This window comes from Uranotaenia lowii, chromosome 1 (assembly GCF_029784155.1).
Source record: "Uranotaenia lowii strain MFRU-FL chromosome 1, ASM2978415v1, whole genome shotgun sequence".
NCBI lineage: Eukaryota > Metazoa > Arthropoda > Insecta > Diptera > Culicidae > Uranotaenia > Uranotaenia lowii.
The window spans coordinates 130608673-130666416 of NC_073691.1; the positions used below are offsets into that span (position 1 = coordinate 130608673).

At 39.5% G+C, this 57744-nt stretch overlaps 2 protein-coding genes across 2 annotated transcripts in view; one reads left to right on the top strand and one right to left on the bottom strand.

Annotated features, from left to right (window-relative positions):
• LOC129740016 (mitochondrial dicarboxylate carrier) overlaps positions 1 to 4254 on the bottom strand; it is a 321675-nt gene extending 317421 nt beyond the window's left edge. The window contains exon 1 of the mRNA XM_055731597.1: positions 4251 to 4254. The gene's annotated coding sequence lies outside the window, so the exon portion shown is untranslated. The remainder of the gene's footprint in view (positions 1 to 4250) is intronic.
• A 14989-nt stretch (positions 4255 to 19243) lies between these two features.
• LOC129754203 (disintegrin and metalloproteinase domain-containing protein 12-like) lies at positions 19244 to 38688 on the top strand. Its single transcript, XM_055750109.1, has 4 exons — positions 19244 to 19931; positions 32198 to 32454; positions 35393 to 35575; positions 35638 to 38688. Exons 1-4 carry the CDS (start codon positions 19787 to 19789, stop codon positions 38389 to 38391), a joined length of 3339 nt encoding a protein of 1112 aa, XP_055606084.1. The 5' UTR covers positions 19244 to 19786; the 3' UTR covers positions 38392 to 38688.
• Positions 38689 to 57744: the final 19056 nt, after the last annotated feature.

Consider the following 57744-nt stretch of genomic DNA (forward strand, 5'->3'; position numbering starts at 1 on the left):
GATTTTTTAAATGTTACCATCGAGTCTAAAACTTTTGCTGGAACAAAATTTTCTCTAACGAAAAATGCGTTTTTTTTTTAATTTTTTTCGATTATAAAGTCACTAATATCAACAATACTGTTGATCAGACGCAAAAATGGTGTTCGAGAGATCGATAGAAAATTTATTCACCTTTAACACTAAACATACCGACACTTTGTATATACCTATTCATACCGCGAGCGGTCAAATGACGGCAAACACCGTTTTCGCTAAAACTCCCTTGTTTCTCAGCCGATTTCTACCAAATTTATAGTTTTGAAAAGCTTATAACTCGACTCAAATATGTTTCTCAGACAATTTTCAGCTACAATCAATAACTATAAAGTTATTTACAGTACAAGAATAATTTTATGAAAAAACATGCTTCAGGAAAAAGAATGTAAATCAGTTATTTAGTGCTAAAAAAAATTTCACTTAGTGCCTGAGAAAGCTGAAGTTAGAAGCTATATGTTGCACATATGAAACATTTTTTTTAAAAAATTCTAAAATCATGGCCACAAAAAATGTAAAAAAGTTGTGTAAAACCCGTACTTTTCAATCAATCAACCACCAAAGCTGTTCCTGTTACAGTAGAAAATTTTGAAAAAATGAATTGAAAAGTAGACGTAATTTGTCACATTTTGGCATCTTTAGATTTTTAAAATACTAAATACATAATTTTCGACGGCATTTCAAAGGTAGTTGTTTTGCAAACTTTTTATGAATCTGGATTTTCTGAGACAATCCCTACACCCAAATTCAGCTTTGCACTGGATTTTGAGTACATTAACGTATAGTTTCAGCTATAAAACTATATGCAAAAGAAAGAAAATTTCATGCCGGTTCTAGTGATGTAACTGCATTGGCGGTGCAATGCTTTACAAAAATATAATAAATATATTTCTGAAAGTAAAACTAGAAAATTTGAGCGAATGCTCGTTTATTTTTTCGTCTCCTTTCACCCGTCTTCGTGTGCAAAATAGCTTTGAGATATTACCACCCACTGCGCCCGTCTGCCAAGCAAGAATTTGTGCTGACTTCTCAAAATTCAGAAACTAGTTCACTGTTTTATTTATCATATTTTTGCCAAGCATTGCACCGCCAATGCAGTTACACCACTAGAACCGGTATAAAAACGCTTTCTTTTGCATATAGTTTTATTGCCTAAACCTTACGTTAACCTACTCAAAATCCAGTGCAAAGCTGAGCTTAGGTGTAGGAATTGTCTTAGAAAATCCAAATAGATAAAAAGTTCGAAAAACAGCTACCTTTGAAAAGTCGTCATAAATTATGTACTTCGTATTTCAAAAATCTAAAGATGCCAAAATGTGACAAATTACGTCTACTTTTCATTTCACTTTTTCGAAATTTTCTACTGTAACAGGAACAGCTTTGGCGGTTGATTGATTGAAAAGTATGGGTTTTACACAACTTTTTTACATTTTTTGTGGCCATGATCTTAGAAAATTTTTAAAAAAATGTTCCATATGTGCAACATATAGCTTCTAACTTCAGCTTTCTCAAGCACTAAGTGAAATTTTTTTAAGCACTAAATAACTGATTTACAATCTTTTTCCTGAAGCATGTTTTTTCATAAAAATTTTCTTGTACTGTAAATAACTTTATAGTTATTGATTGTAGCTGAAAATTGTCTAAGAAACATATTTGAGTCGAGTTATAAGCTTTTCAAAACTATAAATTTGGTAGAAATCGGCTGAGAAACAAGGGAGTTTTAGCGAAAACGGTGTTTGCCGTCATTTGACCGCACGTGGTATGAATAGGTATACCACATGCGTTATTCGAAAACCGTAATACTTAAAAAAAATTTAAAAACGCAAAAATACTTGCATTTCAAAAACAAAAATAGTCCTGTCGTTAGATTTGCGAAAAAACAATTATATAAGGCGTAATCATTGTTTAAAGTTCAAAAACCGTCATTTGACCGCCTCCGGTACGTTTAGTGTATGCAAAAAAGGGATTTCAAATTACTGTTATGTAATCCGAGATATGTATTTCAATCTAAGTACAAGTTCTTTTTTTATTTTTCCGAATTTTTAAATTTGGAGCATAACTCAAAAACCGTTCTACTGAGATTTTTTTTGAATATCATTGTCGGTTTCAGCGCCCGATTTCACATTAAAAATGACCTTCAGGTCACTAAGTTCAAAATTACTGTAGACTAGTGTTATCTAACTGACTGACTGTTAGTATAATCTAACTGACTTTTTTTTTCTTGAGCTTGAGCTTGAGCTTGAGCTTGAGCTTGAGCTTGCTATCAACTACGGTCCACCTACGGCCCCTCCCGGCCAATGGCATAGATAATGGTTGCACTCCGTGATTGGTTCGAGATAGTAAACATTGTACAATAAACCAAATGAAAGGGGCTGGGAGCAAGCAACGCAATCTCACTGTACAATCTTGAGGATCTCCTACTTTTGAATGAACCAATAACGACGCCGGCCAAATCCATGTAGTCGATAGTAGGAAGGGAAGTGCAGCACATGTGGAGATATGTTTAGCGGAGGCCGGCTGTACGTCATCCCTCCACAAATCTCCACGCCGAATGTTTGGGGAAAAGGTAATATGGTATGGAGAATAGACTGAGTCGATTTGGGGTCATTTTTGAATTTTTCAAACCCTGGGGTCTTAAAAGATTCGTTTTGGTCCAAAACTCATCCATGATTTTTTTGCAGAATTTTTAAATAACGTTTACATGAGTAAATTTGAACTTGTTTGTATGGGAAAATTGAATATTGATCTTCAAAATTTGACATACACAAATCCTACCTCGTCTTCAGAATGGGTTTTTATTAAGAAGTGTAAGTAAATAAGAACAGAGTTTGAAACGAACCATTAAAAAAATTGTCTATTTCTGTACAAATGTTATGCTGATATGAAATATTCTTCAAGAAACCAATTTCGGACTAAATTTAATTTCGTGTTTTTTGTTCTTCTAAATGCTGAACACAACACCAAATCTACACAAGGCCATAAAATTTACATTTTTCTAAGATGCAATGAATTTAACAGGTTTTTTCGACTAATTTGGGTAGGTACCCTGAATCTAAATATGCAATATTTCTATCAGCTTTTGTTATTAAAAAAAACTTTTGGAAATAAGTTTAAAGCATTTGAAAAATTTCTGCACTTTAAAAAAAACTTAAATTAAAAACAAATTTTAAAATAAAAAATTTAAATAAATTTCTTCAAGACTTCAAGTAATTTTGAGTTCTGCGAAAAAAAATTATTGAAGTTTTATGTTTTTTCACATTTTCTCATTTATCAACAAATATGTTAAATGAAATTATGTTTTTTTACACTTTCTGCAGTAATGTCAGAAATACTTGTGAAACGTGTTTATTGAAAAAACCTTCTGAAATGTTTCAAAAAACTAATATTTTTTAATTTCATATTTTGTTTTAATTTTAAAATAAATTTACCGAATTTAAAAGCAATGTTCGGAAAATCGCTCAAGAAAAGCAATCAGGATTCGTTTCAAGCTAGAATACTTACACCTCCGAGTGCTGTGATACGCACGTGGTGAACGTATCCGTTGAATATTTGTCGAACATCAACACTAACTAGATACATAAAATAACACCATGGCCCATCGGGGGCAACCGTTTCTATTCGTCACGTGGCTTTTCAAATGTGATCGACATACTTGATGATAAGTTTTGAACGTCGTTCCCACAATCATTCAATAACGCCTATCCTCGCATCATTGTTGATAATATTCGTTATTGATAGAAGGTTGAAAACCATCAAGGAAGGCAATCACCATCGAGACGATAGTCTGCGTCCTTCTTTACCATATCATGTTTTGCGGGAATGTTTCAAATACAGAAGCGTCGTTATTATATGATTGTTTATATAATTTGGTTGAAAAGGGAAAAATTGACTGCTTCGATTTTGCTCTGAATGCAGTAACACATGGCTGATCGAAAATGATTGATTTTCGGAACATTGTTTAAAAGTAGGTACAGTTTTCTTTTAAATTCTCCTATTAACTTGCCGAATTTTATAGTCAAACTATTTAATTTTCAGAAATATTTTTAACAAGTTCTGAATTGTTGTGTACTTGACACATAAATCTAAATTTTTAATAAGGATAACAAAGTTTCAATCTTCAGTTCTTTCCAGGACCCCATATTTCAATCAAAAGTGACAAAATACTCAGAGCTTGTAATTTCAAAAATGAGCTTTTTAAGCCGTTTATCTCTGTCTTCTATCACTGCAACCTTTCAAATAAAAATCAATATATTCTTCTTTTTAGCTTTCTCTTTAGTTCAAATTCAAAATACTACAGCGGAATTTTTCAATCAACCATTGAGTTGAAAATGAAGAAAAGAATTCAAAATTAAGATGAATAAAAATTATCAATTATATTATCGTTTTCCTAACAACTAATCATGCTTAGTTTTGTTTCTGATTGGACATTTGTTTTCAACTTTGTATTTTGGAAACGTTTATTTTAAATTCGCTCAGAAATTCGTTTGAAACAAATGTCTAGTTCAGAATAAAAAACATTATTTTGAAAAAAATTATCATAACTTACCGAAAATTTTAATCTTTCATTTTGAAATGTTTTGAAAATTAAGTTGTTTTTATCAGTAAATTTTTTTAGTTTGTATAGTAATTATGAGTTTGAAACGGTGTTAGAAATTCCTTTCCTTTTTTATTGTTTATTTTTGGTATTTTTATTGCTTTTCGATAATTTTGAATTTCAAAACCCTCCCCATGAACATGTCCTTCGCACAAGCCTGCTAAAGGCCATAAGAAATAGAAAGTGATAAATAGGTTATAAGATTGTAAAGTTTCTGATGATTGATTAGTTCAATAATCAATTTAATTGTCCCTAGCTCAACTCGGCCTCATATAATTGGATATCAAAATTTTGTGATGTGATTAATATGATCTCTGAGGAATCAATTTAAAATTATGAATCCGTTTACAGTTCGTAAAATTCCCTCAACTAACTATTAATCTATGCAAAACTTTAAAAGCCGCAATTGAGTTGTTTTAAAAATCCTATTAAAAATTAAAAAAGTGATAATTTATTCGAATTTGTTAGTACAAACGATGTTGACACTGTTTATTTAAAAAAAAAATTCAATGGTCGTGATGAAAATTATCCGAGCAGTAATGAATTACAATTTGGATTGATTGTGTATCGACTTTGAAAATTTGGCAACCGCATTAAACTTGTATTAATTCTCCAGGTGGACATCATGTTAATATTCGTGAATGAAATATTTACCTAACCCTACATTCTTTAAAAAAAAAAATAAAAACTTCTATTATTCATATTTTGCATTTTGTGCTATAAACATATCTGAGACTTCTAAAGTTCAATCTAATCATTTTTTTACGATTTGGTTGTATTGACAGTTTTTCACTGGGTATTTTGAAAATTTTATAATTAATTTTGTGTAAAGAAAATTCATGAAAAATAACAAATTATCTGAGTCAGGAAAAGAAATGTAATTTTTGGAAAGAAAAGTATTGGAAGAAAGTATGAAAAAAGTTGAAATCTGTTAAAATTTAATAAAATCTTATAAACCTCATTGAACGTACCGAATTGAAAAAAATAATTGGAATTTTCTCACCGAGTTTATGTAGGCTGTGTCTCACTCTGCGATCGAATTCGTTCAATCTTGTTTTCCCCCCATTCGAAGGAATTCAATAATTTAAAAAAATCAACCATTCACATAAAACATACTTCCACGAAATTGACGGAAATGTTGACGAAGATTGAACCGAAAAAACACCACCATCAACGTTGATGAACTCGTTCGAACACGTAAGCGAGCTAGGAAAAAACACTCTTCCCTTACCCCTTTTCCCTTCCAATCAAATATCCAAACACGGCACTTTCACTTTTCGACGATTTTTAAAAATTTAGTTTTCACAACAAAACTTCATAAAGTTCATATAGTTCTAGTTCTAGAAAAATTATGCGCAATCACCGCACCAATTCACTCGCCAAAACCAAGAAAAAGGAAAGAAGAACTTGACGAACTTTCAAGAATCCCCGCTGATATTCAGCCGAATGAATATACTAAAATACACTTTTTCACAGCTGTTCTTCGACAACATCCGATGCCACTCCATCGAGAAACACTTATAGTGTTTTCGTTTATTAGCAGTTGTAACTAGTTGTCCACGAGTTTTGCCCGAAATGCTGTTATTGTGTTCGTTTATTAATTCAGAAGTCCACTAGTTTTGCCCGAGGCTTGAACCTCAAGCAGGCGGTTGCAACCCGTAGAAGTTGTCAGTGTTGGGGGTAAGCATAAGGTTGACTATAGCAACCATATATTTGCATCGTCCCGGGTGACGATTCTGTTTGTTTATTCAGAGAAAGTTTTGCCCCGCGCCAGTGGAGAAAAACGAAAACGGCATTAATCACACGAACAAACTATTTATTTTTCAAAACAAACAACGGAAAAATTGCTATAAACAGTAATTTTCACGGACCGCAGAGAAAACGCGTGTGCTGCTAACCGGGCGAATGTCGTCCCAATTTTGCTAAAACCAACCCGCGGCCGCGGTCCTCCGGTAATCACTTCCATGATATATCCCGGATCCCTGTCAACCAGAAGAAGTACTTTCTAATCATTTCACTTTAATGTACACATTTGTTAAAAAAAATTATCAAAATAAAATTTTCTTGAACGGAAAAAACGCGTGTTGTTCGCACGAGGCATAGCCTACTCCTCCATAATCTAACTGGAAAACATATCGGACAGATGTCTTTCTGTGTTTATCAAATTAGTTGTTAGAAAAAAAACAGTTTCTAACAGTTAAACTAAGGTTGCCAGAATTTTTTCCACTCCCATCCAAACCTAGATATTCCGGGCATTTTTTCAAAAAAACCTGGCAAAATCCGGGCATGGATTTCAATTTTTCAAATCCAAAAACCGGGCGAAATTTAGGTTTAATTATACATAAAAGCAAAGAAAAAATGCAAAAAAAAATTGAAATTTATATTTTATTAATGTAATTGCAGACTTCCAAAAACTTTTTGGAATACTTAAATATTTAAAGGTTTATAAAAGTAAATCAGCGAAATTATTTGAAACAACCGTTGAAAATTTCAATACCGTTTATCAATTTTGCTAAAACTTACTCAAAAACTTTGATTTTTTTTGGTTTCTTTGTGAAAATTATGAAAAAATCCGGGTAATATCCGGACTTTTTTCACGATATCCGGGCAACCGGGCTGGACCGGACTTTATCGAAATTTTGCATCAAATATCCGGGCAAACCCGGATAAAACCGGGCAATCTGGCAAGCTTAAGTTAAACTAATTTGATAAAGACAGAAAGACATCTGTCCGATACATTTTACAATTTTAATCTGTATTAAAAAATCCATTTAATAAAAGAACCCGATGCCATCTCAAAACCCGCCATACCCTAGCAAAACATTGTATCCAGAATTTTGGAGCACGCCTGGCCATGTTTCGTATTACGATACTTATCAATCAAACGACGAATTTTCGCTTTCTTTTGGAATTCGCTGTTCGTTCTCGCTGGGCATAATGACTGGAATCCCCTTTTATTGGATTGCATATATTAACAGTTGTGTATATTTACCTCACAATACAACCATTAAATGAATCGCACGTCCCACGCCCCTGCTGACTAGTGAAAGTGAATTTTCCATAATGAATGGCGTGAACTTGTATGCTGTTTATCAGAGTTCATTGGGGGTGGCAGTTAATCTCTAATCTCTAACCAATTGATAAAACTGGGAGGGGAAATGAAATTTATTCAACCATACAATCGCCGGGTAGCCACAACAAAACGCTGATTGGCTGAAAAGATTTAGAATGACGATTTTGTTCCGCGCTTATTTCAAAGGTAATATTTTCTCAAGAAGTAGAAGCTACACTGATAAAAATGCAAATGACATTGTACAGAAGCCTGCCAAAAAGTAAAATCCGTATCAATATTAAAGTAATTAATCGGAGTAGGCTTGCTCTTTGTATGTTTTTTGTTTTTAAATTTAAGTAGAAGAAAGTGTGGCTTTATAAGCCTACAGCTTTTTTAAGAAATGTCGGGATGTGTTTATTGATGAAACATAATTTTTCATATCAATATTTGATGCAGGAAATTGAAGTTAAATTGTCGATTTACATGTATGTTTCAAATAACCATCCGTATCATCATGCCATGGAACTTTATGATAATTTAATATTTTCCTATCTTATAAATGTATTCGATCAACACAATTGTTCAAAATTCAATTTCAGTGAAAATATTATTTTAAAACTTGAGTAAAAATTTTTAAAACTTACTTTATTTACTGGAAAATGAAAAATTAGAGTTCTCAGTTTTATTTAATGGAAAATGAAAAATTAGAGTGCTTCGTAAAATCTGTGAACGCATTCAAATCACGTTGAAGTTTTTCGCAATCATTAAACCTTTCAACAGGCATGAAAGCACTTCTGGTAAGCTGTTCATCAATAGAATCAAAAGAAGGGGTCCCAAGTGACTACCTTGAGGTACTCCTGAAGACGCTTCATATGGTTCCGAATTAATTTAATTTATCGATACGAATTTGGAATAAGAGACAGGTTCTGAATGCCCATATCAAGGCAGGTTTAATGCCTATATCAAGAAAAATCGATTAGTCTTATGAATTTTTTACTTTTTATCATTCAAATTATGATCTTACAGCGAAAAAGAAAGAACTTCATACTGATCCGATAAAAATACGGCATGAACAAAATATTACTATGAAATATGGCCATATGGCATACCAAACTATGTTTCATGCAAAAGAACTAGTGATGTAAAAAAATTCACCAAAATTTCAGCCTTGACGTATGCTTAACATTCGTTTCTACCATTTTCAATCAAATAATATCCAGTGAAAATGCCAGTAAAAATGAAATATAACTAAAAACATAAATATTCGCATTAAGCCCGCCTGTTTTGGAAATCGGCTATTCTTACTTCTTTTATTATAAAATTATTTTCACAAAAACTGTAAGAGATATTAACAGAAAAAAATCTCTGAGTTATATAAAACAGACGTCCGTTCATGTGTATATAGTTTTCAGACTCCTATCTATTGGAATATGGGAGAAAATGAGTGCTTTCCTTAATATGCGCATAAAGCCCGCCTCTCCCCTACCACGCAGCGGTAATTTGCTGAGATCATTGATGTATAGTAAAAACAGTAAAGGTTCTATATTGCTGCCTTGTGGAACACCAACTTCCAAGCTCTCTAGAGAGCTCTTTGCCTCACCTAAGATGACAAATTGTGTCCCCTTAGCCAACACGGATAAAAAACTCTACAGGTTGTTATCAAAATTCGTATGGTTGGCTCTTCCATATCACTGATTTTTGGTTGAACCCATAATATTGCTAAATCTACATCGATGACTACGGATAAACTAGCGTTGCTGTAAAGTTGTTTTGGCTATCAAGGATTTCTCATCTGCTTATCGCTAATATGGCTAACATATGGTGGATTTGGCTATTTTATTCAAGTCAACTTAAAGATACTAAAATTTTGTTTTAGAATGTCACAAAAACAGAAAATGGTGGAAGTTATTTTTAGGTGAACACACATCAGAAAGCGAAAATGTAAGTTAAATTTGTTGTGTACGTTTATTTGTTCTACTAACAGTTGTATTCAGTTTCAGATTCATCCGCTTAGACATATCTGTTGCGGTGCGCATACTTTGATCCCGGTAGGCCAAGGCAAAAACAAATAACAAAATCCCCCAAAATGTCTCCAAATCAATTTTATCACGTAAGTCATTCGATATTTTTTGAATATTTATAATGTTCTCTCGTTAGAAAAAAAGCAATTTTGTTCTTTACAATTGTTTTTTTTTTCTAATTTGGTTCAGGGCCAGGGTGGCGTTTTCCGAGCAAGCCTCGAAAATTATCCTTCTGGAAACGGCGGAGCAGCAGCATCAATTAAGTTTATTGCATTGGTTTGAATAAAAAAATATGCCACTGATGTAATATATGATTCAATAAAAAACACGTGTCTTTTAAAAAATAAAAAGGAAAAACAACGCAGTTAAATGCTCAAATTAATTTTAATTAACATTTGAATGTACAATTTCCAACGTTTATGGGGAGCAGTATTACAGTTAAAACAGCATACGAATGATTGACTTTAAATTCCTGTTGAATTCTCGAAGCTGATGCGATCGCTAAATCAGCCATTTATCCATTCGTGGCAACGTTATTCAGATGGTTGGCTTGAATGTATTTTCGGGTCAGAACCAAACAATCATATTTATGTTCATGTAGACGCGTAATATCGCTGATAAATCTATATATTTTTCTCCGTGAAGTAGCTGCGCATAAAATTGTTTGCTAGGTTTCTTATGCCACAATACTCCAATTTTGTCAGTAATATACCATGATTTAGAGTGTCGAAGGCCTTCTTAAGGTCTAGAAATAGTCCACCCACGACTTTTTTTGCATCAATTTTTTAAATTACAGAATCCAGAAATTCGCAAATGGCGGTAAGCGTACTTGATCCAGATTTAAACCCATATTGAAGATTGTAGAAAACGTTATTTTCGTTAAAAAAAAAGCTGTTCATCCTGGTTATTAAAAGCTTTTCGAAAAACTTACTAAAAATGCTTAAAGTTGATATGGGACGGTAGTTATTTTCATCGAGAGTATCTGAAGATTTGAATATTGGAATAACTCTAACTGTCTTGAGACATTCAGGGTAGGTTCCTGTCTTTAAAATCTGTTAAAATCTGTTGAAGCATTCCGAGAGATTTTTTGCGAAATTTTACTATGATGTTTAAGCACCTGTGATGAAATATTGTCGGGGCCACGGCTTTTTATTTGTTATTCAACGATTCGATGGCTAAGGGACCTCATTCACGGACGCAGGCTGCAGAAAAAAGAGTTAGAAATCCTGTAGGTGTTAAAACTTGAGTCAACGGTAATGTTGTTTGCGTGCGAGAGATTTTCCGATACTGGTGAGTTCAGATTTGATTTCAGTTCTGTATTAAGCAGTAGACTATAATACGAATGGCTTAAATTCACAGCTTTAAATTGTAATTAGTGCTTTCCATCGTTACATACGCTAAAAGGCCATTGTAGCCATTGAGCAATCGGATGAAAGAAAATTGTTGATTTGGGAGCTCCGTTTCTTTGCGTTGTTCTACCGTGTTTTCATAATTATATTGTTCCGTCAGGTGTCGTACGTGTTAACCAGCATCTTGTGCCGCCGTGAAAAGTGAAATCCTGCCCGATTCGTGTGTTCCGTGCCAAAAATCTGGTCGTTTTGATGCCACTCTGTTGCCGTTTGTTTTGCTTTGATTTCGTGTGTGGCACAGATACTGTCAAAACAGACGAGGAACTGTGGAAAAAAATAACTCTACGAAAAAAAAAAGTTTTCTTTTGCACTGATTTGGCACTTTTTGAAATTTTGGAGTTTTTTCGAAACTTTTTCGCATAGATGTCGCATAGCCAACACGAAAGACAAGAAGCAGAGTGGAGAGTGTCAGTTGATCATTAATAATCTTAAGCCTATCGGTTGTGGTTTTTGTGGCAATTTTTGCACATCAGCCAGCAGTGTTGTGGATTCAACATCACACAGGGTAAGGTCATTTTAATATGCACCCCATGTCGTAACGAGCTCAACGGACGAAGTATCCGCCGTTATATAGACGATAACTCGATCTCGGTAGAAGTTCCGTCTCAATAACCGCGCTTGACAAGCTTACTCAACAGCTTGACTCTCTATCAAAAAAGTCGATGACATGGCTCTGAAACAATATCCTCCGATCACAGCTTCCTCGTTTCCCCCTTTGAAAGGGACACCACGAACGTATCCGTCTCCGAACATTAAACGTCGCCATGGCAACGATGAACATTCGCTTGTGTCTTCCACAATGACCGGGACTAAGTTTGTCGATCTTAGCGATCTATCAGTCTCGTTTATTGTACCTCCACCCGCAACACCAAAGTTCTGGTTGTACCTAGCTGGTCTCCAGCCGCTGATTACGGACGATGATGTTAACAAAATGATATCCCGCTGCTTGAATCCTTCTACACCGGTTGAAATGAAATGACTGCTACCGAATAGAGTTGATGGCTCCACTCGTAAATATGTGTCTATCAAAATTGGATTCGATCCTACGTACAAAGACGCTGCATTGAACCCCATGACGTGGCCTACAGGATTACTCTTTCGCGAATATGTGAATCAGCCAAAAAACTACAACCGACAGCTTTTGACTCCTGCCCCAACGGTTCAACGTTTTCAACCTATGGAATCTACTACCCCGGCCGTATTTGGCGGCTCTGATGTAGGCTCTCTCAACATCTTGGAATATGATGGGGTCCACTCGGCTCCCATTTTAGCCAACGACGATAACGAGATTTTAAACCTCGGGATTGTTTTGCGACAATTCTTCAAATATTGGAAGAAAAGCCAGCGCTGCTTGGGTTTCATCACTGGGACGCAACGATATTGCAACAGATTCTACAATGACCAGCAACACTCTTGGGTTTCTTCATGGGCTTCAACAGCATGACGCATCGATTTGAGCTCTTTGGAGACCCCGGAGCCCTTCGACTCAGTCGCGCTATTTCCAGCCAGCGTCATCAGTCGTCCTGGCCCTAAGTTCGTTGGAGGCGAGGGGGTTCTCCAGATAACCATTACGACCAAACCATTCTGCTTGCGTTCCCAGTTTCCGCTTTACCACAGATCCATCTCGCAAAATCATCCGTACGACGCTCCTGCTGCTATCTCTACTGGGTTTCCAGCTCCGGGGCGCAACGAATTAGGAATTACGGAGATCCCTGAGCCCTTCGACTCAGTCGCGCTGTTTCCTGCCTGCGTCAACATTCGTCCCGGCCCTGAGTTCGTCTTCGGCGAAGGGATTCCCCAGCCTGTACTTTCAGGCAAGTATGCTATCATTGACCGTTCTTCTCCACGTGATAGATTCTGTTTTTCCAGGGATCGTCGTTCCCGTCTTGCACCCGAATCGTCTGACTCCATCAGCTTCTTCTATCAGAATGTCGATGGTGTAAATTCGTGTGTTGTCGAGTACCTATTTGCAACATCTTCCTCCAACTATGATGTCATCGCCTTTACTGAGGCGATTATGTCATAGCTGGCTCTTCAAATAAATGGTATTCTCGTCGACGATGCAGCTATTTTAAAAGCAACCGCAAAACTCAAAAACCCTACTTCTAAGGACCCGGATGGAATACCAGCTACTTTTTGAAACGGTTTATGCCTCATCTGCTAACACCTATCGGCATATGTTTCAAGTATCAATGGACGGCGAAATCTTCCCCGCTTTGTGAAAAGAAGCATATATGTTTCCTGTTTACAAAAAGGGAGATAAGAAAGATATTAACAATTACCGTGGTATCTCGGCTCTGTGTGCTATTTCAAAACTGTTTGAGCTGGTTGTGTTGAATCCCATTTTTTTCATTCTGCAAGCACCACTTTTCAAACGATCAGCACGGTTTCATGCCTAAACGATCAACTACCACAAATTTACTGACGATCACATCTTTTGTACTAGAAAGCTATGCCTTGAAGACCGAACCGATGCTATTTAAACAGATTTGTCTACTGCATTTGATAAAGTGAACCACAATATTGCTCTCGCAAAGCTAAGTCGCTTGGGCTTCTGTGGATCTTTACTGGAGTGGATTCGGAGCTACCCGATCAGGAGAGCATATCAAAATATTAACTCAAACGTATCTCACCAAGATATTTACATATGATTCAGTTATAATTAAGTACTCCAAACTTTAGATTTTAATTTCTCCAATCTGAATTATATCTTATTCTGATTGACAAACTTGAATGGGGTTGAGCTCATATTCATTGATCAAGATTTTTTTTCGGATTGTGCTAAAATAAAATGATTATATCTTATTTTGATATACGTTCAACTTTTTCTGAATCACGGACATCGAAGTCAACGGCTCAAACCTTACATTAACGAGTTTCGCTCAACAGATTCATAAAATTGAATCAAATTTTTGGGAAACCAAAAATGGGGCATGGTTTTATCAAAAAATGTGGTTTATTGACCTTCCACTAGAAAATTTTCTCGAAGCACTCATATCTTGATAAGTTATAATTTTGATATAATTTGTTCTGTCCAATATCAAACTATGCTATCTGAACGAGATACAATCTTGATATGAGCATATCAAAAACTGATATAATTTAGCTATGATCGTATAGATTTTTTGATATAATTTGAGATATTTTAACATCCTACGAGTGCTAAATTATAACTCATCCAGATAGGAAAAAATTGAATATCAAAATATCTCATCTTGATATAATTTAGTTTTTCTCTTCTGATCGGGTACTTAACGGGACGAAAGTTGTCCGTTTATAATAATGTTCTCTCGCTTCTCGATGACCCAAAACTCGCTTATGCCAATGATTTGAAACTATATCACACCATCAATGGTAGAGACGACATCGATTTCCTGAAACGGCAGTTCAACATTTCTGCTGACTGGTGCGAAAACAACTGCCTGCCGCTAAATCGCAGTAAATGCTCGATTAATATCTTTTTCTCGCAAGCGGCACCCTCTTTATGCTGAGTACATTCTCGGGGATGAAATAATCTCCCGGGTTGACTAAATCAATGATCTGGGTATTATTCTTGATCAACGGCTGTAAGTATGAAACCTACCACTCCCACCGGCGTTTAAGAGAGTCCCTTTCTAGACCTCAGGGCGGCACGCTTATCAAACTAAACCGCAGGGAGCTTCCAGAATGCACTCAGAAAAAACCCCAAAATTGCACTTCTTTTAACGATGCTATATTTAACTCTTAGTTGCACATACAATGGTCACAAAAATGGCACGATACCTGGAGGGCGAAGCCCTTGTGGATGCTGCCGATCCTGGTACAGGTGTTGGTAAGGCTGACGTTGGAGACTTGTCAGCGAGTAGACTAGCCGGTCCGATGACGATGGCGGCCCCTTTTCCTCAAGTACAGCGTCGATCTCGATGGGTCAAGACAGTGGCCTTTCGTAACGGGTGGTCCACCGTCTTGGGTCTGTCCGTAAGGTTCGAGGATGTATGGTCGGCCGGTACATCCGATCGTGGGTTAACCGATGTTCGGTGGCAGTTATTCCCGTCGTAGTTGGAGGCAAAAGGTTATTCCAACCAAGGTATTTTGTCCCAAAACAAAGGGGTCCTGTAGTAAGAAGATACTGGCATTAGCGCGCGTCCTTCTTGGCGAGAGCAAAATGGCGGATGAGCGGGCGGTTGGCTTACCTGGTGTCTGGCTGTTATTTGCACTAACAAACTTTCTTATGTTTACACTGCGGTGGTTTTTAGCAAAGTGAGCCAGCACCAGGAAGCCGCATTTGACCGGCCTTGAACAGCGAGTTTCGGTCGTTGCTCTCGCTTCGCGATCGCTCTTCGCTCGTCGTATCGTCGGGGCGTCGCTGCCGATCGTGTGAATACCCGGAAGCATCGACTATCCGAGTTGGCCCTCTGGTTGTGAGTTGATAAACCATTCTGGCTGCATGCTGTTGACGTTCGTTGCGCAGGCGTTCGTTGCTTCGAAGGCGGATTTTTGGGGAAAAACTTCACATACACTAGTCAGTCACTGCGATATACTACTGAATTTTGAAAAAGCTACGTTAAACCGCGATCAATCTCTACCAATTCGATGGAAGTGTTATCTGACGCTTACACGGCTTGAGTTTAAGACTCACACGAACTCCAGAAGACTCCAGAAATCTTAGTTTCTTGTTTCGCGTGGCTAAAGAATTTAAAGATATGTACTGCTTAAAAAGCTTATATTGTAGCATAGTCCGTTCCGTTCTTGAGTATGCTTCTGCTGTCTGGTGCCCTTTCTACCAAAATGCGATTTGCCCTTCGACACCTGAACTGGCAAGATCCTTTTCGTTTGCCTTATCATGAGAATCGTTGCCGGCTGATAGACTTAGACACGCTTCAAGTCCGAAGAAACGCTACACGTGCTTTGGTCGTTGCGGATCTCCTCACATCGAGGATTGATTGTCCCGTGCTGCTGGAAGCTTTTCCTCTCAACGTGCGACCGCGAGGATTGAGAAACCAGAATCTGCAACTCTACGTTCCTGTTCGGTTGAACAAATATGGGGCTAACAGCGCTCTTATAGGCATCCTGAAAACCTTCAACCGTTTTTCGGAGTACTTTGATTTTGGCGTCTCCAGAAATGTATTCCATAGAAACCTATTGAACAAGTCAAGAGAAACGTAGATTTATGTTAATTTTTATATGTAACCTATAAATAACCAAGTTATCATTAGGATCAAAATTTGATCCGTTGATTTTTATACAATCATCAATAATATTACGTAACACGTTTAGAGGGGGTGAGAGGGCATAGCAGCTTGTTACGACTTGTGAATTTTGGATAGAAAATCTGAAAATAATGTGTTCCGAAGAAGGAAAGGGGGGTCGAAAATGAGCGAAAATTGTGTCACGTTATATTCAAACGGCCCTAACTTCTGTGAGTTCCTTTTGGAAGATTTTTTAATTTTTTTTTTTGCCTTCCTTACAGAAAGGTTAGTTATCTGTCGATTTGGGAGATCATATTTGGTAATTATGGGTCTTATATCTAGCTTTATAGGAACCTATCGAATCCGCTCGACGAGTGTATGTTAAGGTTGCCAGAATTTTTTCCACTCCCACCCGGGCCTAGCAATTCCGGGCATTTTTAAATAAAAACCTGGCTAAATCCGGACATGGATTTCAATTTTTCATATCCAAAATCCGGGCAAAATTGAGGTGTTATTATATATAAAAGCAAAGAAAAAATGCAAAAAATGAAATTAATATTTTATTTATGTAATTGCAGACTTCCAAAAACTTTTTGGAATACTTAAATATTTAAAGGTTTATAAAAGTAAATCAGCGAAATTATTTGAAATAACCGTTGAAAATTTCCATACCGTTAATCGATTTAGCTGAAACTTACTCAAAAACTTTGAATTTATTTTCTGGTTTCTTTGTGAAAATTGTTGAAAAATCCGGGCAATATCCGGACTTTTTTCACGATATCCGGGCAACCGGGCCGGATCGGACTTTCTCGATATTTTGCATCAAATATCCGGGCAAACCCGGATAAAACCGGGCAATATTACAATCTTAGTGTATGTGTATTTGTGTGTATTAGTATGAATTTTTGTCCCATTTGTTCTGGGCGTTTTAGCGAAACTGTGCTGAACAATTAAAATTATTTTTATCTTTTAAAACTGGATTATTTTTCTACTCAAAAAAGAAATTCAAATGGAGAGTTAAGGAATATATTCTGTCAGTTTTATTCAAGTCGATCGAGCCGAACATAAATCTTGAATTCTGTATAATAAATTTGTCAAAACGTTCGCGAGCCAGGTTTTCGAAATTATTCGATCATACACTATTTTTTTTTTTCATTTCCTCACCTCAAATTACTTTCAAATAACAACACCAATTATTAAATTACAGTTTCGGGTCAACTCAAAAACTTTGCATGTTATTTAGTCAAATTAGATAAAGGGTGATCGGTCAAAATTTGGTCAAGGGAAAACGCGTGTAAATCGGTGAAGACGTTCATTTAAAAAATCAAATTCAATTTCTTTTTCAAGTTTAGTTAGTATAAAATTAAGGAAAAATATTCAGTTAGGCTTCCGCTTTTCCAAATCCGAATTGCCGGGCCTTACGCTTAACCCCTGCCATCAGATTTTGTACAGCCACCTTGTCCACCTTCTTCGCCGCAGAAAGCCAGTTTGCCTTGAACTGCTACTCGAGTGTTGGGAGGGTTCTTGTCCTTGGGAACCACCTGCACGTTGTTGGCGGCGTACCACTCCATGGCCTTTTTACCGTAATGGCAAGATGCCAAATCTGGCCAAAACAGTACGGAACAACCGTGTTTCTTCAGGAAAGGCAGCAGACGTTTATTCAAACACTCTTTCACGTATCACGTAAATTTCTTGGTTGACAGTCCCGGAAGCTATGAAAATGCTGCTTTTCAAGCCACTGGTACAGATGGCTTGCCAAACCAGATATTTCTTCGCGAACTTTGACAGTTTCATGTGCTTGAAAATATCTGCTACCTTTCCCCTTCCTTTTGCCGTATAAAACTCCTGTCTCGGAAGCTGCTTGTAGTCGGCTTTGACGTAGGTTTCGTCGTCCATAACCACGCAGTCAAACTTCGTCAGCATCGTTGTGTACAGCCTCCGGGATCGCTCTTTGGCCGTCGTATTTTGTTTATCATCGCGATTTGGAGTCACTACCTTCTTGTAAGTCGATAGTCCGGCTGGTTGTTTGGCTCGATGCACGGTTGTAGATTTGGCAACTTTTAGCGATTTTGCCAGCTTTGCGTGCGAGTAGCTCGGATTTTCGCGATGCGCGAGCAAAATTTTGATACGCTGCTCTTCTTCCTTGGATGGCATTTTGACAACTGAAGAGTGAATTCCAAAATCAAAATAGGAGCAGCATTCTACACACACACACCTTCAAAATGAGGGGTGTTCAGGTTTTTTAAATGCAAAATTGGAAGAAATACGTCAAGTTGATATTAACCAAATTTTGACCGTATCACCCTTTATGGTGGCCCACGATTCCCCACCATTTTTCAACAGTTAGAACTTGGGAAAATTATTTACTTAAAATTTAGAAGAAAAAGCCTAATGATTCATTAGAAATGTAAAAAATCATACCATCAATCCTTTTTATTTTATCTTTTGTAATAAAGAAATTAGGGAAAAAAGTGATCCATGATACCCAACTCTCCTCTACTAAAATTTCTACTTCAGATAATATAAATAAGTTCTAATATATATTGCGTCAAACAAGGACTGCTACTGATACGATGAGTCACTGCCAGCCAGAAGTATAATACCGTTGACCCATTTCGTCTAGCTAGTTAGAATAAAATGCTCACTCAACAACGTCACTGCTGAACACATGGCTCAACTATCATCCTTTCTCCGATTTTCCCGAAATCACATGTTTCCAGCATGGAGAAAAGATACATAAAAACATATTTAGATACCAACTTGCAAACTTGTGGGAACACGCGGAACGGAAGAAAGGAAGAAGGAATACAAATGAACCCCCCAGTGCATGATGGATTGGATGAACTCGACCGGCATCCGGCTGAACCAGCAAAACCATTCAACATTAGCAATACAAACGTTGCTGTTGAGTCCACCGCGTAAATCGTTGAGCACGACTTGGCTGCTATTTCAGACTGTTAACAGCCGCGACTGGATGAGGACACTACTAGCGACTTTGAGCGGCGGGAGTTTATAGTAAGCACATGTAGTGTAGTCGCAAAACAGTGCTTCGTTTGTTGTTTGGACGAAGAAACACGACTTCCGAAAACTGAAATTCCCCTTCGAGAGTAACTGGTTTTGTTTTGTTAGTCATCATCCATTCACACCTCTGCTCTTGGGGCCTTGGCACAAAAGTTGATGTTTGGCAGAAAGTGTTGTGATAATAGTTTTTTTTTTCGGCCAATAGTGAAAAGTTTGTGTTAAGCGATTTTGCAGACCGTTCAGTGATCTTAGGGTGGATAAGTGATTAGTGCTGAGAAGCGGGATGAGCTACTGGCTAAGATCTCCATCTTCATCATCAGCAGCGTCATCATCACTATCGGAGTCTGCGGCAAAGATTCTCAAGTGCCTCGATCAAGTGGCTGGGGCAGTGTGATTTTTGTTCTTCCGCGAGAAGTCGTTAAAAGTGAATCTTGAGGCAAAAGTACGCCCCGCAGTCATTGTTTGAAAGTAAAATAAAGAAACGCGCAATGCAATCATCGATAGACAGCAGTGCCTTTGTTGTTATCTTTACGGTTGTGATAGTTCTGCTGACGACCGCAACGACACTTTGTGGCGGTTTGAACGCAGACAGGCCTATCGATACGGGCGGCAAATCCGGAAGCGATAGCCGAGGTGAGTTCAGTTGGTCAAGTGTCAAGTGGGAGCTTCAAAATCGAATTCAATACAATAACCAATAAACCGCTTCCAAGAAATGTATCGGACTTTCCTAGATCTGAGCCATTCATAACGGAGATGACCCATACGGTCAACTCGATGATGAGTCATCAAAGTTCCCTTCTCGAGATGTCTGAGACGCCATCTAACCAAGCTCAGTATTATAGAGAAGCGCCTGGGAGAAATTTTGACTGCAGCTCACATGGGCACAAACAGAGCTGTAATAAGGTGTCGATACAGGGGCGTGAGTGATTTGTTTAGTAAAATAATGACAATTTTTAAGCGAAACAGCTTCACATTTTAGACTGACATTGAAAATACAGGTTCAGATTCAAGATTTGGATTTCGATTTCAGATTCACATTTTATACTCAGATTTCAGATTCAGATTCAGATTCTAGATTCAGATTTCAGATTCAGATTTCAGATTCAGATTTCAGATTCAGATTTCAGATTCAGATTTCAGATTCAGATTTCAGATTCAGATTTCAGATTCAGATTTCAGATTCAGATTTCAGATTCAGATTTCAGATTCAGATTTCAGATTCAGATTTCAGATTCAGATTTCAGATTCAGATTTCAGATTCAGATTTCAGATTCAGATTTCAGATTCAGATTTCAGATTCAGATTTCAGATTCAGATTTCAGATTCAGATTTCAGATTCAGATTTCAGATTCAGATTTCAGATTCAGATTTCAGATTCAGATTTCAGATTCAGATTTCAGATTCAGATTTCAGATTCAGATTTCAGATTCAGATTTCAGATTCAGATTTCAGATTCAGATTTCAGATTCAGATTTCAGATTCAGATTTCAGATTCAGATTTCAGATTCAGATTTCAGATTCAGATTTCAGATTCAGATTTCAGATTCAGATTTCAGATTTCAGATTCAGATTTCAGATTCAGATTTCAGATTCAGATTTCAGATTCAGATTTCAGATTCAGATTTCAGATTCAGATTTCAGATTCAGATTTCAGATTCAGATTTCAGATTCAGATTTCAGATTCAGATTTCAGATTCAGATTTCAGATTCAGATTTCAGATTCAGATTTCAGATTCAGATTTCAGATTCAGATTTCAGATTCAGATTTCAGATTCAGATTTCAGATTCAGATTTCAGATTCAGATTTCAGATTCAGATTTCAGATTCAGATTTCAGATTCAGATTTCAGATTCAGATTTCAGATTCAGATTTCAGATTCAGATTTCAGATTCAGATTTCAGATTCAGATTTCAGATTCAGATTTCAGATTCAGATTTCAGATTTCAGATTCAGATTTCAGATTCAGATTTCAGATTCAGATTCAGATTTCAGATTCAGTTTTCAGATTCAGATTTCAGATTCAGATTTGAGATTCCGATTTCAGATTCAGATTTCAGATTCAGATTTCAGATTCAGATTTCAGATTCAGATTTCAGATTCAGATTTCAGCTTTCAGATTCAGATTTTAGATTCAGATTTCAGATTCAGATTTCAGATTCAGATTTCAGATTCAGATTTCAGATTCAGATTTCAGATTCAGATTCAGATTTCAGATTCAGATTTCAGATTCAGATTTCAGATTCAGATTTCAGATTCAGATTTCAGATTCAGATTTCAGATTCAGATTTCAGATTCAGATTTCAGATTCAGATTTCAGATTCAGATTTCAGATTCAGATTCAGATTCAGATTTCAGATTCAGATTTCAGATTCAGATTCAGATTTCAGATTCAATTTCAGATTCAGATTTCAGATTCAGATTTCAGACTCAGATTTCAGATTCAGATTTCAGATTCAGATTTCAGATTCTGATTTCAGATTCAGATTTCAGATTCAGATTTCAGATTCAGATTTCAGATTCAGATTTCAGATTCAGATTTCAGATTCAGATTTCAGATTCAGATTTCAGATTCAGATTTCAGATTCAGATTTCAGATTCAGATTTCAGATTCAGATTTCAGATTCAGATTTCAGATTCAGATTTCAGATTCAGATTTCAGATTCAGATTTCAGATTCAGATTTCAGATTCAGAATTCAGATTCAGATTTCAGATTCAGATTTCAGATTCAGATTTCAGATTCTCGAAATGAAGATTCAGATTCAGATTCAGATTCAGATTTCAGATTCAGATTTCAGATTTCAGATTCAGATTTCAGATTCAGATTTCAGATTCAGATTCAGATTTCAGATTCAGATTTCAAATTCAGATTTCAGATTCAGATTTCGGATTCAGATTTCAGATTTCAGATTCAGATTCAGATTCAGATTTCAGATTCAGATTTCAGATTCAGAATTCAGATTCAGATTTTAGATTCAGATTTCAGATTCAGATTCAGATTTCAGATTCAGATTTCAGATTCAGATTTCAGATTCAGATTTCAGATTCAGATTTCAGATTCAGATTCAGATTTCAGATTCAGATTTCAAATTCAGATTTCAGATTCAGATTTCGGATTCAGATTTCAGATTTCAGATTCAGATTCAGATTTCAGATTCAGATTTCAGATTCAGAATTCAGATTCAGATTTTAGATTCAGATTTCAGATTCAGATTCAGATTTCAGATTCAGATTTCAGATTCAGATTTCAGATTCAGATTTCAGATTCAGATTTCAGATTCAGATTTCAGATTCAGATTTCAGATTCAGATTCAGATTTCAGATTCAGATTTCTGATTCAGATTTCAGATTCAGATTTCAGATTTCAGATTCAGATTTCAGATTCAGATTTCAGATTCAGATTTCAGATTCAGATTTCAGATAACAACCCATGGGCCTACTGAGCTTTCCTTATGCGAGAACAGTTCTTGCGACGTTTCCAATCGACAAGTAGCATCTATTCGCAGCGAATCTGAAAAAAATTGCATGGGTTGTCACGTTTTTGCTAGTTTGAAGTGTGCGTAAAAACACGTTCTAAAACCACTGGGCTCGCTATACATGGGAACTCTCTTTCTGAGTTTCTCATGTATAGTTAGCTAGTGTAGAGCAAAGGTGTTTTTTTGATTGCGAAATTCTGAGAAGAGAAAATTTAGCAAATTCTTAAAACTGAATTCGGATGAAACGCCAAATTTAGCCAAAGGGGTCAAAGAACCTGGTCACTGTTTTCCGGAAAAGGGCGAAAATTGCAGCTGCTGAACAATTGGAGCAAATACTTCCTTCTTGATGATGGTTTAAAGGTTCGGAAAGACGTCGGAATACGGAAAAAAGCTAAGTATTTCCATTCTTGTACTGCCGACTACATAAAAGCTAATTACTTTCTAAATGGTTGAGTTCAGTACTTGTTGGGGAAAATCAAGATTTCCCCCCTAGAAATGGGGAAAATACAGTGCACAATAAGGTCTAAAGCACGAAATCATTTTTTCATCCCTTTCTTTTTTTTTCAATCTATCTATTGACTGCTAGGACGTGGCCGGCGCCGTTATTGATGTTTAAAGAGAGAGCACCAGTTTTGGGCATTGTGAATGTGCTGTCAGTCCCAGATACCATTCATTTGACCTTTGTACAAAATTGGTGGCCTCGGTCAATCACGGAGTAGCAACCATTGGCGACGTGGAACTTGTTCTACTTAGCCACGCCTGCGATCGTGGGACTTGATATGCGTAGCGTATAATGATGATTTCATTAGAGTAATTTACTTTTAATTGACCAAGGTTTTGAAAAGAGGGAGAAAATACATGCATTATAAACTCAATTTGATAAAGCATTTCAAGTTCAACGATTTAAGGTGGATGTGAGCTAGTTAGATAGTTAGCTAGTTAGCTAATGAGGAGTTAGCTAGTGTAGAGCATAGGCGGGAGCAATTCATGGAAGCTTTTCATCAACATGCCCTCTAGCCTAAAATTTCAACACCTATCAAGCTTTCTCCTATTGGCGCACAAATGCCTGTCTATCTACCTTTCTTTCAAATTTCTATAAAATAAATTCTTTCTAGTTTTCATTCCGCCGCACATGCCATTAAAATTATAAACATTTTACTCAATTCTAATCGTACATCTTCCGAGGATATGAAAGCTAGCACGTTAGGAATGCTTTAACCACCAGCCCACAGAAAGTGACTATGTATGCAGTGATTCGATCTCATGACCGTTGGCTTAGAAGATTTGAAGGCTATTCTCAACGCCATGGGCTGCGGCCCGTTTATTTCCACAGATAATCAATCAGCGATTGCATCAAAAGTTTTATGGTTGACAGGGCATCACATTGATACTAGAAAAATACTAGTTTCCTCACATAATTTTTAATCACTCCAAAACTTGCGGTTTTACATTAATCTTTTTTTCTGGAATTTTCATCTTTTGAGATGATTTAAAAGTAGAGAGAAAGGAGTAGCAAACAACTTTGTTTTTTTTTTAAATGAAAAATCAAATGAAAACCAGTGAAAGTGCTGCATACATTCAGAGATTAACATAATTACAAAAAATTCGAAGACTCAACCCATGAACACAAAATTTACACGTGTAAAGTCGAGAATTTAAAAACGTAACTTTTTTAGGTGATATCATTAGGCCCGTCATCAGGTAAAGCTTTTCACTGCAGCAAGCAAGAATTTTGAAAAAACTTGAACCTTCTTTTTGGTTGGGATAAACAACGAATTGCAAGCCAGTGTTATTCAATATCTACCTTTATAGTTTACTGAATTCTATTTTGGATTTTAAATAAGAAAGCAATTAATCATGGTTTTACAGTCAGTCTCGAATAGAACCGTAATACAATTTCCGAAAATTTTGATACGAGTTGTTTAACTCTCAACTTCTCCGAAAGTGTGCCTTCCCCAGGTCGTCGTAAACTGCTTACGCAATTCAACCTTTTATCGGAAGCTGCTGGTGCTGATAAATCAGAAATTAGTCAGTTGCAGTGTTACGACGCTGGAAATCGCATGAATCAGCAAACAACGTGATTTGGGTGCTCCTCACGAGATTTAAGTTAACAAACCGTGCGAGAAACAATCAGTAATTGTAGATTAATTGCTCTAGCAAAACTACAGATATGACAAATGACAATTATTATTGTTGATGGCAATAACACGAAAAAAACATCGATATAAACCAATCAAGACCAATTGTGTATAATTATCTTCCAGAGCTCAATAAAAATCCGAGAATTCAAATAAAACCAGTCGTCCAGACGGTTACGCATGCGTTTTTATTTTTTATTTTTTTTTTTTTCAGTTAAGCCGTTGGTAATTTGAGCCCCCGGGAACACCACAACTGACTGCAGCACATTCTTGGTCGAGAGGTTTTGCATTTATGGCAGTTCTCGATCGGTGCTTCCGTCCGGTTTGCGTTTGACCGAACCTTTTGACAGCACACTGCCAGCAAACGTTGTTATGAAAACACGCATGTATTAGGCATCTAGAAGTTATTTAAATGAATTGGGAATTGAGGAACGGAAGACTGCTTCTAGCTAGTGTAGTGTAGAATTGCGGAAACTTTTCTCGTCGTTGGTGACTATCCTAAACGCGAATAGCTGCCTTAAAATTTTACGCTAAACCGCCTGACTACGTGAGGGAATGAATGAATCACAATCAATACCGGTAGCAGCAGTGCAAACATACCAGAGCCAGAGACACTCGATGGTCGGTTGCAGAAATTGGATTTCAAACGGAAGTCGCCTCGAAGCGCCCGTTTGCACTCCCTGATTGAATTGGCTTAGGAATTGTGCCATCTTTGCGCTGGACGGGTCGCTGCGGTCGATGGAATGACGGATCAGCTGGTAGAAATGTGTACTTTATATTTGATTGCCAGTTTGAAGCTTTTTATCACCCTTAAAACCACATTTAAACGTACATACAGATTTCAAAACGCATAAACAGATAAAATTATGAACACTGAAATTAAATAATGTTCTGATTTCTGTAAAGGAGTACTTGAAGATTTTGATGGGTGGTTTTTTGAAAATATATTTTTTCCATTTTTATGAAAATATTAGAACCAGGTTCAAAACGTTATTTTTTGGTTAAAAGCAGTAGATGGATCTAGTTCAAATCTTTTACAGCACAAGGTTCTAAAAATATAACGTGTTTTAAATCGAACATCATTTAAAATGATCTGTTTTCAAATTTTGAAAGCAATATCATACATTTGATCCATGATTATGTCGCAAAGCGTTTATTCAAATATGCTTTTATCTCAGTTACGTTCTATTGCCGTGTTAAAACTTTTCATTTTTCAAATTTCAAGAAGTACAAAAAGGCTTGATAGAAAATTATCTTCAAATTTCAAAACTATTGTTTAGTTTCATTGAAATTTTAACCGTTCGTTTCATTGAGTAACAGGTAAGTTTGTAACCGTTTTTGCATGAAAATGTGGAAATCATTTTTAAAATGATCTTAGGTTTAATTCAGAAAACATAGACTCAACTGTGAATATTAGAGTTTCACTAAGAGTTCAAAGGAAATTGTGGAAATAATATCAGTCATAGATAATCGCACCAGTCAAACGTGCCTCCTGATTATTTTCTATCACTCATACTTCCAACAATCAATTTTTTGCTAGGATGCAGAGTTGACCTCGCTCCTTATGCCCAACATTGATCTTTCATCTCTTTCTCTTATTTCCAAACTATCTATAGACTAATAGGACGTGGCCGACACCGTTATTGATGATCAAAGACAGAGCATCAATTTTGGGCATTGTGGATGTACTGCCAATCCCAGGCAACATTCTTTTGACCATTGATCAACATTGATGGACTCGGTCAATTACGGAGTGTAAGACTGGCTGTTAGCCAATCGGTAGAAAGTGCTGTGAACCCCTAACGATCCCTAGGATCGGCACGCTTACTACAAATACTATGTTGCAGGGAAGTTTGGGAAGACTAAGGTGAAACTCCTAGGCTTAACAATTAGTACCCTTTCTTGAAGTTGTAGTTTCACCCACCACTTTCTTATCACTTTTTCTCCCGCGGGAACGCACTCCTTATTCCTCCTTCGGCGTCGTGCTCGGGTTCGTTGAGGGCGGCTTGGAGGTCAGCTAGTTCTCGCTGAGTGTACCCGGCCCCACCTTGGGTGCTGAACCAGGCACTGTTGGTTCTTCGATGGTAAGCGAAGCGACGCGTGGCAATGGCGTACCTGATCCCACCTTGGGTGCTGAACTAGGTACAGGTGTAGGTCAACCCGACGGTGTAACGGTTGTCGGTCGACGTAGTAGGGCGTAGCCCACGGCCTTTTAGGCTGAGTTTGATAAGCTCTTAAACTCGGAACGGCGGGGTCCTGTTAAAGTTCAGGAACAATTTAGAGACCGAAGGTTTTGGGCAGCAACAAAATGGTGGATGGTTACCTGTAGTTCTTAATTCAAGGCTCTCGACTTGGTTTTGTATCATTCAACGATTCACAACGTTTTCACAGAACTGAAATGGGGATCAGTATCCGATTTCCTTTTTAAATTCAGCAAGTCCAAATTGTTGTTGTGTGGACTTTATGAGCTGATGAGTTCGCGATCTATTTTGAAAATGGATGGCCTTTCTTTCATGACCGGCCTTGAACCATCCCCGATCGTTGCCCTTGTTCTTCGCTTCGCCATTTCGCTTTACGATTTCGCCACTCCGCTCTACGTTTGCGGCTCGCATCTCCTGGAGTCCCTCTGGTGGTGAGTTGTCGAACGAACTGTTTCGCCGTGTTGTTCGCCGGGTTAGAATGGCTTGGTAAATTGCCTCGCCAAGGAGAAACCCTTAACCCCCACGAACACCACTGCAACATTATTTAGTTATTCTACAGCAAGATCACTGCGACCTCCTTCGAATGACTAGCAACGCTTACAGGAGTAGCAACCATTGGCGAAGTGCAACTACCCAAGCAACCAGGATTCCCTTAAAACGCCGATATAATCTTAACCTTCTCCATGTTCCTAGAGAATTCTATACTGCCCAAAATTTAAGTTCTTAAAGCTACTTTAAAGTTTATTAAAGTTCCTGGAGAAAATGCTTATCAGCTCTTAAGGGAATATCTAAGATATTCTACGCGCCGTAAAAAACAGATAGCTCTGACAGATAGCTCTGAAAACCAAATGATTGACTGCTAGATTACCGGTCTAGCTTAGTTTAACTCATTGATTTCAATTTTTTACATTATTTTATAACAAAGAAACTGCTATTCGACTAAGGAATGAATTAAACCACTGCTCTCTAACACAAGACGAAAAGCCGCTAGCCCTCTGACCAAACCTGCTTAATATTTAGAGTTAGTTTTAAGTGGTATTTGAACTTATTTTTTTTTATTTTGAATATTTGTACTAGATTTTTGAATTAGAATTTTGGAAATGAATTGAAGAAGAAAAAAATACACAAGAATATTTTTCTTAAAAGTTTATTTATCTTAACTATTCAACACACATACATGAGAGATTGTCTTTCTTACTGAAAACAGTAGGAGCTTCCGGCTGAGTGTGGGTGTTATCCGAATCACTGGCATTGATCTGATAGAACGAATATTATCCGTCGTTATAGGTTTGATGTTGTAGTTACTGGAGTAGTGAATACCGGTATTGGATGACACGGTGTATAATTTTTAGGCTCTGCTTCTATCCGTAACAGTGCTTACCAAATCCACACCATTCGAAATCAGCACGATTAGAATGATGATGTTTTCCAAAGATTTCCTCCCGCTGCTCCTAGTCCATTCTGATGGCTCTGATCCTGGACTTTACGCGGTAGAAATTTAAAAAAAAACCGAATCGAACATTAGATTTTTCATTGATGTTATTGTTTGTTGTTTTTAGAATTCTGCTCATGTAAACAATCAAGATAAGTTTTGACAGACAGTTGACATGTCTCTTAAAAGTCGCAAACAAGTTCCTCGCGTTACCAAGATGGTTTCGTAATGGTCCATTAGAATGTGCTAAGCAAACTTTTGCACCTTTCTTGAATGATGTGGCGTAAGAAGCGCTTAGAAGTTCCGTTATCAACTTGTATTCCTCCGGATTTTCAGGTCAGGAATGATATTGTGAAGAAATCCGTACTCCTTTCTTCGATATCCGGACAACCGGGCTATTGATTTTTTTTTTAAACCTGGGCAATCTAGAAGGCTCAACCCGAAAGCCTGTAACCAGTGCGTTGACTTACCGGTTAGTGAAGTGAGAATCGTAGTTTTAAACTTCATAGCGAACTTAAATGTTCAAGGAGGCGGTTTTGTGCGTGAAGGAGGAGGACCGCTCGGAGATACCGAACACGAAAACAAGCAGCGAGAATAGTTAAACGCAGCGCTGCCCGACACTAGGTGGAGCTGAAGGACACGTTACAGTAACGCTAAGGCACCGAAACGTAACCGTAACGGGACATGATGGGAGGAATTCAAAGATGGACAAAAATCCCTATGATCTGGATACGGGGTCAATGGCCTAGATCATGAAACAAGCTCACTTTGGCCTACATGTTCGAGACGTCGACATCACCAGCAACCTACAAACACACGAGTTGTCTTGTAAAGACCACAATCCAGGTAACCGCCATTTTGAACTCCGTACCAGAAAAACAACTAATTACTTCCGTAATCCATCATGTTCCGAAGGACTCCGAAATTCTTTGCTGAAGATTCAGCCGACTTACCCGTCAACTGCCGAAGCAGGTCCGAAAGTGGCCTCTTTCGTTAGCTCCATCCAGTTCCACCTAGTGCTGCGATCCGTGGACAGTCTGCCGACCTCCGGTCCAGTGTACATCTCCCGATTGCGAGATTGAGGAAGTTTGGACGCCACAACAATCCGTCATCAATACCCCTTTCCCGCATCGGAGTTTAGCCGCCGATAACCCCGAGAGTCACCACCAAGGAAGTCGAGCCGCCATCTTCCGTCACTCCCGTCACGGAAATCACCCCGTGCTGTAATCAACGTAGGACCCAACTGACCTTCTCTGGGGAATCATCGTTGGGACATTCTGCCTCGATCCCAATCCTACCGAACGTCAGTGTTGTGACCCCAAGTTATTTTGTTTGGGAAAATAAAGTGGGAGTTTTCCGGGATCAACTCAAAGTGTTTCCTTGAATACGCAAAATTCCTTTACGAGTTCCGACCCTGAGGCTAGAGGGGGGTTCTTGCTCCACTGAGCAGTAAATTAGCCCGTTGATTACAAGCCCTACGTAAAAAAGTCATTCCAAAAATTCTAACAGCTAGGTAATTTGCCAACCACTTAGAGGAATCCTGGTCTAATTAAAATTAGTTATCGGTACGTTTACTCTTTTTAAGGACAACCTTATCAATGATTCAATCGCTTTGCATATGTTTGGTTTTTCACTTTCTTTCAAAATCCTTATTTCGTAGATTTTCAGAAGCTTGTTTTATGAATTACAACTCATATCCCCATACCCCACGGTTATTAGAATAAAACGTCATCGACCCGCAGGAAATTCCAAAACTCAACCACTCAAACCACCCTTTGGCGAAATCCGATTCCAAGGGGGAGGGCGATCCATTTAACCTACATTTTTACATACAAAAATACATAACGGAGGGAAAACAATAACATCAAAACACCTCCACCAGGTTTGTTGAGCAACAGGTGATTCCGAAACCGGGTCCCAACAAAAACTCAGCTACTCGGCGCGCTCGGTGGGCATGACGTATCACGGAATTCCATGATATCGTCTACTGAACGTTATAACGTAATCATTCAGGTGAAACCCTCGCCCCGGCCCCGGCATCTTCTTCTTCTGGTTCGCTTCAGTGTAGCCTGAACTCGAATCTCGTGAATCATCCATCCCAGCCGCCCCGGGGTTTGTTTGGATTCGGTAGTAGGTTTAGGCTTGCCTATGGTTTATTGCAAGCGATTGGCGATGCCGGTGAACCTCGACATTCATTTTCCGCTCTACAGCTGAACACTAAATGTGTCCGAATGGAAGGTTGTGGGGCGGATGAATATCGTAGTAGAACGGGTTTTTGGAATTTGCTCATCGTTCGTGGCTCCCCCTTCGTGGTTTACATATAGTTTTATTGTTACTATTTTTTGTATTGCTTGAGCGTAAATCGACGCTTTGGGGAACACCACACGATTTGCTTCAATTATATGTGGGCGCTCTGATAGTAGCCATTGTGGAAGGTAAATGGGCTGTTTGATGGAGTACTTTATTGAGTCGGGGCAGAGGTGTAGCAGCAAGTCAGATTAAGTATCCGAATAAAACCGAAACAAATTTCAAATCCATCTTTTGTCACTCGGAGTAGGAACATAGCAAGGGGTGGGGGGGGGGGGGGGGGGGTGTACAATAAAAAATTATGATAAAAAACCAATAATTTGGAATAAATTGCACGAAAGTTTGCATGAAACAAAATTGGGCACAAAACCTACAAATCAAGTTATTTGTTATTGAAAAAATCAATGAAATCAAGGATACAAAAGGTGATGAAACCCCAACCTTTCACAGTTTGTTTTTTGCTCTTGTAATGTTTCGGATGTATGTTAATTTTTTTGAAATTTCATTAAAATACGAGTTTGGTTGAAAAAAAAATGAAAACCAATTTTGTTCTGTTTCAAAAGCCAAGTTTTCTTTGCATGTTATCTACTTTTCGAATCGAAATAAAAAAAAATTATCCTGACCAGTTGATTTAAAACTAATGTTTTGATTTTTATTCGAGCTAATTGTACACCCTTTATAAATGTGTGAGTTATTATTTTTTCTTATATTAACACCATTGGTAAATTTGAAAAATAAAAGTTGTAAGACATACATATGTATTTGTTCCAACCTAGATTGTTTTTTCATTGTAAACCCATATAAAAATATTTTTTGTGTAATAGTTACGGAATTGAGGGAAATCAATGTTCAAGTGGATCACAGAATATATTTCATGCATTTCATTTTATCAGCTATGCTATGCAACATCCATTCTAATGCTTAGCAGGATGAAGAATGTATCACATTTTTTTATAAACATTGATTGAATTTTTTTAATAGAATGAGCAAAAACAAATAAAAGTTTCCATTAATTTAATGTGCATTACTCCATGTGAAAAATTAGTGTGCCCATTAAATGAGACTTAATAAACATAGAGACCCCATCAAAATCACAACCCCCATGGCGCAAACACACATAAATACAATTTATCCGGTTTTCCCGGCGAAGGGTTTTCCCCAAAAGTTAACGATTAACAAGCAGTCTGCTCCAGTTTCCCCCTACACTCGTCGATACCACCGCACCTAACTTCATTTGAATTATTGATTCCGCAATGTTTACTAGAGGGCGGCCAGCGAGTTAGCCCATTTGATACTGCAAGCAGCACTTTCGTCATGATTTTACTCTGTTTCTCTTCTACTTCGCAGGTGGTTTCGTGCGTTATGCCAGGATTTTCCCAACATTACACCACCACCACAATGAGGATGAGCTAGCCGATGTTGAGAGCAGCCGGTCAGAAAATAGTGTGTGCATGCGATTCCTGCTGGACGGGGAAAACATAACGCTGGATATGGTGCTCAACGATGAGCTGGTTCCGATTGGTCATTTTATTTCCGCGCAAGAAGCCGGCAAGGATGTGCTTCGGGAGCTGCGGAGCGACGAAATTGAGCGGTGCCATTATCAGGTAATTTAGGTTTATTTGGTTATCTAGGTGATTGAACTTCTCCTCTTAGAATGTTAACACGTATGTGCAGGTATAAATTGCAATATTTTGAGTTTTGACACCAGCTTGGGGATAAGGATTAAGTGGCTTTTGAACAAAAATTAATGACAATTACAAAATAACCAAATATTACAAAAACTAAAACATTACAAAATCTCCGCAAATTAGTAAAAAGAAAAAAAAGTTTAAAATATTTCACCTTAGTAATAATAAAAAACAACCTACGAAAACTACACCAAAACGTTGGTAAAGTGTCGCAATTATTTTATTTATTTTCATAGTATTCCGTCTCACGACATAACTTGACCAACATAATTCCTAAAATTCACTCGGTCCATGGCAACCGTTCTCCAATTTCTCGGACACTCCACGTTCGTCAGATAATGCTCCACTTGGTCTATCCACCTGGTTGCTCGTTGCGCCCCTGCTCGTCTCATTCCAACCGGATTGGCAGTGAACATCTGTTTTGTAGGACTGTCGTCCGGCATTTTCGCAACGTGTCCTGTCCAGCGTATCCGACCAGCCTTCGCTATCTTCTGGATACTGGATTCGCCGTAGAGTCGCGCGAGCTCGTGATTCATCCTTCGCCTCCACACTCCGTTTTCCTGTACGCCACCAAAGATGGTTCTTAACCATCGCTCGAATACTCCGAGTGTACGCAGGTCCTCCTCGAGCAATATCCATGTCTCGTGCCCGCAGAGAACAAACGGTCTGATGAGCGTCATATACAGGTTACACTTCGTGCGACCGCAGTTGCTTGTGGAGTCTATAGCAGGCATGACTTCCGCTGATAATTCGCCGCCGGATCTCACGGCTGGTGTCATTGTCTGCGGTCACAGTCTTCGACTGTGTCCAGCTCGTCGCCGTCGATCGTGACCTTGTTATTACTGGACAAGCTAGTTCGGTCGGCCTCGGATCCGCAGGCCAGCATGTACTTCGTCTTGGACGTATTAATCATCAACCCAATCCTTCCTGCTCCGCGTTTCAGTTTGCGGTAGATCTCTTCCACCGCTGCAGATGATCTGCCGACTATATCAATGTCATCGGCAAAGCAGATAAGTTGACTGGATCTGTTGAAAATCGTGCCCCGCATTTCACCCACCGCTCGTCGAATAACACCTTCTAGCGCCACATTGAATATCATGCAGGATAGACCATCGCCTTGTCGAAGCCCCCTGCGCGATTCGAATGAACTCGACAATTCACCCGAAATCCGTGCACCGCACTGCGTTCCATCCATCGTCGCCTTTATCAGTCTGATCAGCTTCTCGGAAAAGCCGTTCTAGTCCATGAGTTTCCATAGCTCGTTACGGTCGATCGTGTCGTATGCGGCTTTGAAGTCGATGAATAGATGGTGCGTAGGGACTTCGTGTTGCCGTAATGTGAATATCTGGTCCGTCGTTGACCGTTCCTCCATGAAGCCGACCTGATGACTTCCCACGAATCTGTTTGCTTGTGGCTTTGCTTGTGCTTTAACCGAGGTGGGTGCCGGTTTCGTGTGTTGTTCACTACGGAGAGTTTTGAGCGCATCTTCACCATCACCAGATTATGGTCTGACTCGATTTTGGCGCCTCGACAAGATTTGACGTCGTTGATGTGCGAGAAGTGCCGGCTGTCTATCAAAACGTGGTCGATCTGTGATTGCGTTTGGTACGGTAATCTCTAGGTGTACTTGTGTGGGAGGCGGTGCTGGATAAAGGTACTACGTACGGCCATTCCTTTGGAGGCGACGAAATCTATAAGTCTGAGGCCGTTTTCGTTTGTCAGCTGGTGTGCACTGAACCTTCCAATTGTCGGTTTGAATTCTTCCACCTGGCCGACCTGAGCATTAAAATCCCCTATGACGATCTTGATATCATGTTTTGGGCAACGGTCTTATTCACGCTCTAGCTGCGCTTAAAATTCGTCTTTGTCGTCACCGGTTCTTCCGAGGTGAGGGCTGTGCACGTTGATGATGCAGATGTTGAAAAACCGGCCCTTGATTCTCAACCGGCACATTCGTGAGTGAGGCACATTCGTGAGATCGGCCACCACCCGATCACGCGCTTTTGCATCTTTCCCTTCACTGTAAAAGCTGTTCCAAGCTCTTGTGTATTGCAGCAGCTCTGGTAGATGGCACGACCATCTGGGTACGTTCGTAACGTGGAGTCCTTCCAGCATACCTCCTGCAGCGCTACGATCTCGAGTTTGCGGTTCTTCAATTCGTTGGAGAGCACGTGGGTATTGCCCACAAAATTTAGATATTGGCAGTTCCATGTTCCAAGTTTCCAATCGCTATTCCCTTTTCGTTGCATGGGTCTTTGCCGATTTCCATCCGAAATGTATTGTTCGTTGTTCGTTGCTTATGTTTTTTTTGTAGTCACGGGCTCGCAAGGCCCGCAGCTAACCCCACTATCTCGCAGGAGGACCGTCGAGATGTAACTGTTTTGGGTCCCGAACACCACAAGGACGTTGTTGTACTCCGCACGCCGCCCCTGACATGGAGAACAGACGCGTACGAAGCCCCCTATCTCAGTTTTCATGCGACCAAAGCATTCACCGGGATTCGGTACCCGATCTCCGCTAAGGCTGCTCGCACCCCAGCTAGCACCACGGGGAGGTAGAGAATCGGTGTTGCAGACAAAAGTGATATGACCACTACCCAAAGGTTGGGTGTATGGGGTCTTGAATAGCACATTGTCTACCGTTCGCTAGCCCACAGTGTCACAAATAAATTGAAAAAAAGGATCCAGAAAACTGCACGTACGAACAAGAACTGACTCAGACAGGGATTACCTACATTTCTTTTTGTTTTCAGATTATGTTTGAGAGTTTCAACGATTTTTTCTAATTTTTATTAATTCTACTGAAGAACGTTACATGATGTGATTTTCAACTATCGTTTTTTGTTTGTTTCCAGGGCACCGTTCGAGGTCGACCAGAATCTACGGTTGCTCTTTCGACCTGCAACGGTAGCATTCAGGGTGTCATTTACGACGTCTCTGAAACGTTTCTCATCGAAAACGAAATGGACGATGGATCTTCCAATTTCACGATGCATTACTTATATCGAAGGTTACCGTTGGAAGGAGAGATTATCAGGGTGAGTTGAAAAAAACGTTTTGTTGTTATATTTTAGTTGACTTAAAGTTCCTAATTTTTTAGGTCAGAAGAGCGTTGGAGGCAACACCTACGGCTCCTACTGAAGCCTTCCAATTTGCATACAAATCGAACGCCAACTCACTGTTCGTCGAACTGGTGCTAGTTATCGACAACGGACTTTATCGAGCCGACGGAAACCTTCAACGGATCCACAAGTACTGCCTGAATTTGGTCAACATAATGAACACCATCTATCGGCCGTTGAATATTTTTATCGCACTAGTCGGAGTTGTTGTTTGGACGGAGCAGAATCAAATCGACATCAGTCTGGATTCGAAAAAGACGCTGGATAACTTTTTGGCGTATCGGAGGACCACGCTGCTAAAAATGATCCCTCACGATAATGCCCATCTTCTGACATCGGTTCACTTCAACGAGAGTGTTGTTGGAAAGGCAGAAATGGGTTCGATGTGTACGTATGCTGGTTCAGGCGGTGTTGAAGTTATCGACTCAGAAATCATTGCGCTGCAGGCCAGTACGGTTGCTCACGAGATGGGTCATAATTTTAATATAGATCACGACGAGCGTGGTTGTTCGTGCCCAGGAGGAAGTTGTGTGATGGCTTCTAAAACGGTGCGGAGTCAGGCTGCACCGAACCAGTGGAGTTCATGTAGTCGGCAACATTTGGAGACAGCTCTGAAGCACGGAGTCGGTGCATGTTTGAATAATAAGCCGGAAAAGCTGCTTGTTAGAAGTACTTGTGGCAATGGCCTGGTTGAACCGGGAGAAGAGTGTGACTGTGGGTTGACTGAATCATGTGATACAAAATGTTGTGACGCGAAGACCTGCCGGCTTACGGTCAATTCGACTTGTGCAGGGGGAGCGTGCTGTGACTTGGATAGCTGTCAGCTGAAGTCTGCTGGCACACGATGTCGTGCATCTGTCGGGGAATGTGACCTGCCTGAGTTCTGCAGCGGACAATCAGCGGTTTGTCCGAAAGATGTTTACTTGCGTGATACGGAATCATGTGCCGATGGTAATGCATATTGTTATCAAGGCAGATGTAGAACCAGAGATAGTCAATGTAAACTTTTGTGGGGATCAACTGGAAAATCCGTCGATGATTATTGTTACCAGACTAATCGCAACGGCTCGATATTTGGAAATTGTGGAAACGACTTGCTAACCGGCCAGTACACGAAATGTAGTCAGGAGGATATGATGTGTGGATTATTGCACTGCAGCCATCGAAATGAGAAGCTTGATTATGGAATGCAAGCATACTCAAAGCTTACGACCACTAAGTTCAGTCATTATGGTCCTAGGGGAACTGTGAGGGAGACTATTTGTAACACTGCTATCGTAGATTTAGGTTTGGATGTGATAAACCCTGGGCTGGTCCCAGATGGAGCGAAATGTGGTGATGGAAAAATGTGCTACAACCAAAAATGTATGTCTTTGAATACACTGAGAGAAAACGATGTTGGGGAAGAATGTGCGAATGGATGTAGCGGCCATGGTGTTTGTAATAGTGAAGGAAATTGTCATTGTGATAAAGGTTATGGAGGACCCTACTGCGAGGAGTCCGGATCTGGTGGATCAGTTGATAGTGGACCAATCCGCGATGATTCTGATGCAACCTCTATAACTGTTTCCATTGCATTTACCTTACTTCTTTTCTCATTGATTGCAGCGTGTGCCTTCATGTACAGAAATATGTTTGCAGACCAACTGAGAAAAATTCTCGCCAAATTCAGGATGCGAAAATATGGTCACATGGTACCTCCCGCTTCTCCATCCATTATCCCTCCCAACAAACCACTACGCTTAGAAATTTCGCAACCAGCTTTAAACACCTCGACTTCAACAACAGTTTTAAAAAAGTCGGATACATTACCATTTAGAGCAGCACCGCCCCCACCTACAATATCGAAGGTTGAGCCCGTGCAACAAAATTTCATCAAGGTCAATTTCAACAACGGTAAAATAACAGTTGAGAACAAAGTTGCCAACTCTCCATTTCTTCTAAGCTCACCACTTTTAGACACATGTGAAGCAATCCATGAATTCAAATCCAAATGTCCTCCGGTGATTTTGAACAACCGCTCAATAAGTGTAAGCTCCGAAGGGCCTCTCCTTGATCAAGAAAAAGCCCAAGCATCTAATGATCCACAACCCTTGGAACAAACTCTCAACAACACAGACATAGGAACGCTTATCAGTCAGGTGAAACTTAAGAAAGTACAAGACTTCCACACCAACCGATCCAAGAGTGACGAAAAGTCGCATCGTCAGCTGCCGCAACTCCCTCGGCAAATCACAATCGGTGAATTTCAGAGCGTTGTTGCCGAGATACATCCCAAACGAAGTCCCGCCACAGAGCAACCACCTCAGAACCCTTTCTCCCAAGTAACCCTGAAGAAGACGAAACAAAACCGCACCCCCAACCTTAGTCGCGAGAACCTTGATGAAATAACGCAGGATACTCCCGAAGGCCAGAAACAGCGACCGATAGCTTCGATCAAACCACAAGTAAATCAATCCAAACCCTCCCTACCTCAGAAACCTCAAGCTCAACCCAGATCAGCACAGGACCAGCATCCATCGGTGGCACCGAAACCAAAACCCAGTGGTGGACGCAAACTGCCTATCACACCCGGTACCAACAACGGGACCATCAATCGACCTCCCCTGCAGAGGAAACCTGCCATTGTTATTAGTGATGACATCGAGTCCGAACCGAGTGGGGTAGCCGCTCTTAAGGCCAAGCTTAACCTCGATCAGCGACCAACAGCGCTCGGCGGTGTCAAACGGTAAAATTGTTAGTCGTCATTGGAAAAAATCTTTGGATATTTGTTAAATCTCGTACAGCGAGTTGATTTTAATCTTTTTTCGAGAACAAAGCCCCCGGAGGGTAAACGTGCTTGTATTTGAGATACACCGTTAGCTTAATAGATTTTAACATTGTGATTTGAAACGATACCCGAACGCTGTGCTCCGGCAAGTGCAGTACTAAGTATAGATTGTAGGTAATTATCTCATATCACGTTACTAGGACAAATATCTCAATCAAACAGACTGCTTGCAATTAGTAGGTACTTAAGCTCGAATACGAATACAAACTAGTCAACTTTCTAAGATATTGATAAAAAAAATAGTGTTTGTCTTTGCTTTTCTATATATTATTGATGACATGCCGTTGAATATCTAAGTGTTTTGTTCAATTTTGATTAGGTAACGTAAAGGGGCGCTACATGCAACTCATTTCAACAACAATTGCGGCTAAAACAAATTATATTGACAGATACTCATACCGTTTATGCATCGAAAGTTGTAGGGTTGATCAGAGGGCCATCAAATTGATGTAGTCAGAAAAATTATTGGTTTAACCAGTTATTTTTAATTTTCTTAAACATCTGATTTTCACCTTCCTCGGAAAAAAGGCTAACTTGCATCAAACTTTGTTTTCAATGAAAAATCTAACGAAAACGCTTGAATTTTTACAGTTTGTGATGCCGTATACAACACCAATTGTAGTTATTTTTAGTTTTGTAAGAATAAAATTAAACTTTTTTTTTTGTAAAAAATGCTTTTATAACAAAAATTTTAAGGATGCCGTATATTTTATGGAATAAAATATACACAGAACAAAAATCTGAGCTTTTCATTTTATGTAAAGTTTTATTTCATGTAAAGTTCAGTCAAATGTGTTGTATAGCGTGCGGTAACAGACATGAAAAAAGCATGCGTTTCCATATTCTGCAAACTCATTTGGCGCAACACCTTACCCACTAAGATTGCATTTATTCCGCCCGGGACTATGACTCTCCGACTCACAGGGAAACTGCTTAATGCTCATGAAATTCGGAAGAGAATCCATCCGCATTTCGCGACACGTTCCGTTCCTTCTGAAATCTATGATGAAATGTCTACAGGCAGTCAGAAAATTCCCCTTAAGTTTAGGAAAAACGTCGCCTGTGTAACGTGAAGCTCTTTTAGTTTCGCGCGTTCCTTGCTGATCTGTGAAGAAACAACCTGCAAACATGTTTTGCGTCCTTTCCTATATTTAACCTATTTTTCTTTAAACTTTGTTCATATAATGAATAAAGAATATGAATTCAAATGCCAAGTTGTTGCCAGGTTTTGCTAAAAAACCGGAATAGCCCGGACGGACATGTGCTGGAAAAATTCTGGAATGCTTAGTCTAAAGCATGGGTGGCCAAACCATGGCCCGCGAAGCTCTTTTTGGAAAAACCATATCCTAAGAATTTAACGTTTTTCTTGGTCTGCATATTTCATTTGGATAAATATATCTGAATCTACACTTACTTAGTTCGAAACTAAGATATAAAAATCTATTTAAATTGATATAAGGCAAAGGGGTTAAAGTGTATAAAAACTTACTACGAGAAAACACACTAAACAACCAATTAGTGTTTGGCCATTTTCCATACATTTCTCGAAAATTTATCATTTTCTTACCAACGTAAAAGTTTGCGGATATAATTAAAAAAATCTGAAAAGATCAACAAATATAATTTGAAACACGGAGAATCGTTTGCCATTATTTACTCAAAAGCGATCTTTTTGCACTTATACCTCTTTGGCTCTAAGGGCCTCATATAATTTTACAACAAAATGTTATCGTCAACAATTTCGTACAATTAAAACTTTTACATTATCAAAATTGTACGCTTTTTGACACATTATCTGTAAATTCCATCACATATTTTTCAATCTTTTCCGATTGGATTTTGGTGACTACATATCGTTGGTAAAAAGAGCATTCAAGCGAACTCTAGTTTTAATATTGAGGAGTTTGGATAGCCTCAGAAAGATAGTAAATCGTATCAAAATCGTTTAAAAATCGTCAAAAAGTCACCGAATCATATCAACATTATAACGAGAGCCCCGACACACTTCCGTTTGGTTAGCGGGTGGCTTAAGCGCCACTTCCTTACGGAAGACCACCCACCTAGTCTTGGTTTGCCCAGCTGAATGAGACTCGGACGTGATTTCCTTTTTTGGTTCCCTATTTTGGGAAAGAAGCAGAGGGTTTCTGAAAAGGAATCCGTACTTCGGCTTCGAATTCGAATCCGCCCCGAAAACGAGAACAGCCCGCAAAATCACGGAAAGGGGGATTATTCGTTGTTCGCTAAAAAATTGAACTAGAGAAGTCTGAAAACCAGGGTTGGTAAAACACGATCGTCACGCTTGACCCGACTAGTTTTGTTTCATCAAACGACCGGCACTGTACTCAAATGACGGAGCCTCACTACTCGCATGGCGGATAAAGCACGACAACAATCAACATTTCCCCGTCATGCGACTGACAAAGCTCCTACACATGGTCAAATTTCCCCTAAGAGTGACTGGCAAAGCTTCGATCGGCTGCTGACGCCAGGTACAACTAATTGAACGACTTGCTGGCAGAGAGCAACAATAGCAATAAAAAACTGAAAACGGGCTTGCTGGTAGGAGCAACAATAATAATAAATGCGTTTCTTTTTCGTCTTCGGTTCGGTCGACGACTCGTTTGAATGCGATTGGTGAATGCTTGACTGTGAATTTTTTTTAGCTTCAAACAACTGGGGGTTGAGTGACTGGCGAACGAAGTGACTCTCGTATAAGGAACAGTCAATTGAGTTTGTATGTATGTATGGATCTGACGTTATGGCTGAGAGTTTGATACTCTATATCGCCACTTTGCGATGGTGTTCGTAGTGTTTTCGATAACTACCATAGGGTGTTCCTTATTTTTAATCTTTTGAATTATCGTCTTGAGCTTTTAAATCTTTAGTCGTGCTTTTTCTAGAAAACTGAGAATTTCTTTTAATTTTGTTTCTTCAAAATTCTGAACCATTTCGATCAGATTGGTATAGTAATCCCAATCATAATGATTTCTTATATGATTGAACTGTACACAGTACAGAAGTGCATGCTCCGTTGTGAAATTCATATTGCATAATTCGCAAAGTTTCGTGTCACGAATCCTCATGATTCCCAAATAATATGGCGAATAATCATGTCCACTTAATAGCCGGTTTAGTGTTCGAATTTGAATGTTGCTGAGATCGATATTCCAATACCATGGTTTAGTAGAAAAATTTGATTGGAACTCATAGAATTTCATGCCTTTTCTTTCTTGTCTAACTATATTTTTGTACCAAGAGTTAGTATCCTCAAGAGATTCATGTTTAAATCTTCTAAAAGCATCATCTAGACGTAATTTATTCTCTAGAAGTATCGGATCATCTAGTCCTTGGCGTGCCAGTATGTCAGCGTTTTCGTTGCCCTCAATGCCAATATGTGAGGGGATCCATTGGATTGTGGCTCTTTTTGTTGTGAAACGTATCAATTAGTTAGGGCTAGAAAAGCTACTTTACGAACGTTTTTGATTGCCCGGCTGGGCGTTCACTATATTGGTCTCCAGGAGATGACGATTTTGGCGGGACTTTTCTCCCAAACTCTGCTGCACGGGTGGAGCTATGTCAACTAAATGAAGGTTATGTGAAATGAAACTATTAATTTCGTAAGGGAAATTTAACTACTTTGGGAACATCATATGTACAAAAAAATAGCACACTAGAACTGGTTTAGATGGGGACCATACAATTTGATTTTATTTTTCATCATATTGGTGTTTTTAAGGAAAAGAGTCACTTTTTGCATGAGAGGGCAGATTTACCACAATATCACTGAACAAGGATTAAAAAAAAAAGTGGAATATGTACTTGCGCTTGGTAGATTTATTGATGTGTTTGCAAAACTCGATGCGGCCGTGATGCTCGTTGGTCGACTCGTTGGGGGACGGTTGACGGGCTGGCGACGACAAGCTCGACGATGACGATCCAGAAATTGGGAGGTGACCAAACGACGGATTTTCCTTGGCAGTTGATTGTTTCAGGCGAATATTTCCAGGCAGTAATGGTCTGTGTTGACGTAGACCAGAATAATGTCCACGTGGAATTTGGGTCTATGTTGACGGAGACCTTTATAATGTCCACGTGAACTTAAGGTCAATTTTTACGGGGACCTTAATCATGTCCAGGGAGTGGTGCCAAGGTGAACACAGGAAACTCGCGCGTGGCTTACGAGACGGCAGGTCTGGCGATGACTTTGCCGTTCGCGGATTTTTGGGATGGACGGTGAAATAGTTTTTGGTTTTTTCCTAGTCACATCACTTCACGATTTGCCATCTTCATATAGTGGTTGAGAGGCTTAATCCAATTGCGCACTCGCGGTTCACCAGTGACTTACTTGTCACAAAAAAACGCGGTATGGCGCGGAAAACTATCGTTTTTCCTAAACTCACTCCCGGACTAATCGATCGATATTTTCGAAAAGAGCTGCTTCACTTTCGGAGGTCCTATATATACCTTTGATTCTCGTCCTTTCCTTTTCATTTCCGCCCATCAAATCCTGTCCCCATCGTTGACGTCTTCATTGATTGACAGGAACAGTACAATTTATTTTTATGGTTGGTGTCTGTTTTTTTTTCAAATTCGATGTTTTTTTCAAAATCTACATTATAGCATGTTCAAATTCAAATTTTTAATGCGATGTTCCCATTTTTTTTATGAATTATTAATAGTAATATATTTTAATAGTCCTAACAAAATTGTTTTTACATACATAACGAATAGAATAAATAACTACCTAATTATAAAAAAAAACTAAACAACAAAAAACAACTTAAACGGAAAATTGAATAAATAACAAAAAAATTAATTTATCTAATGGCGACACCAACCTAAGGCTACTAAACACAAATCATGACATCTTTGTATTTAGGAATTTACGGACAATTGCAAAAAAAATATAACAATTTTTTTTAAAGACATCAAAACCAGTTTACCCGAGAAGCAGAATTTTAATTGTAACTAGCAGAAGGCTGGTTACAATCTTCCCGTACTCGGGGAAGAAAAAACCCGAGAAAAATTGTGCAATGGACTAAAGTGCAATGTCCATCAACCGCGGCTCCCTTAGTTCAATAAGCGCGCTACCGAGTACTGTGATTTTTCATGCTAGGCAGAGGAGCTGCTAAAGTACTAAGTGCTCAATTTTCAAACGGGGTTACAAAGCACGGCCACAATTTTCCTGTACTCGGGACATTGTAACTTAGAGATACTTGTAAATCCATTTCCGCTACATTGCACGGAACGACTTTCTCGTACTGATGAGAAAATTGCAGGATGGCAGTACAAGCACTAATCCGCGGCTCCCTTGGTTCGAAAAATACATGAATAAGTAGTGAGATTCACTAAATCTTCGAACAACTTTTTGAGCGGGGTTACAAAGCACGGCACAATGCCCCAAAACTTAACGAGGGTTTTTTCTCTGAGGTTAAGCCTCTTGTCAAATTCTCTAGAAGTTCGCCTTTGATCAATCTCAAGATATTGTCGGGATATTGTCTGGTGTTCCAAAGCATCAGCGCAACAAAAAAAGTTCATTAATACCTCCTGCACGTACCAGAAACATATTTTAAGAACCATTATCCATCCAATCGGTTGGCAAACGAACTGCTTTTTGTTTATTAAGGACAGAATTATTTTACACCTTTCTTTTAAATACCAATCAATGGCGAGTTTTATCAACAACTTTTAACTACCTTATCCTCATTCATACAACATACATACAAACACTCATGCGGGACTCCGGAATCCCTTTTTCTCATTCATACACTTCTCATTCTTTAACATTCATACAAGAACTAGGACATTTAGTATCCTTATTTAAGGATCTAATAAAATATTCAAATACCATTTCATTTGTAGAATTGGTCAGAAAATCATTGAGGAAAATGGGAATACTCTGAAAAATTTCTTTTTTAAATAACCTAACTGTGGTATCCCGTGGAAACTTTCAGAATAACCCAACTTCTTGAAACAGAAATACATCGAGAATTACGGTGGCTAACAGAATATGATGATGTATAAACGCCTCCGCACTCACCTCTACCGTAGTTTTAGACTTTTTGTTGTTGATATCTATCTTGATTGTCTGCGTATCTCAGATTCGACGACGGACAATGGCATTCCTGATGTTTCTGAATGAACGTAGCTAATGGTTACCGATCTTAGAATTCTTTGAGAACTGATTTATTATGCTTTTCGATTAGAACTATAATATCATGAGTGAACAGCATGTCATACTTCTTCTCTAGTTAAACGGATCTGGAATTTCATCCTGAATAAAGTCTGTTATCATTGACGCAAATTAGCAGCGGCCCAAATGCCAAGGCTTTTGCCGTCTAGATCTTCAATTTCGTATGAAGAGGTTCCTATTTTGGTTCGAATTCGGCAAGGAAGGAACAGTTTCCCGTATTTACTGTTGTATCGCTCGGCAGCATTAGATTGCTTCATATTCTTCCGATACGCGAGTTGGCCATCCATAAAAGCTACGGCTGTTTTCCTATGTCGGAGGTTGTATCGTTTTTTACTAGATTCGTAGGCCTTACGCAGATTTTGACGGACTATTTCATAAGTATTTTTAAACATATTTTCCCGTCTCGATTCTAATTCTTGAGGACTTAGCGATTCTTGATGCCGAAATAATTTGTAATCTGAACCCGTTTCTGTGAACTCTCGACCGTGAATTATAAAGTAAGGTGTGAATCCGGTTGGCAAATGCGTACTCGTATTCAGAACCATTTCGATTTCTGAGACACGAGTGTCCCAGAGTCGTTGATCGTTCTGAACATAAGTACGTATAGCCGCATTTATAATCCGGTTCACCCTTTCGACTGGATTAGCTTGTGAGTGATATTTGGAGTTCAGCCAATGTGTTATTCTAAAATGATTCAGCATACTTTTGAACTCCTTTGACAGAAAGCAACTTGCGTTGTCCGTAATGATGATTTCTGGCACTGAATTTCGCAAGAACCACTGATCTTTTAGAATAGCACAAAGCGATGAACTGCTAATATTTCTCACAGGCTGAATCATTACCCACTTTGAAAAGTAATCGGATACTACTAGCATATGCTGATTGCCATGCTTACTACGAGGCAACGGTCCTACATAATCTATCGATATAACTTGCCAAGGCTGATTGGCCAATTTCATTTTCCCCATTTCAGCATTTACTGGCTGTGACGGAGCTTTTACTTCTTTACATGTGCCACATGCTTGAACGTACCGGCGAACATCTGTGGCCATCCTGGGCCAATAATATCGCTGGCGTATTCTCGCGATCGTGCGATCATATCCTGTGTGGAATACCGAATCATGATTCGTTTTGAGAATATCAGGAATTTCATCACTTCGTGGAACGATTTTCCATTCGAAGCGTTGGTCACATGGATTGTCTCGTTGGGACACAAACTTCCACAACGTATCATCTTCTACTCTGAAGTCAACATAATCATCGGGGTTATTTTTAACTTTACTCATCATAGAGGAATGCCAGGATGTAGTAGGAGAATCTATGATTGCAGCTATGCTACGAGATAACGCGTCAGCAACAACGTTGTCTTTGCCCTTGCGATGCGATATCTTCATATCATGCTGCTGCAAACTTAAAGACCACCTGCTACATCTGGATCCTACTTTCCATTTTGTGTTTAAAATATGCGTAAGTGCTGACGAATCAGTGATTAAACCGAAACGGTAGCCTTCCACATATCCGCGAAATGCGTCTATGGATAAGATTGCCGCCAGCGCTTCTTTTTCTGCGGCGTGATAATTTTTCTGTGGTGTTGTCAATTTGTGCGAATAATACGCGATAACTTTTTCTCCGTCTTCCTGCTGCTGTGTAAGGATACCAGCCACTGCCACGTCACTGGCATCGGTCTGAATAACAAACTCGCGATCGAAGTCTGGGCTGGCTAATATCGGCGATGTCACTAGGAGTTCTTTTATTTTAACGAATGCATCCTCTGCAGCTTCCGTCCATTTAATGGATTTGGATTTCGTTTGCAAAAGGTCGCTGAGAGGAGCCGTTACCCTACTAAAGTTGGCAATGAATCGCCGATAATAATTCGCCATGCCCAAGAATCTGCGAAGTTTAGTAATCGTGGTCGGCCTTTCATACTCAACTATCGGGCGGATCTTTTCTGGATTTGCTCTAAGACCTTCGGTGCTTAGTAGGTATCCGAGAAACGGAATTTCCGCGACACCGAACCGCGACTTCTCAACGTTTATTGACAGATTGGCCTCTCGTAAACGTCGCGCAACTTCTGTAAGGATTTGAATGTGGTGCTCAAACGTTTCTGTGACCACGACGATATCGTCGAGGTACACAAAAACGAATGGCTCTAGCACGCCATGCCCTAATACTCGGTCCATAGTTTTCGCTAGGGTAGCTGCACTATTGACAAGTCCGAAACACATTCGAGTGTATTCGAAAAGTCCTCTACCTTGAACACTGAAAGCAGTGTACTTTCTTGAGTCTGGATCTAAAGACACCTGGAGAAAGGCTTCGGTTAGATCGATTGTAGAAAGAAAATTCGCTTTTGGAAGCTGACCTAAAATGCGTCCCGGATGAGGCATCGGATACGCGTCGCGCACCGTGCGCTCGTTAATCTTACGCGCGTCCAAACATAAACGAACTTTGTTTGGCTTGACGACTGGTACACAGTTTAAGGACCAATCAGAATTACTTCTCTGAATAATTCCCGCCTTCAATAATCGCTGAAGTTCGACATCCACCAATGCTTGTACCTTAGGTGACATTACGAATGGGAACTGCCGAACCGGTGGCTTATTTTTCCATTCATCGGAGATTATTATGCTGTGTTGCGCTAAAGGTGTAATCGTTAAGCTTCCCTCATTCGCGGGTAAGAACAAAGTTTTGATATTTTCGATTGCTTGATTTTGCTCATCAGTGAGCCGTGGATCTGTACTGATATCTACTGAGGCTAAAATTTCACAAAGATCTCCTTCTCGATCTAATCGGGTTGGGTGGATTGAAAATTTATCCCAGAAGTTCATGCCACAAATACAGGCTAGCGCTAAATTTGCCACAACTAATGTGGGGATTATTTTGGTAACTCCTCTAAACTGAAAAGGGAGATGAACCTGTCCGAGAATCTTCAATTTGTCTCCGCTGGCTGATCTTAGTGTTAACGATTTTTCAAGAGTGCTGAGTTTTTTGGATTTTAATTTTGTAAAGAGTTTCTCACTAATGATGGTATAGCTACTGCCACTATCAAGCAGGGCTTGGATGGTTTGGTTGTAGATAATCATTGAAACAAATGGGCGGTTATCATTGGATTCTGGTAATGAGATCTCACACACTTCTGGTTCATTTTCGTACTGTTGATCAGTAACGAGTTCCCAGAATAAATGTGGAGATAATGACGGTTGGTTATTTCTCACGCTTGCATTGTTGCTCCAGCCGAACCGCGATTTTGGTTCGCTGGGCTCCCGTTTTTTAAACAATAGGGACAGCAGTTGGTTGGAAACCCTCTGAGTCCACAGTTTCCACATACGATGATTTTAGGCATTCGACACACAGCAAAGTGATGACCATCTCTCCCGCAATTTACACATGAATTTGGCGGTGTTGGTTTGTGGGCCCGCACCACCGATTCCAATGTCAGAGCTGGTTGAGATGGTGCACCGACCGCACTGGTGCTTGGCTGGTTAGCTAGATTTGTGGAATGGTAAGTATTTGATCTTCCAGGCTGAGGATTTGTGTTGGCTGAATTTTTAAAGTGATAAGAAGTTTGATTGTTGGCTCGACCATTATTGGATGGCCCCGAGTGGATGGCTGCTGCCTGCCCAGAAGATGATGCTCTGGGTGGATCGTTTTTCGGCTTTGCCTTGTTTAATTTAACATTTTCCGAAACTACATTTATTGATTTTTCTAAACCAAATACTTTGTTGTACGCAGAGAAGTTTAAGGCATCTAACTTCTGACCAGCAGCTACGAGTGAGGTAAGATCGTAAATAGGCAAAAATGCCATTTGTCGTTTATAATCGATCCGCATATTTTGTTGCAAAATTTGCACTTTTTCGAAATCGGGTATTTGGTTGCTCATTATTCGACATTGGCCATCAATTTCGCAGAAAAACTCATAAAAGGATTCATTTTTCTGTTGCCTTCTCTGGTAAATTTTCATTTTGATTAACGCATCTAAATCTGGGTGCATAAATGTTCGTTTTAACTCGAAAACCAAGTGTTGCCAGTTCATAAGTGATCCTGTTGACCTCTGGGTCATAAACCATTTGAGAGCAGAGCCTTCGAAAAGATGGACCGCAGAAGCAAATAGTTCTGGCTAAGAAATTCCTTCTGCAATAGCAAGTGCATTTACTATTTCTAAAAACTCGTTGAGTTTTAGTCCCTGATCATCACCTCGGTACTTATTTATGCTCCATTTTGATACCGGCAGAGTGTGACGCGAATATTGTGGAATCTGATACTGCGAAAATCGAGGAGGGTTGAGTTGTGTATTAGAAAAATTCTGTGGAACTGAGTGTCCAGTTGGATTTGGATGGTTTGTCGGTGCGAAATTTACTGGCTGATTAAATGGAACTTTATTCTGTGGTGGATTAAGACTGAAATTATGGCTATGGTTTGAGATGGATGGAATATTTGTGACCGGTTGAAAATTTGAAACTATTGGTGGAATAATGGAATTAAAATTGGTGAAATTTGAATTTGCAGTTTGAAAATTATGATGATTTTTTAATGGAATGCTTTTTGGCAATTGTTGAAAATTTTGATTAGACGATATTGATGGAAATGGATTATGGATGTTATTATTAGCTGATTCGTTAAGTGATAAATTAATCAAGCCCGATTCGACAGTTCTTTCCTCAGGTTGATGATTGTTATCAGTCTGAGTTCCTGTGTTTATACATTCTGCTTTCTTAGCCAGTTGTGCTTCGAGATCCATGATTCGCAAATGAAGGCCATGAATCCACTCCTGATCTTCCTGATTTAGAATAGGCAACTGTTGCCTGGAATCGACTACTGATGGGATGATTTGATTAGATGGGTTCTCATTTTCAATAACCGAATTTTCTATGGGTTCTATGTGGCAAGTACTATCATCACAAAACGGTCTCATGATAGCAACAATATCTGCCAACATATTTTGCATAGTGCTGAGTAAATTAGGTGAGCCACGAGAAGAAGTTAACATTACTGCCACTCGCATACCGATATGGGCAAGTCGTGATAAACATGTTCGTTTAATTGACGCGTCGGCTCCATTAGACTCTAACTATTTTTTTTATTTCTTCGAACTTTTTAAAACAAATTTCCCTTTCGATTTCTGCTTCTCCTTTGAAAGCAATATTCGATAAACCCGAACCTTCTTCTTTTTCCGCTTTTAATCGATCGCGAAGGAACTTACGTTTTCGAGACAAATCTATCGTACCCGGCATGATTAGATCGCGCGATTTGAGTTCATGATCGAGTTCGTCCTCATCAAGCAACTCCGCTCGTAATTCGTAATACCATTTGGAAAGCAATTCCAATGCTTGATAGAAATTAATTTGTGAAACCGCCATTGCGTCGAAATTTGTGTTACTAAATGAAATAAAATATTTAACTATTGTAGATTATGAAAAAGGTAGAATGATGTTTTTGTGAGGCGGTAGGTTTTTGTTTAGTTAAGCTATTATGCAGTTGGGATTACAAAAATTAAATAAATGAAGGTAGATAAAAGTTGTGCTTATTGGGTGTACAGGTCCTTTTGATTTTTCGTTCTGTTTGCGCTGTTGTTTGGATGGTAATGATTAGTGAAATATATCGCTGTGTTCGCGAGTTTGGCTAATGATGGCTAATATCCATTAGCAGTTCGCAATTAACATAATCATTTGCAAAGATAAACCCCTTCAAATATCCTTCGCTTCCCAAGAGAAATCTCTCCGGACAAACTTTTCGAGAAGACACGCGATATTGTATTGATGATTTTTGAAGTTATGAAAATATCGAAATTCTCCGGGAGACCGATAAAAAAAATCACTTTTGGTCCTGAAAAAGTGATCTTTTTTTTCTACTTATTATTTCAACAATAAAAAAATTTACCGATGGGCGCCAAGTGAAACGTATCAATTAGTTAGGGCTAGAAAAGCTACTTTACGAACGTTTTTGATTGCCCGGCTGGGCGTTCACTATATTGGTCTCCAGGAGATGACGATTTTGGCGGGACTTTTCTCCCAAACTCTGCTGCACGGGTGGAGCTATGTCAACTAAATGAAGGTTATGTGAAATGAAACTATTAATTTCGTAAGGGAAATTTAACTACTTTGGGAACATCATATGTACAAAAAAATAGCACACTAGAACTGGTTTAGATGGGGACCATACAATTTGATTTTATTTTTCATCATATTGGTGTTTTTAAGGAAAAGAGTCACTTTTTGCATGAGAGGGCAGATTTACCACAATATCACTGAACAAGGATTAAAAAAAAAAGTGGAATATGTACTTGCGCTTGGTAGATTTATTGATGTGTTTGCAAAACTCGATGCGGCCGTGATGCTCGTTGGTCGACTCGTTGGGGGACGGTTGACGGGCTGGCGACGACAAGCTCGACGATGACGATCCAGAAATTGGGAGGTGACCAAACGACGGATTTTCCTTGGCAGTTGATTGTTTCAGGCGAATATTTCCAGGCAGTAATGGTCTGTGTTGACGTAGACCAGAATAATGTCCACGTGGAATTTGGGTCTATGTTGACGGAGACCTTTATAATGTCCACGTGAACTTAAGGTCAATTTTTACGGGGACCTTAATCATGTCCAGGGAGTGGTGCCAAGGTGAACACAGGAAACTCGCGCGTGGCTTACGAGACGGCAGGTCTGGCGATGACTTTGCCGTTCGCGGATTTTTGGGATGGACGGTGAAATAGTTTTTGGTTTTTTCCTAGTCACATCACTTCACGATTTGCCATCTTCATATAGTGGTTGAGAGGCTTAATCCAATTGCGCACTCGCGGTTCACCAGTGACTTACTTGTCACAAAAAAACGCGGTATGGCGCGGAAAACTATCGTTTTTCCTAAACTCACTCCCGGACTAATCGATCGATATTTTCGAAAAGAGCTGCTTCACTTTCGGAGGTCCTATATATACCTTTGATTCTCGTCCTTTCCTTTTCATTTCCGCCCATCAAATCCTGTCCCCATCGTTGACGTCTTCATTGATTGACAGGAACAGTACAATTTATTTTTATGGTTGGTGTCTGTTTTTTTATTCAAATTCGATGTTTTTTTCAAAATCTACATTATAGCATGTTCAAATTCAAATTTTTAATGCGATGTTCCCATTTTTTTTATGAATTATTAATAGTAATATATTTTAATAGTCCTAACAAAATTGTTTTTACATACATAACGAATAGAATAAATAACTACCTAATTATAAAAAAAAACTAAACAACAAAAAACAACTTAAACGGAAAATTGAATAAATAACAAAAAAATTAATTTATCTAATGGCGACACCAACCTAAGGCTACTAAACACAAATCATGACATCTTTGTATTTAGGAATTTACGGACAATTGCAAAAAAAATATAACAATTTTTTTTAAAGACATCAAAACCAGTTTACCCGAGAAGCAGAATTTTAATTGTAACTAGCAGAAGACTGGTTACAGTTGTTGCAAGTGTACAAATGTCATGGGTTATTTGATCAAATTTTCTGTGTTTGAGATCTTTTTTAATGATTTTACAAGCTGTCTGTGAGTCAGTAAAAATTACTAATCCGGTATTAGCACTATTCTCTGCTTGTTCTAGCGCTACTCTGATTGCTAGTAATTCTGCTGTTGAGATATTTACATCGTTCACTAAACCCATGCATATACTGTTTCCGGATGACGCGTCAAAAATTCCTATTCCACATTTATTAACTCTTTTTGAGGCATCTGTGTACCAATGGTCAAGGTGACTGTAGTGGTTATTTATCATTTCGTGTACAAGTTTTCTCAATACGCTTGGTGATGTGTTTTTCTTTTTAATTTCTGAACCTATGACTTGTTCTTCCACTTTAACGTTTAGCTCTATCTCTGGTTTTGTTTCGGTGTATATTGTTTGAAATTTTTGAACATTTTGCAGGTAAATTTTTTCAATAAAGGTGTATTGACTTTCATTCTTAATGTTTGACAAATCTAACGAGTGTAGTTGCTGGGCTATTAAGTCATTTCGGTGTATGTGCAAGGCAATGCGTTTTTTGGCTAAATAGTTTCTTTTAATGAACAGAGGTTCTTCTCCTGCTATAGCGGCTAAAGTGTTTATGGGTGTAGTTTTTGTGCATCCCGTAGCTATACGTAGACATTGTCTGTTTGTTATCTCTAACATATCACAGTATTTTTTGGCTGTTGCCCCGTAAATAACAGCTCCATAATTCAGGTAATTACCATATAATGCTTTATGATACAACATCATAACTTTTGGTGTACCGCCATATCTGATACCACCTATTATTTTCAGCATATTTTGTTTGTCTAATATACTTTGTTTTAGTGTTTTGATATGCATACCGTATCTAAGCGTCTGATCAAGTATTATTCCAAGATATTTGTAGCTCCTGACTGTTTCTAGTGTTTCACCTGCCATCGTCAATTTGAGTTGTTTATTACTATCTTTAAATAGCATATCTTTGGTTTTTGTGCTATTAAGTAGTAAACCCAACTCTGTAGCTTTAGTTACAAACTGATCTATTTCAGATTGCATTTTCCTTGTGGCTAAATCCAATGACTTGCTTTGACGATTTTGAAAAAAAATCGTCGGCAAACTGTAATGTAGTTACGTCTGGATCGAGGTTTGTATTGTGTAATGAAGCAGTATATATGTTAAACAGTACAGGAGACATGACATCTCCCTGGGGTACTCCAGTGCTGATTTGTTGACTGACTATTCCTTGTTCAGTGTAAACTAAAGTTTTCCTATTATTAAGGAAATTATAGATCCATGTGCAGGTGTCTTTGTTAAAACCATTTTTTAGCATTATTTCATACAGTTTTTTAATATCAACGGTGTTGAAGGCATTAGAAAAGTCAAAGAAAACGCCAATTATTGTGTACTTCTCTCGTCTTGCTGCTTTTATATGGTTTGTAGCAAATGTCACACAATGCTCTGTGGACATTCCTTTACGAAATCCGAATGAGTGGTCTGGAAGAATATTGTTCCTTCTGCATGTTTCCTGGATGTCTTCTAGGACGGCTGCATTTAGAAGTTTGACTATAGTTGGTGGAAGTGAAATAGGTCGACTAGAGCTAATTTCATTGGGTGGCTTGTTTGGTTTTAATATTGGGATTATTTTTATTTCTTTTAGGTGTTCATCTAACATAGCTTTTCTCCACATTTCATTTAGTAGGTCGATGATTTTCATTACTGATGGTAGGTCTAAATTCTTCAAAACACCGTAGGTAATATTGTCAGTTCCTGGTGATGATGATGACAACTTATTTTTTAAGAATTTTTTCCAGTTTTGGTAGCTTATTATGTTTGTTCTTGTGTTGATTTCAGGAGGTAAAGGTTCCATTAAACTTGTGGTTCCGAAATTTTTAAGTAGGAATTGTATAGCCATCTCTTTATTATTATTTATGGGGTTGTTTTTTGGATTAGTTACTGGGAGGAGTTTTAGTCTTTTGATTAATCTCCAATTTTCCTGAGTATTCCTCGGATCAATAGAGCTAGAAAGCTCTATCATTTTATTTTTGATATGTTGCATTTTGGCTTTTAGAAATATTGCTGAAGATTTTTTCCAGATAATTAATTTTTCACTGCTGCTGCATCTATTATATTCACGAAGAGCATTTTGCTTGTGTTCATATAGTTTTGATAATTCTGGGCCTTGCGAGCCTGTGACTACAAAAAACATAAGCAACGAACAACGAACAACAAATTTCGGATGGAAATCGGCAAAGACCCACGCGACGAAAAGGGACTAGCGATTGGAAACTTGGAACATGGAACTGCCGATCTCTAAATTTTGTGGGCAGTACCCACGTGCTCTCCAACGAATTGAAGAGCCGCAAATTCGACATCGTAGCGCTGCAGGAGGTATGCTGGAAGGGCTCCACGGTACGAACGTACCCAGATGGTCGTGCCATCTACCAGAGCTGCGGCAACACACACGAGCTTGGAACAGCTTTTATAGTGAAGGGAAAGATGCAAAAGCGCGTGATCGGGTGGTGGCCGATCAACTCACGAATGTGCCGGTTGAGAATCAAGGGCCGGTTCTTCAACATCAGCATCATCAACGTGCACAGCCCTCACCTCGGAAGTACCGGTGACGACAAAGACGAATTCTACGCGCAGCTGGAGCGTGAATACGACCGTTGCCCAAAACATGATATCAAGATCGTCATCGGGGATTTCAATGCTCAGGTCGGCCAGGAGGAGGAATTTAAACCGACAATTGGAAGGTTCAGCGCGCACCAGCTGACCAACGAAAACGGCCTCAGACTTATTGATTTCGCCGCCTCCAAACGAATGGCCGTACGTAGTACCTTTTTTCAGCACCGCCTCCCACACAAGTACACCTGGAGATCACCGTACCAAACGCAATCACAGATCGACCACGTTTTGATTGACAGCCGGCACTTTTCGGACATCATCGACGTCAGATCCTGTCGGGGCGCCAACATCGAGTCGGACCATTATCTGGTGATGGTGAAGATGCGCCCAAAACTCTCCGTAGTGAACAACACGCGAAACCGGCGCCCGCCTCGGTTAAATATCGCGCGACTGAAGCAACCTGAGGTCGCGGCAAACTACGCGCAATCGGTCGAAGCAGCGCTGCCGGCAGAGGGCGAGCTTGACGAAGCCCCTCTCGAGGACTGTTGGGATACCATCAAAACAGCCATCAACAGTGCTGCGGAGAACGTCATCGGTTATGTGGAGCGATCTCGACGGAACGACTGGTTCGACGAGGAGTGTAGGAGGGTGATGGACGAAGAGAATGCCGCGCGGGCGGCAGTAGTGCAGAGAGGCACCCGTCGAAATGTGGAAAATCACCGACAGCGGAAGAGGCAGCGAGTCCGACTTTTCCAGGAGAAAAAGCGCCGCCTGGAGGAGGAGGAGCTCGAGGAGCTGGAGCAGCTGCATCGTTCCCAAGAAACACGAAAGTTCTTTCAGAAACTCAACGCATCCCGCAAAGGCTTCGTGCCGCAAGCCGAAATGTGCCGGGATAAGGACGGGGGTATCCTGACGGACAATCGTGAGGTGATGAAAAGGTGGAAGCAGCACTTCGATGAACACCTGAACGGCGCACATGCAGGAGATCAAGACGGTGGGGGAAGGTACATCGCCGGCGTAGCCAACGACGAAGACGAGCCACTCCCAACGATGAGTGAAGTTAAGGAAGCCATTCGCCAGCTGAATAGAAACAAATCGGCTGGGAAGGATGGCATCGCAGCTGAACTCATCAAAATGGGCCCGGACAGGTTGGCCGATTGCCTACACCGGTTGATAACCCGGATCTGGGACATAGAACAGCTACCGGAGGAGTGGAAGGAGGGGGTTATATGCCCCATCTACAAGAAGGGCGACAAATTGGACTGTGAGAACTACCGAGCGATCACTGTCCTCAATGCCGCCTACAAAGTGTTGTCCCGAATCCTACTCCGCCGCCTAACGCCACAAGCAAACAGATTCGTGGGAAGTCACCAGGCCGGCTTTATGGAGGGACGGTCTACGACGGACCAGATATTCACATTACGGCAAATCCTCCAAAAATGCCGTGAACACCAAGCCCCTACGCACCATCTATTCATCGACTTCAAAGCCGCATACGACACGATCGACCGTAACGAGCTATGGAAAATCATGGACGAGAACGGCTTTTCCGGGAAGCTGATCAGACTGATCAAGGCGACGATGGATGGAACGCAGTGCTGTGTGCGGATTTCGGGTGAATTGTCGAGTTCATTCGAATCGCGCAGGGGGCTTCGACAAGGTGATGGTCTATCCTGCATGATGTTCAACGTGGCGCTAGAAGGTGTTATTCGACGAGCGGTGGGCGAAATGCGGGGCACGATTTTCAACAGATCCAGTCAACTTATCTGCTTTGCCGATGACATTGATATAGTCGGCAGATCATCTGCGGCGGTGGAGGAGATCTATCGCAAACTGAAACGCGAAGCAGGAAGGATTGGGTTGATGATTAATACGTCCAAGACGAAGTACATGCTGGCCTGCGGATCCGAGACCGACCGAACCCGCTTGTCCAGTAATAACAAGGTCACGATCGACGGCGACGAGCTGCAGATAGTCGAAGACTTTGTCTATCTCGGCTCACTGGTGACCGCAGACAATGACACCAGCCGTGAGATCCGGAGGCGAATTATCAGCGGAAGTCGTGCCTACTATGGACTCCACAAGCAACTGCGGTCGAGAAGACTTAGCCCTCGCACGAAGTGTAACCTGTATACGACGCTTATTAGACCGGTTGTTCTCTACGGGCACGAGACATGGATATTGCTCGAGGAGGACCTGCGTACACTCGGAGTATTCGAGCGACGAGTGTTAAGAACCATCTTTGGCGGCGTACAGGAGAACGGAATGTGGAGGCGAAGGATGAACCACGAGCTCGCGCGACTCTACGGCGAACCCAGTATCCAGAAGGTGGTGAAGGCTGGCCGGATACGCTGGGCGGGACATGTTGCGAGAATGCCGGATGACTGTCCTGCAAAACAGGTGTTCGCCACGAATCCGGTAGGAACAAGACGAGCAGGGGCGCAACGAGCGAGGTGGTTAGACCAAGTGGAGCGTGATCTGGCGAACGTGGGGTGCCCGAGGAATTGGAGAACGGTTGCCATGGACCGAGTGAATTTTAGGAATTATGTTCGTCAAGTTATGTCGTGAGACGGAATACTATGTAAATAAAAAAAATAAATAAATAATAATTCTGTGCTCCAATAATATTTTGGGGTGTGTTTATTTGGTTTTTTATGTTGCTTGCTTATATTTTTGGTAATGTTTGATAAATCTTTTAGGTTATCAAACTCCCAGTGCTTGGTTTGAGCTATTCCGTCTATCATTTTCTTTCTGTCATAGTAAAACTTTTGTTTGGATTTTACTCCTAAATCTAGGCACGTTTCGATCATTAGATGTCCACTTCCGCCAAAAGTTTTTTCTGATACATTCCAACGAACTTTATCAAACAGATTTAATGAACACAATGTCAGATCTATGGCACTTGGTCTGTGGTTAGCGACTGGAGGAATATAAGTAGACACTCCAGTGTTTAACAGCATTAAATTGGAG

What these genes read in the sequence shown, in the direction of transcription:
- LOC129754203 (XM_055750109.1), top strand. Translation starts at nt 19,787, where the DNA reads ATGCAATCATCGATAGACAGCAGTGCCTTTGTTGTTATCTTTACGGTT. An exon ending in ATCCGGAAGCGATAGCCGAG is followed by an intron (nt 19,932 to 32,197) that starts GTGAGTTCAGTT and finishes TCTACTTCGCAG; the next exon opens with GTGGTTTCGTGCGTTATGCC. An exon ending in TTGAGCGGTGCCATTATCAG is followed by an intron (nt 32,455 to 35,392) that starts GTAATTTAGGTT and finishes GTTTGTTTCCAG; the next exon opens with GGCACCGTTCGAGGTCGACC.